This window comes from Bacillus rossius, chromosome 2 (assembly GCF_032445375.1).
Source record: "Bacillus rossius redtenbacheri isolate Brsri chromosome 2, Brsri_v3, whole genome shotgun sequence".
NCBI lineage: Eukaryota > Metazoa > Arthropoda > Insecta > Phasmatodea > Bacillidae > Bacillus > Bacillus rossius.
In genome coordinates this window covers 8,748,240-8,820,328 of record NC_086331.1, presented here as the reverse complement: position 1 = coordinate 8,820,328, position 72,089 = coordinate 8,748,240, and the positions used below count along the sequence as shown (strand labels likewise).

The following is a 72,089-nucleotide window of genomic DNA, read 5'->3' as shown; positions in this document are numbered from 1 at the left end:
TGAATTTTAATAAATTGCTCTTTTAACTTTCATTTTGGTTTAACTAAGGTAAAGTTACTTATGTTATAATTTATACATTTATTTCTCAGTTATTGTACATTTACAAATGTTTACAATCGTCAAAATACCGCATGTAATTTGAAGTGACTAGATGTACTCACATACAAGCTTGCTTTCGTGAGTGCTAAATTTCCTGGTTAATAAAGTAAATATTGTTAACAAAAGTGTAAAAAAATGGGAAATAAATTATTATTATTATTATTATTAGTTCCGCGAGCGAGGGGAAGTGCGACATCGGAAGAGTGTGAGAGACCCCCTCGAGAGTGGCGCGACGTGGAGCGACGGGATCGCGAGAGTGCGACTGAGTGGCGCGAGACTGAGTATGTGGATAAGCCCGAGGTAAGGAGCGAACCACTGTCGAGCTTAGCTCCAGTGAGAAGTGCGAACTGCGGAACTTGACAAACATTGAGTGACTTGAGAATAAACATTTTTTAAGTGCGAGTAATTAGTGATTAGGCATTTTTAAGTAAGATTATTTATTATTGATGTAAATAGTAGTAATCAATAAAATTGTAATGAAACTTAATTGGGCAATCCCTTACGAACTCATTTCTCCTATCATCATTGGTAGAGACCGGAAAAATTCGCGAATTCATTTCGCGATAGGCTAAAATACAAATAGTTATACCTCAGTGCCGCCTCTGCTATAGGCTCACAACTCACCTGGACGACTCTGGGCCAATGAGAAACACCTGACCAAACCTTTATCGAATCACAGGCTGCTACAATGGTACGTCTCACAAGACAGCAGCCAATGAGTGGGTGGCATTTGACCGAGTGTACGTAGAACTATGGAGTTTATCCTAGAGGTCATTGAAACCGCGAATTTTTCCTGTCCCTAATCATTGGTCGTAACAATATAATGTAGAGCGGTAACTTTTGTGTGACATAAAATATTTGTGACTTTTAATGTTATGGGTATTTGATGCCGTTGCATTGATATAATAAGAATCATATATTCGTTTGCAACTGCCAAGGAAGCACTGTTTCTGTATAATCTTATTGTTATTATATTAACAAAACATTAAAAATCCTCTTTGAGTCTACAGCAAAAACCTTTTTTTTTTCCTTCAGCACGCGTTTTAACTTTTTTGCACTGTAACACAGGACTTGAAGTTTGAATTCGAAGCAGTTTCTACGAAGACGCAGTAATCTGAGATGAAGAAGAACTCTGCGATTATTTGAGTTTAATTCTTCGTTTAAGAATCCGTGAATGTACTGTAACATCTAACAGTAAGCAATGCGCACGCAGAGGCAAGCATAGTAATCACTAGAGACCCGTAAAATTCGCGGGTTCATTTCGTGTTATACTAAAATTCAAATAATTATACCTTAGTGCTGCTTCTGTCATTGGTTCACTGTTCATTTGGAGGACTGAGGGCCATTTAGAGATCCTCACTCATAGAAGTGTCGAATCACAGGCCACCCAGTCGAGACAACTCACAAGTCAGCAGCCAATGAACAGTTGGCATTTGCCGAGTGTGTAGAGGATATTGGAGTCCATCCTGGAGGTCATTGAACCCACGAATTTTACGGGTCTCTAGTAATCACAAGAGACCTGCAAAATTCGCGGATTCATTCGGTGATAGGCTAGAATTCAAACACATATAGATACCTTTTAGATAATTTTGCTATTGGCTTACTGTTCATCTGGACGAATCTCAACCAGTTATAAACCCTCAACCAAAGAAGGATCGAATCACAGAAAAACCAGCTGAGACGACTTACAAGTCGGCAGCCAATGAACTTGCGTTATTTGGCCGAGTGTACAGGGTATGTGTAGTCTATCCTGAAGGCCATCGAAACCGCGAATTTTGCAGATCTCTAGTAATCACAGAAGGGAACAGCACAACGACTGACAATCACCAGGGAAAAACAGACATGACAGAATAAACGTTGTTCTTGTAGTTACTGTAGTTTATTTGAAGCACACGATGAGTCGCACAGTTTCGGTATAGTTGTTGGTACACAGGGCAAGTTCAGCCTGCAGCTTGTCTGTTGGTTCCTCCAAGGAAACTCTAGAAGCTCCGCTGTTGCAAACACACGTGAGAACAGCGAACACAAACTGCCGTTTGTGCTCTAGGTGTAGCTGTCGGGAGCAGTCAGGCGAGAACCGGGTGTTTACCAAGTTATCACCTCTGCCTGCTCGAATAATCACCTACTTCCAGGCGTTTTGTCTTTTCCGTTGAAACTTTGCATTCCAAGCTGTTGCGAAACCAGTGGCTTTTTTGACGTGATAACGTCTTATAAATAGAGGCAGCCATTTTTCGCGAAAAGATCTGAACACTTATTAGACTGCAACAAGGTATACCCGCACCAGCAGTTTCTTCCTTGTGATTGGCGGCCGTCTGCGAGAGAAGTCGTCGCCTTGTTTGACCGAGCCACTCAGGACGCGTTTACTTCCGCACTGAACTACTGTGATTGGTGTTGTTACAATCGATATGTACCTGGGATAAATTCAACCAATCACGAAACACAGATGGTGCAACAGTGTCTTAACTTTCAGCTAGTCTCGGAAACTTTTCGCGAAATATGCATGCCCATGCTTATAAATCGATGAACGCCAGCTGCACGCACGAGAAATTGTCACGTTCCGCCTGAGCCGAGCGTGCAAGAACCGGCCAACCACCGTGCGAGAAAATCTTCTATAACATCAAACAGGTTAAGGCGGGCTTTTTAACTAATTGTTCGTGATTATAAATTTAAACAAATTATTTAAATTAAATTTGCAAAAACTGTAAATAGTATTTGAAAATTAAAAAGTATTCATTTTTTCATCAATGTTTTCTTATTACGTTATCACGTAAAATTATCGTTCGTAAACCGACTTTACAGAACAACCCCTTTTTATTTTGCACAATACGAATGGGATGAAATAACTATAAAGTCTAAATACACACACTGTGGGTTCCATAAGAGGCCTAGAGACCTGCAAAATTCGCGGATTTATTCGGTGATAGGCTAGAATTCAAACACATATACCTCTTAGATAATTTTGCTATTGGTAGGGACCGGAAAAATTCGCGGGTTCAATCACCTATAGGATGAACTCCATAGTTCTACGTACACTCGGTCAAATGTCACTCACTCATTGGCTTCTGTCTTGTGAGACGTTCCATTGTAGCAGCCTGTGATTCGATACAGCTTTGGTTGAGTGTTTCTCATTGTCCCAGAGTCATCCAGGTGAGTTGTGAGCCAATAGCAGAGGCGGCACTGAGGTATAACGATTTGTATTTTAGCCTATCGCGAAATGTATTCGCGAATTTTTCCGGTCTCTAGCTATTGGCTTACTGTTCATCTGGACGAATCTCAACCAGTTATAAACCCTCAATCAAAGAAGGATCGAATCACAGACAAACCAGCTGAGACGACTTACAAGTCGACAGCCAATGAACTTGCGTTATTTGCCCGAGTGTACAGGGGTATGTACAGTCTATCCTGAAGGCCATCGAAACCGCGAATTTGGCAGGTCTCTACTAATCACTATGGACATCAAATTTTTACGGGTAGAAAGAGTTTTGCATAACTATAGAGTTTTGAACAAATATATACGTATATTTTTATATGTTGACATTAAGCTTAATATACTTTGTGTGCTGATAAATGTTGGTTCTAAAACCATCGAAATACTTAACTTTTTATTTAATAAAAATTATTTTAAAAAAAGTAAGAAAATACAATTTCACCACTTAGACGCAGTGACTGGTGTGTCAAGTCCAGTTTCTGTTTGTCCAGATAATTTGCGATTTTTCTATTGGTTTCCAAATGCATAAAGTAAAGGCCGAAATATCCCTTAATTTTATATTTCCTGTGCATACTTTCAACTCTTTGGAAACCAGTTGCCACAATGTTTTTTTTTTTCCTTCAAAAATCACAGGCTAACTAGGTTAGTCCACCACTCATTTAAATGACATGCATGTAACCAAACTTAAGTGAAGAATCTAAGTTTTATGGGAAACTAACTCAAAATTGTTTTAATGTAAAAATAATTTTTAAAGATTAATGCATAATATGTAAATGTGTTTCAACGATTTGTTCGTAAAAGTTCAACACCGACCTATGTTGAAATGAACATTTATCATAATTAATTATATATTTTGGGTTTTAACGTGAATACGTCTTTAAAATTGCTTCCATAGTGGGAGACAATTCAAAAAACGAATGATAACAAAATTGGGGGATACGGTTTGGTGTTGCAGCCACATATCTATCATCTCCATCCAAAATTTAATTACACCACTGGATAGCTAAATGATCGAAGAATTCGTTACGCTAAGTGAGGACTGTGACGCATCGCGCGCGGTGGAGGGGGAAGCGCCGCCATTTTGAGGTCATTTTGCTGCGTTTCGAGATTTCTATTTAGTATAACTTTTGACTCGGAGAAGCTACGACGTTCGTTTGCGTTTCAATCATTAGCTCTCGTCAAAATATATCGATTGCATGTATAAAACTTAAGTGCAAATTAGCTACGGTAAAAATATATGGTGTTAAAATAAAAAATAGCGTATTTTATATTTTTTATAGAACATATTACCTGTTACGTACAAGTATTCACGTACAACATACGGCCGTGTCCATGACACAGCCACACCCCTTTTTTTTGACGTGACAAAGTCTAATAAATCGATGAACACCGGCTGCACGCACAAAAAAGTGTCCCGTTACGCACATTGTTCCATTACGATGTGTCCCGTTACGCTAATTGTTCCGTAGTGCTGTGTCCTGTTACGCTCATTGTTCCGTTACGCTGTGTTCCGTTACGCTTTCGGCGAGTGCAGTAATAATAGGTTATGTTACAATTGACTAAAAAATTATGGTAATTCATATAATTGATGAATGATGATAGATATTTGATTACAGTTTATTCATATGAATACTTTTTTATAATTATATTTAAACTTTATAGCTAAACGCCAGTTTTTAAAATTAATTACAAGTCATCTACATGTGAACTGTTTTGTCGACTGTTTATAAAGTGAAGTGAAAAGTTAATGTGGTTTTCATTGCTTATTACAACAACAATTTCGGCAATAAAGGTTTATTATTCTTGCATTTTAAAAATCTTATTACTAGTATAATTTAGAGTATTTATTCTTTTATTATTAAAATAAAAGAGATTCAATTTTATTCATAAAAGTATGCAATCATTTAATCAATGTTTTGTTATGACGTTGTCACGTTAAACTATCGTCCGTAAACCGACTTTACAGGCAACCAATTTTTTTACAAAGCAAGTATCTGCATCATCGCCGATCCACAGTGAAACTTCTCCCAAGTGAATGCACCTGAGACACAAGTGGTACGTGTTGAGGGACGAGCCCGGTGTGTACGCCAGGCATGTTGTAAGCCCCTTGGGCAGTCCGAGACGGGAAGACAGTGTCTGCTCGGACTTCAAGGCTGAGCTCCACGCTCGGGGAACCTCGAGGGAGGCGTAATGCGGCGAGCGTGCACAGTGGCCTTAATGGGACTAAACAGTCCCGGCGGCCAGCCGGACCAAGGCCACACTGGGACCAACTCCGGTTGGACTGGGCTACTGAAGGTGCGCGTGGAACGTGGATGTTCCTCTAAAAACACGCGCAACTGAACCGTGGTTTTTTAACTTGTAAAAAATACACCGGGAATATTCCCGGATTCAAGATGGATTTAGAAGAAAGACTGCCCTATGCTGTCCTTACCATTCGGGATAATTTTATTTGTTTTCAGTTTATGGTCCCTACAACCCAAAACTAAAGTCGACTTAAAGGTTCCTCTATTTATACCGTTTCATAGACAATAAGTGTGGTTATTTTTTCAAAAATTTATTTCAGTTATATAAGTAAAGTATATATATATATATATATATATATATATATATATATATATATATTTGGAAAAAAAATCATACCAAGAGTTTATAATAAGCTGGGTTTGAGGAAAAAAAATTAATATTAAAATGTTTCTGCCATTTAAAACTATTAAATCTCGTTCGAGTAGTACCAAAAAAAATTGTTTGAAAGTATTCCTGCCTTAACAAGGAAATTGAATTTTGGAACATTAATATGTTTGACTACTCACTGGGCTGTGCTTATTAAATTCGACGGAAGCAGGAGTGCCGCTAGTAAAGGTTTGTTTTTGTTTTAACTCACTTCCAACGCTAATAGAGGATAAAGTGTAGTAATATAAAAACTTTATGTTACAAACATCACACACGTGACGCACAAGTTTACCAAAACTATAGAGAATAGGTAACAGCAAGTAACACCACTTGCCATTCTGTTTTAATTCGAATAACAGGCGATTTGCCTAAAGGCGGTTTGCCTAAACATGCATTCGTTACGGCGATTTGCCTAAAGTAATTTCGCCTAAAGGCGTTTTTCCTAACGTCGAATTGCCTAACGGTTATTTGCCTAAAGGCGATTTGCCTAAAGGCGATTTACCTAACGGCATTTCCCTAACGGAGTTCTGCCTGACGGCGATTTGCCTAACGGCGGTTTGTCTAACTCCGATTTGCCAAAGGCGTTTTGCGGAACGGCGATTTGCCTAACGGCGTTTTGCCTAAAATGTTACTATGATGACAAAACCTCGTTTTGCCTAAAATGTTACTATGATGACAAATCCTCGTTTTGCCTAACGGCGTTTTACCTAACGGCGAATTGCCTAACAGCGTTAGGCCTAATTACGATTTGGCCAATGGCGTTTTGCCTAACGTTTTGCCTAACGCCGAATTGCCTAATGGCATTTTGCCTAAAAGAGGAAAAAGCGTTTTGCCTAACGGCGAGTTGCCTAATGGCGATTTTCCTAATGGCGTTTTCCCTAACGGCGTTTTGCCTAAACGGCGTCTTGCCTAAAATTAGGCAAAACGCCTTTAGGCAAAACGACACATGCCCTTTAAATCAACTACCACTTCAATATAACTTTCAGTAAATAAACAGAAAATCTTAATAAGCTTTCTGATACTACATTTACACGGTTAAATATTTTATGTGCAGTGAAAAAATTTTTTGTTTTAGTTTCAGAAAACATATTACATACTTTCTCCTGCAAGAAATTAAATGGGTTCGAATCTAAATATTATCAATAAGGGTGATGGAACTAAATAAAATCTCATGACCACCAAATTTCTCTCACTCTATCTATACAGAAAATACCAAGAAACTGAAAAAGAATTCTAAGCAAATTCTACACAAACTCAATTCTGCTTGCTCTGCTTTGGATAGTATTGTAACAGTATAAAGTAAAGAGACAAAAAAAAATCTTTTTTTTGCATAGGTCAAATCCATAATGTGATACAGTATACATAGAGACCTGTGAATTTCGCGGATTCATTTCGTGTTATGCTAAAATTTAAATAATTATACCTTAGTGCTGCTTCTGTCATTGGTTCTCTGTTAATCTGGAGGACTGAGGGCCAATTAGAGACCCTCACTCAATACAAGTGTCGAATCACAGGCCACCCAGTCGAGACGACTCACAAGTCAACAGCCAATGAACATTTGGCATTTTCCCGAGTGTGTAGAGGATATTGGAGTCTATCCTGGAGGTCATTGAATCCGCGAAATTCACGGGTCTCTAACAGCATGTCAAAAAAAATGCTAAGAAATTTATTTGTCAAAAATCCTTATAAATCTTACAGACTCCTGCTGAAAAGTTCCAAAATAAACATCTAGCATTTGAATAAATGCATAAAAACTCTCAGTTGTATTGTAGGGTTAATATTTTCTTAGACACTACACAGGAAATACACACAGTTTACATATGCTAATTAATTGTTAACTGTAAATTTGAAAATTAGTGGGCCTTTTATTCAGCAACAAGCTGCCTCGACGTATACAAGAACCTACTTTACAATTATACCGCTTATTAAATAACAACAATTTAAGACTTCTTGACATTCGATTCTTTTCTTTGTTTCAATAAACGTATAAGGAAATATGAATGAAATTATTTAATGAATTTATATTCATACATACCCGTAAAACACTGTACCTGGGTTTGAGAGACCCTAGCAAATATTTTTTGTTACGCCGGTTTTTTATTATTTCGAGTTGCAGTCTGGCAACCATTGTTACCGTCATATTATGAAAAAAGAAGGGGGGGATAGTGTGACAATATAGATCTGTCAGTCGGCCAGAAACTGTCGGTCGTTCAGTAAACACGTTGTTTTGGGTCTGTGAGATCCAAGTCCGGTGAATTTGTAAGTCTGGCATTTATTTACGCGATGGCAAGTTAATCTGGAGTACGCAAACAAGTCCGTGTTCCTGATTCAAACTTTGAAGAAAAAAAATTTCAGTGGTTGTAAGAGGTCAGCGATCTTACTGACGATAAATTTCCTCAAAATTTCGCAATTGAAATTGATCATCAGTCAGAAGTAGTATAGAAATGGGGCTCCTGCGTCGATGTCGGCCATCTTGGATTATAATGTCACAGCAACCATCTTGGTGTCAAATTTCCTCAATATTTCTCAACAACGACTAAAAATTCCTCAGAATTCTTAGAAATTTCTTTAGTTCGAGGAAATAGATTCCCTTTTTGAGACAATAAAACACAATATTATTCCACCAAAATTCCTAGAGTCATGAATTGTCCCCATCGAGGCTAAAACTTTCTCATGGTCAAGCCTCCAATAAACATCTAGAGAGGAGCTTTGACCTTGACCTCAGCCGCCATATTCGATGACGTCGCACCCGCCATATTCAAATTCCGTAAAGTTCAAGCCAGAAATTTTGTAAACACTAGAAAATTTATAAAAAGATTTCTATAATGAAAATTCCATCAAAAGAATTTTCACCATTTTGAAAATTGTCCACCATAGTGAAAATCCGTAATTTTTATGCTAGAAATTCGGGAACAATTTTAAAATTTATAAAAAAAAATACTGAATTAAAAATTTAAAATAATATGTATAAAAGTTTCTGGGTTCGAATCAGGCGTGTTCAAACGATTAAAAATGGCGATTGACATTTCTCCCATGAAAGCCATGTTTTCGTCTGTTGGAGGCCACCATCTTGTATCCGACATATTGTTTTCGTTTGCTTTAGGGCGCTGTTGCCATATTGGTTTAATTTTATCCTTTTAGAGAGTGTAGTAATTATTTATTTCCTGGACTTCCGCCATCTTGTTGGCCATCTTGCCGCTATCTTAAAAATTTGTAATTATTTAGCTAGAAATTCGGGACACATTTCAAAAATCATCAACAAATCGCCTATTAAAAAAATTATGGAATCGATCGATTCCTTTCCTTGGTTCATTCCCTGGACGATGCAAAGTAAATAAGTGAATTAAAATTGTCAAAAAGTGACAGGTTCGAGAAATAAAGCAAAAAAATTACAAATAAAACATGTAAGTAGTATAGGAATGGGGCTCCTGAAACAGGATTCAGGTTGTGGAGCCTGTGGAGTTGCACGCTCGAAAAAATGTCACGTTCCGGCCGCCATCTTGGATGAGCGTAACGGGACACAGTGTAACGGGAAAAAACGTAACGGGACAAAACGTAACGGGACACAGCGTAATGGGACAAGTAGATCACGGCGGCCATTTTGGACCCGCCATCTTGGATCCGCCATTTTGGATGAAATAATTGTGTTATAGAATATTCCGGCCTTGTGTTTTCCACCATCTTGGATTATGTCGTCACCGTTGCAATTTTCGTTACATCCGCAATCTTGGAAATCCGTAATTTTTATGTTAGAAAATCGGGAAAAATTCCAAAATTCATCAAAAAATTAACTTAATAGAATTCTGATTGATTATATCGATTCCCGTCCTTGGTTAGAAACCGGTGAGGGCAAAAAATAAAAAAAATCAGATCCTTCCTCCACAGAAGCCACCTTCAGACTGACCTACCACCACCAATAACAAGGTATTTACCATCAGCTGGTATGACGTCATGTCCGCCATCTTGTCTTTGTCCGCTGGAGGCATCCATCTTGTTTTCGTCTGCTAGAGTGTGCTGGCGACATGTTGATATAATTTTCTGTTCACCACACCTTTGACCTTGTCCTTGAACTTTGTCATTGACCTTGAACTTTGACCTTGACCTTGAACTTTGTCCTTGACCTTGATCTTTGACCTTGACCTTGAATTTTGACCTTGATCTTGAAATTTGACCTTGAACTTGAAATTTGACCTTGACCTTCTTATTTGACTTTGACCTTGACGACCATCATGGATCCGTCATTTTATGTTCAGTACATGCTACCAGGAGCTACCACATGCTAGTGGTCATTGCCGCCATCATGTTTTCGTCTGCTGGAGGACACCATCATGTGTGTACTCGTCTTACCATCATGCTAGTTTTATTATAACCTGTTACAGTGCAGTAATCAATTATTACTGAGGTGCCCGCCATCTTGAAATTTGGGAGCCATCTTGAAATCATGTAATTATTTAGCTAGAAATGCGGGAAAAATTCCAAAAGTATCCGATGAAATCAATTATTAATTTACAAATTAAATCGATGGATTCCTGTCCACGGTTCGATTCTTGACCAGTGACAGTTGTAACAAATTATTAAATAAATTTTATATTCCGTTTTCCATTACCTTTCGTGGTGTTTATTAATCATTCACTCTACGAAAAACAACTCAAGTCAATATACCTGACCAACGAATTAATACAGTGCCGATTATCCTATTATGAAATTCTAATTTTTCAATGATCTGAATAACCTATAAGCCGTTCATGTAAAAAACCACACATATAGATCAATTGCCTTCAGTCCATGAGACCGAGTCATGTCATTATCAGACGTATAGGCTTGTCATTTCAGGACCGCATGACCTTCGTCGTTAGCTAATAATATTCAATTAATCCATCGTGACATTTTTATACATTCTAAAGGACCAAGTAACCTTGAAAAATATTTTAGTAACACCAAGAGGTTTTAAACCTGTAAATATTCAATCACTACATTTTGTACTACGCGCAATCAACAAAAAGGAAGCACCGTCAACGAAAAGGCAGCACATTTGGAAGCACCGACAACGAAAAGGCAGCACATTTGGAAGCACCGACAACGAAAAGGCAGCACCGCCAACGAAAAGACAGCACCGCCAACGAAAAGGCAGCACATTTGGAAGCACCGACAAGGAAAAGGCAGCACCGCCAACGAAAAGGAAGCACATTTGGAAGCACCGACAACGAAAAGGCAGCACCGCCAACGAAAAGGCAGCACCGCCAACGAAAAAGCAGCTCATTTGGAGGCACCGAAAAAGAAAAGGCAGCACATTTGGAACCACCGACAACGAAAAGGCAGCACATTTGGAACCACCGACAACGAAAAGGCAGCACATTTGGAAGCACCGACAACGAAAAGGCAGCACCGCCAACGAAAAGGAAGCACATTTGGAAGCACCGACAACGAAAAGGCAGCACCGCCAACTGAGGGAAGCTTGCTACATACAATAATGGCTTGTTTTACTTGCATTTGTATAATGTACAGAAATAAAATAAATAATTTGAATTATAAAAATTTAATGTTTTTATTTCTTGTATTCTAATTTCTAACTAAAACTTAGTTCTCGTAACTTGTGCTTCCAAATTTGCTTCCTTTTCGTCGATGGTGCTGCCTTTTCGTTGACGATACTTCCAAATGTGCTGTCTTTTCGTTGGCGGTGCTGCCTTTTAGTTGTCGGTGCTTCCAAATGTGCTGCTTTTTCGTTGGCGGTGCTGCCTTATTGTTGTCGGTGCTTCCAAATGAGCTGCTTTTTCGTTGGTGGTGCTGCCTTTTCGTTGGCGGTGCTGCCTTTTCGTTGTCGGTGCTTCCAAATGTGCTTCCTTTTCGTTGGCGGTGCTGCCTTTTCGTTGTCGGTGCTTCCAAATGTGCTGCCTTTTCGTTGGCGGTGCTTCCAAATGTGCTGCCTTTTCGTTGACGGTGCTTCCTTTTTGTTGATTGCGCGTAGTACAAAATGTAGTGATTGACTATTTACAGGTTTAAAACCTCTTGGTGTTACTAAAATATTTTTCAAGGTTACTTGGTCCTTTAGAATGTATAAAAATGTCACGATGGATTAATTGAATATAATTAGCTAACGACGAAGGTCATGCGGTCCTGAAATGACTAGCCTATACGTCTGATAATGACATGACTCGGTCTCATGGACTGAAGGCAATTGATCTATATGTGTGGTTTTTTACATGAACGGCTTATAGGTTATTCAGATCATTGAAAAATTAGAATTTCATAATAGGATAATCGGCACTGTATTAATTCGTTGGTCAGGTATATTGACTTGAGTTGTTTTTCGTAGAGTGATTGATTAATAAACACCACGAAAGGTAATGGAAAACGGAATATAAAATTTATTTAATAATTTGTTACAATTGTCTCTGGTCAAGAATCGAACCGTGGACAGGAATCCATCGATTTAATTTGTAAATTAATAATTGATTTCATCGGAGACTTTTGGAATTTTTCCCGCATTTCTAGCTAAATAATTACATGATTTCAAGATGGCTCCCAAATTTCAAGATGGCGGGCACCTCAGTAATAATAAATGATTACTGCACTGTAGCAGGTTATAATAAAACTAGCATGATGGTAAGACGAGTACACACATGATGGTGTCCTCCAGCAGACGAAAACATGATGGCGGCAATGACCACTAGCATGTGGTAGCTCCTGGTAGCATGTACTGAACATAAAATGACGGATCCATGATGGTCGTCAAGGTCAAAGTCAAATAACAAGGTCAAGGTCAAATTTCAAGTTCAAGGTCAAATTTCAAGGTCAAGGTCAAAATTCAAAGTCAAGGTAAAAATTCAAGGTCAAGGTCAAAGTTCAAGGTCAAAGATCAAGGTCAAGGACAAAGTTCAAGGTCAAGGTCAAAGTTCAAGGTCAATGACAAAGTTCAAGGACAAGGTCATAGGTGTGGTGAACAGAAAATTATATCAACATGTCGCCAGCACACTCTAGCAGATGAAAACAAGATGGATGCCTCCAGCGGACAAAGACAAGATGGCGGACATGACGTCATACCAGCTGATGGTAATTACCTTGTTATTGGTGGTGGTAGGTCAGTCTGAAGGTGGCTTCTGTGGAGGAAGTATCTGATTTTTTTTATTTTTTGCCCTCACCGGTTTCGAACCAAGGACGGGAATCGATATAATCAATCAGAATTCTATTAAGTTAATTTTTTGATGAATTTTGGAATTTTTCCCGATTTTCTAACATAAAAATTACGGATTTCCAAGATTGCGGACGTAACGAAAATTGCAACGGTGACGACATAATCCAAGATGGTGGAAAACACAAGGCCGGAATATTCTATAACACAATTATTTCATCCAAAATGGCGGATCCAAGATGGCGGGTCCAAAATTGCCGCCGTGATCTACTTGTCCCGTTACGCTGTGTCCCGTTACGCTCATCCAAGATGGCGGCCGGAACGTGAAATTTTTAGAGCGTGCAGCTCCACAGGCTCCACAACCTGAATCCTGTTTCAGGAGCCCCATTCCTATACTACTCATGTATTAATTAATTTATAGTCTGCTAGAGACACTCTTGCCAAACATAGCAATCTAATAAACATTTAGCTCTGCATTGTCTTAAACTAATTCTCAGCTCCCATCGCGTTACTAAAGACAGAGACCATCTAGTTTCTTTACTGACATAGTCTTACTCTTCGTGACAGAGTTTCCCGATAACGTGTTTAACAGACTGCGCACTTCTTTACGTAGTCCTCTAACGGATATGGCATATCATATACACGGTCCTGCCACAAGATATATTTTTAAGGTCAGTACGTTGCTAATTCGTCAGTAAGCTGATTGACAATGTTATGCTTGATACGTCAAGAAAAATACAAATGTCGTTTGACTCACTGAACATGTTTAAATAATAGTAGTCTTTCAAAATTCCACGAAACGAAGATTTCGCCAAGTGGAATCAATTATCGTTTAATTGTAAAGCACCGAGCACAGTCTTGGGTTAACTTTCATGTCCAGGCGTCATCGCAATCGGTTGCTGCCCATCTGATTGGTTCTTGTACGCATACGAGTCTCCAACCTTAACCGAGGATTTCAAATATCTGCAGGTAGTTCCACAGTAGCCACACGGACTTCACCTTTACAGTTTTAAAGTGTCGTCTCAAATTTTCAATACGAATAAACCACGCATGACACTCCTCACAGCGAAACTTCATATCAGAAGGTTTTTTTCAAGCATTTACTCCTCTCGTATCTTCGTTAATCATGGGAAAATGCGAACGACATATAACAGTAGCAGCAGGGATTTATAATCGATGAAGATGAATATTTATGGCTCGAACCGGATGTTGATTTAACTGCCACAGTACCAATGCCAGGTGTACTCTTAAGAGCGTCGATGCATCGCTTTTGCGGCGAAATCTTTACTTTCTTTCTTACAGCATAGATTTTGCATGTCTTCAAGTGTCATTTCAACTTAACATTTCTTGTAAATTGTTGCGCCATTTTGACGTGACAACGTCTAATAAATCGATAAACGCCGGCTGCACGCACGAAAAAGGGTCCCGTTACGCACATTCTTTCGTTACGCTGTGTCCCAGTACGCACATTGTTCCGTTACGCTGTGTCCCGTTACGCTCATTGTACGCTTGCGCCGCATCTATCTCTCTTCCACTCGACTGTTTATAAAGTGAAGTGAAAAGTTAATGTGGTTTTCATTGCTTATTACATAAAAAATTTCGGCAATAAAGGTTAATTATTCTTGCATTACTAGTATAATTTCAAGTATTTATTATTTTATTATTAAAATAAAAATGATTCCATTTTATTCATAAAGTACGCAATCATTTCATCGATGTTTTGTTATGACGTTGTCACGTTAAACTATCGTTCGTAAACCGACTTTACAGACAACCAATTTTTTTAGCTAATCATTTTGCGAGAAAGATGAATTGCATTCTGCCAAGTTTTCATTCGCTAAGCATCAAAACTGCTGCAAAGAATTTGGTTTGTCCCGCAGTGTATTATGTATCAGTTAACTTTCAGACGCAATTCTCTGGAATAATATTTTCAAAGAGCATACTTGTACAGACACACAGTCTCACACAGTGCCACTGCACAATTTGGTAATGCGCATACTCACTCTGTCTATCTAGTTTATAGTTATGGTTTTTACTTTATTTTGTATAGCAAACTGGGAGCCATAATTTTCTTTATTATTCTTGAATTTGTCGGTTCAGGGTTCTCATGATTTTACTACACGCCTAATAAAACACCATTGAGCCCGTTCCCCATGCTTTCACTGTTGACTTCTGTGCCTCCCTGGTGTTTTAGAAGGATCAGAGGGCGGTAGAACAGACACGCGGTGTGCAAACTGCGGTCCAAGGGTCAGCGACTGGACGGAGTTATCCGGAGTTTGGGGAAGACCGTCTTCCCTCACGTCGAGTCTCGACTGTGACGCCACAACGCAATTAAACCCTAAATGTTGTCCGCGCAGCAACACGAATCTGCCATCATTACAATTGCTCACGTCTGTTTTGGAACCAGCGAGAAACGTTTTTATTGTTTTTCCTGCTCGAAGCACCAGACGTGTGTGTCGGGTCTTTACCGATCTCTCAGCAAGAAAGGCGCGTCCAGCGACCACGAAGACTTTAACGACTTTGAGCCGTCACACGAAGTGAAACCTCGGCTAGGAAGTTAAACTTAATGATGCCCTAGAATCGCACGATAGTATTAAAAAAAAACCAAGCCAGGTGTAAGACAGTTGTTTTTGGTTTTTTTTTTTCATATCACTTGATTCAGACGTATTAGCGGATTATGATGAATCGATTAGTTTTCTATTATGTGTTTTTAAGTATGATATACAGGCTGTCCGTGAAAGACCGTGCTTTTTCTTTATCAGATAGAGAATAAATTTCTGAGACAGGAAGTCTTTGCCGATTTTTGTTCTGACCCATAGGTAATTAGTAATTAATTAAAAATAGTTAACCAATGATGAGAGCGCTCTAAGAGAATGAATAAGAGTGTGGGAACTGTGCTTACCGGGAGAGAGAGAGAGAGAGAGAGAGAGAGAGAGAGAGAGAGAGAGAGAAGCGCGAGGTACTACTGCTTACTGTCTCTCACAGCGCGCCAAGAGTATAAGGGGGCAAGCAGCAGTAAGCGAGCATGTGCGCGCTCATCATTGGTTAACTATTTTTATTAATTACTAATTACTAGAGACCTGAGAAATTCGCGGATTCAATGACCTCTAGTATAGCATCCATTATCCTCTGCATTTCTCATGCAAACACTGTTGTTCATTGGGTGAACTTGTGAGGCAGCTCCACTGGGTAGCTTGTGATTCGACACTTCTTTGGTCAATAGTCTGTCATTGGCCCAGAGAGCTCCAGTTAAACTGCGAGCCAATAGCAGAACCAGCAGAATTGTTCACATGTTTGAATGTCAGCCTATCGCGAAATGAATCCGCGAATTTTTCCGGTCTCCACTAATTACTTATGGGTCAGATCAAAAATCGGCAAAGACTTCCTGTCTCAGAAATTTATTCTCTATCTGATCAAAAAAAAGTGCGGTCTTCCACGGACACCCTACATAATTCTTTGCTAAGGTAATTTTCCTACCATAAACTATTTTTGGCAAGACCATATGGAGATGACGAGGTAAAAAAAATGGAACTTCGTCTATGTCACAACATGCCGTCTCGTAACGATACCTAATTCCATGACTCTTCATCATATCCAGGTGTCCAATTAAGATATTGTTGCCTCTGTTAGTGAACTCTGTGTGTCCAAAACAGAGATCAGGGAAGTTTACAGATGGAACATTATGTCCGATTATTGACGAGGGGGTGCAGCCAAAAGGGGAGAGGGACTTCAGTGTACTACATGTACCAATATGGCGGTCGCTTGTTTACAAATGTTTCAGCTGTACCTGTATCAGAGGTTAAATTGGATAAAAATGTCTTTTTGGACTTTTAATATATATAATCATATTAACCAGTAATACTTTGATCTAGTTTTCTTCCGAACAGCTTAACTACAGTAGTTTAAAAAAAGCAGGCTAGAATAGCTGGTACATACATAAAAAAATCCACCATATTGGCATGGGAAAATCAGAACCAAATGTAGGGGAAAATGGATTGTGGCTGTGTCATGGACACAGTCGTGTGTTGTACGTGAATACGTGTACGTAACAGGTAATATTTTCTAGACAAAATATAAAATATCTTTATTTTATGTACCTATGTTATAATCATGTTTGAACACTAAGAAGTCGCGTATGGGCCGACATTATATATTTTTGATTATATATACTTTTTTATTTTAAAACCATACATAATCACTGTAACTATTTTACATTAATGTTTTATACAAACAATAGAAAGATTTTGACGAGAGCTGACGATTGAAACTCAAACGAACTTCGTAGCTTCTCCGAGTCAAAAGTTATACTAAATGAAAATATCGAAACGCAGCAAAATGACCTCAAACTGGCGGCGCTTCCCCATCCACCGCGCGCAATGCGTCACAGTCCTCACTTAGGGTAACGAATTCATTGATCCTTTAGCTATCCAGTGGTGTAATTATATTTTCGATGGAGATGATAGCTATGCAGCTGCAACACCAAACTGTATCTTCCGATTAGGTTATCAGCTGTTTTTTGAATTGCCTCCCACTATGGAAGCAATTTTATAGACGTATTCAGTAGTATAGGAAAGTATTTTCTGCGCCAGGATTCAGGATGTGGTTGTGGTGTCGGTGACCGCCATCTTGGATTTGTGACGTCACGGCGGCAAAAATTCCTCAAAATTCCTCAAAAATGACTCAAAATGACTCAAAATTTCCCATTTTAAGAAAAAATTTCCCGTTTTCGAGGGAAAAATTCCCGTTTCGAGGGAAAATTTCCCGTTTTATTCCGTAAAAATCCCAGCGGCTAGAAATGTCCTAGAAGAGGCTTAAGCATCCTTAACTCAAGCCTCAGTTAAGCCTCTATCAGGATTTGACCTTGACCTTTGACCTTGACCATGACCCCGGCGGCCATTTTGTATCCGCCATCAAGGATGACGTAATTTTGTTTTCTCGAACATTCCGGCGATGTGTTTTCCGCCATTTTGAAAGATAACGTCACCGTTGCAGTTTCCGTTACGGTCGCCATCTTTAACTTTTTTATTTATTATCCGATTTTAATGAAATTTTTTTTTATAAATTTATAAAAAAATTCACTTAATAAAATTAAATAAAGTTTTAATAAAAAACAAACATTTACGACACGGAGCTCGGAGTCCTCGGTTCGAACCCGACGAGGTCAAAAAAATTAAAAATGGTGACAGGCTCCTTCCCCCCGTGGTGGCTGCTGACAGACTGACCCCGACACTTATGTCAAAGTATATATCGTCACCTAGTATGACGTAATGGTCGCCATCTTGTTTTCGATGTTGAAAGCCATTATCATTGTATCGTCGGCTTGAGTGCGCTGACGCCATGTTAGTTTAATTCTTAACCGCAATAGTGCAGTAATCATTTATTACTAAGGTGCCCGCCATCATGAAATTCGGTCGCCATCTTGAAATCATGTAATAATGTAGCTAGAAAAGCAGGAAAAAAACCAAAATTCATTAAATAAATCACTCATTAACTTACATATTGATTCGATCGATTCCTGTACTCGGTTCGATACCCGATCGATGCAATAATGTTTAATTTTATGTAAAAAATAATAATTTCAATAAACCATATTCAACATTCGTAAAGAGACTTTAAATCATCTACTACCATCATCCTATCAGACATCAAGACCACCATATCGGAAATTCGTAATTGTAATGCTAGAGATTCGGGAAAAAGTTCAAAATTCATTAAATAAATTTGAAATCCATATAATGATTGATTGGATCGACTAAGGTCCTTGGTTCGATCCCTGGCCGATACAAAACAAATTTAATTAAAAAAATACTAAAAAAGTGTTAGGTTTGAGAAAATAAAAACACCACAAGTTCTTTTAAAAAAATTTTATTACATAAATTCAATACACTACTACAAGTACAAAAAAACACTGACAAATTACTAAAGCCTTCTGGATTCCTCGATTCAAACAGTCTTCTTATTGTACGGACTAAGCCTTTTACATGACTTTAAATGTCTATACGATCCGTTCATCACCACAGCCAGAGACGGACTGAAGTACATAGCACTTATATAGTCTCATTAGCCGGTACAACACATGAGTCAAATCAATAACCATGTTCATTATACGTCTCGGAGCATTTTTTATAATGACGATGTAAGCTATCGAGACGTGAAATTAGTTTATTGCACTTATTGCACTGAAATTGTATTCTTTGAACATTATTAGAACAACCGCTTCTTTCATGTCTGCGAGCATTTGAGGTGATAGTAAATGATGCACCACAGTATTTGCACTAATGCGAAGTACGCTCTTCATTAATTGAAGTATTCAATGCTGATGAAACTTCAGCTGATGGTGGAACAGCACATATCGAAGTCTCCTCCAGTGTTGTCAGAGGCGTTGCCAATGGGATCTGCTCCAACATCGTCGGTACCGACGTCATGGTTCCCGTAGTCGATGGTACATCCTCCATCGAGTACGACGTTAAAGTCGGTAAAGATGCCATCGAAGTCTCAAGAACAGACAGTTACACGACTTATGCACCAAAGGAACAAACTAGGTAATCCGTACACCGTCGACGGCAGTAACAAACTGAGCGTCCTGCTGTCTAGGACTCGCTTATATACATGCACCGTATGGAATAATACGCTAGTCAAATCAAGAACAATTTACTAAAATACTAGAGTCAAAACAACATTTAAAAAAATAGAAGCACGATCAACAAAAAAGGAAGCACATTTGGAAGCACCTTCAAAAAAGGAAAAACAATAGGAAGCACCGACTACGAAAAGGCAGCACATTTGGAAGCACCGTCATCGAAAAGGCAGCACATTTCGAAGCACCGTCATCGAAAAGGCAGCACATTTGGAAGCACCGACTACGAAAAGGCAGCACATTTGGCAGCACCGACAACGAAAAGGCAGCACATTTGGAAGCACCGACTACGAAAAGGCAGCACATTTGGAAGCACTTACTACGAAAAGGCAGCACATTTGGCAGCACCGACAACGAAAAGGCAGCACATTTGGAAGCACCGACTACGAAAAGGCAACACATTTGGAAGCACCGACTACGAAAAGGCAGCACATTTGACAGCACCGACTACGAAAAGGCAGCACATTTGGAAGCACCGACAACGAAAAGGCAGCACATTTGGAAGCACCGACAACGAAAAGGCAGCACATTTGGAAGCACGGACAACGAAAAGGTAGCACATTTGGAAGCACCGACTACGAAATGGCAGCACATTTGGAAGCACCGACTACGAAATGGCAGCACATTTGGAAGCACCGACTACGAAATGGCAGCACATTTGGAAGCACCTTCAAAAAAGGAAAAACAATAGGAAGCTCCGACTGCGAAAAGGCAGCACATTTGGAAGCACCATCATCGAAAAGGCAGCACATTTGGAAGCACCGTCATCGAAAAGGCAGCACATTTGGAAGCACCGACTACGAAAAGGCAGCACATTTGGCAGCACCGACAACGAAAAGGCAGCACATTTGGAAGCACCGACTACGAAAAGGCAGCACATTTGGAAGCACTGACTACGAAAAGGCAGCACATTTGGCAGCACCGACAACGAAAAGGCAGCACATTTGGAAGCACCGACTACGAAAAGGCAGCACATTTGGAAGCACCGACTACGAAAAGGCAGCACATTTGACAGCACCGACTACGAAAAGGCAGCACATTTGGAAGCACCGACACCGAAAAGGCAGCACATTTGGAAGCACCGACAACGAAAAGGCAGCACATTTGGAAGCACGGACAACGAAAAGGCAGCACATTTGGAAGCACCGACTACGAAATGGCAGCACATTTGGAAGCACCGACAACGAAAAGGCAGCACATTTGGAAGCACCGACTACGAAAAGGCAGTACATTTGGCAGCTCCGACAACGAAAAGGCAGCACATTTGGAAGCACCGACAACGAAAAGGCAGCACATTTGAAAGCACCGACAACGAAAAAGCAGCACATTTGGAAGCACCGACAACGAAAAGGCAGCACATTTGAAAGCAACGACAACGAAAAGGCAGCACATTTGGAAGCACCATCATCGAAAAGGCAGCACATTTAAAAGCTCCATCATAAAAAAAAAAGACCATTAGGAAGCACAAGTTACGAGATCTAAGTCTTAGTTAGAAATCAGAATACAAGAAATAAAAACATAAATTCTTATAATTTAAATTATTTATTTTATTGCTTTGCATTATACAAATGCAAGTAAAACAAGCCATTATTGTATGTAGCCAGCATTCCTCAGTTCCTTGAGTATGAAGGATATTTCTTTGATGCACGAATAGTTTCCTGCACAAAGCGAACCATGTAGAAGTCTTAGCCGGTCAACCAATATGTTTGGACTTTCCATGATTTGTAATCATTCTCTTCTACCACCATCTTCCTTGCACCTTTATAATAAATATTATGATCTCTGGTGTCTTCCGTTTTACCACCAACCTCAGGGTAACTTTCATGTTTGAGACGGTGATCATCACAAGCTTGATCAGATTTATTTAACATATCACGTCGTTTCCACCGTTTCGGTCTCAAGACACCGTCAAATTCTTCGATCTTGGCAGCTTTAGGTGCTTCATCATAGTCTATGTCTTTGTCAACAGCCTCAGAGTCACTGTAACAATCACCGTAGAAGGAATCGTCTTCACACAATTTACCGTAATAATTCGATGTTGATGATGTTGAAGAGTCTTCATCGTCTTCAGGCTTCCTTTTTAGGAGTCCATCATTTTTACAAAGTACTTGAATTCGGCTGGAATATATTCTCACTTTTCACGTTAAGGATTCTTCCATTGTCTTCATTCTTCCGTAAATCATCAACCTCCTTCAATTTAAGTTCTTTGTCGAGATCGGAAGAGCCAAGAAAATTATTGTCGTAATGCAGATCACTCTTCCTTAGGCTAGTAGATTCATCGTTGTCCTCTAGCTTGTACGCAGTCTTGGCGCTACAAGTTCTGCCATGTCTTTTTATGCTCTCTCTCCGCGTAAACGACTTGCTACATCGAACACAACTTATCATATTGCGCAGTGGATTTTTAACACAGTCATTCTTCTCGTGTTGTCTTTTATTCTTTCTCAAGATAAACTCTTTACTGCAAAACTTACACCTATGTTCTTTCGATACAGCGTAAGATCCAAAATCGGAATTCATATTAGTTAATGAGACTAATGCCAGATACCAATTGAGTGTTTTAAATTAGATCCAATACTTAAATAGAAATTTTTTCATATTTCATCAGCGAGAATTAATATATCTCATGCAAAAGTACTTTATTCACGTAGTTCTGCTTTTCAACAAGAGATGTCGCCACATGTTGCTTGCAGGTAAATAATATTTAGTTCTTTTATGCGGGATGCGGGATGCTCACTAACGATCGCAAAAGAAGGATGGCTTCGCTAGACTCCAAGGAAAAGGAAGTTCGTCTTGCATGTTGGTGCTCCACAGATGTCTCATGGCGTAATATTAATTTGACTGAGTAATGATATTTGTTAATTCCACCTGATAAAAATATTGCAAGTTTTGATTTAGTAGCAGAAATTATCGAATTAAATGTAACACCAATTAAAACGACATGTCTCATTAGACCAAAAAAAAACCATGCAGAGAGCGGTTTCTCAGAATAATCAGAAACACTTGAAGAAACCACAGGAATGATTGCAAGAACACGGAAAAAACCATCAAAATATTGACAAGAATAATCAGGAGCACACGGAGAAAACCATCATAATATTGGCAAGAATAATCAGGAGCACACGGAGAAAACCATCATAATATTGACCAGATTAATCAGAAGTACTCGGAGAAAACCACCACATGTTTTCTTTGATTTAAAATTACAGGAAAAATTTTTTAAAAATAAAAATAAATTAATAAAAAAATAAAAAATAAAAAATAAAAAATAAAAAAAAATGCATAAACTGTTTCTGCTAGCTTGTAAACTTATCATTGTTGAGCAAAGATAGAGTTCTTGTACAAGCCAGAAATTTATGCATTTTTTTTATTTTTTTTATTTTTTATTAATTTATTTTTATTTTTAAAAGATTTTTCCTGTAATTTTATGATATCAAAGAAAACATGTGGTGGTTTTCTCCGAGTACTTCTGATTAATCTGGTCAATATTATGATGGTTTTCTCCGTGTGCTCCTGATTATTCTTGCCAATATTATGATGGTTTTCTCCGTGTGCTCCTGATTATTCTTGTCAATATTTTGATGGTTTTTTCCGTGTCTTGCAATCATTCCTGTTGTTTCTTCAAGTGTTTCTGACTATTCTGAGAAACCGCTCTCTGCATGGATTTTTTTTGGTCTAATGAGACATGTCGTTTTAATTGGTGTTACATTTAATTCGATAATTTCTGCTACTAAATCAAAACTTGCAATATTTTTATCAGGTGGAATTAACAAATATCATTACTCAGTCAAATTAATATTACGCCATGAGACATCTGTGGAGCATCAACATGCAAGACGAACTTCCTTTTCCTTGGAGTCTAGCGAAGCCATCCTTCTTTTGCGATCGTTAGTGAGCATCCCGCATCCCGCATAAAAGAACTAAATATTATTTACCTGCAAGCAACATGTGGCAACATCTCTTGTTGAAAAGCAGAACTACGTGCATAAAGTACTTTTGCATGAGATATATTAATTCTCGCTGATGAAATATGAAAAAATTTCTATTTAAGTATTGGATCTAATTTAAAACACTCAATTGGTATCTGGCATTAGTCTCAGTAACTAATATGAATTCCGATTTGGGATCTGACGCTGTATCGAAAGAACATAGGTGTAAGTTTTGCAGTAAAGAGTTTATCTTGAGAAAGAATAAAAGACAACACGAGAAGAATGACTGTGTTAAAAATCCACTGCGCAATATGATAAGTTGTGTTTGATGTAGCAAGTCGTTTACGCGGAGAGAGAGCATAAAAAGCAACGAGCATTACTCCTACGGAAAGAGTGGTAACTTCCATGTTAAATGCGTGTCACAATAAGCAGACTGCTATGGAGCGACCGCAGCGATACCATGTGTGTCGTGGAAAACCTGAACTAACGAGCGTGCGGCGCATGCTCATTAGGTGCCCTTTTTTTAGCTGCCACGTGCTTGCTTTTCCCGCCATACAGAAAATTAACGATTTGTTTGTAAACAAAGATGCAGAGAAGCAATACATTCTTCACAAAGGATGTTACTTTATATTATTTTCTAAACTAAATTGGTCAATTACTTTGATATTGCCTTATAAAACACTTGTAATGAATTTTCTCGGCAAATCATTATGTACTAAATCGAAACAGGCGTAACTCGGACCTATTGAATCTCTGCATGTTTATTTCTAAAAGTTACACCCGTTAAATACCTAACCTTCTTTAAGCTTTAAATTGCAAAGAAAGGCTAATATTCTTGTTAAGGTGCCTGATATTATCTGGTTTGTACCATATGAAACCCCGACATTGTCATGTTAACCATAATAAATATATTGCCAGAATGGAATCACTTTCGTGAGCATTTTGTTTGGTTTAAGTTACCATGCGCATGTATAAAACGTACCTATATTTTAAAAACATACAGGCCTCTAACCCAGGTGTGAATACATTTAATTACACTTTTTAACACATAGGTCAGGAATGTTCTGTTATGAAATGAATCTAGTTATCATGTTCGTTACTAAAGTTTTTTTTCTCCTGTAGGCCTGACTAAATCCTACTTTGTTACCATTAAAACCAATTTTACCACAACTGGTTTTACAGTTTCAACCCCCCCCCCTCCCCTTCAGTGGTTTTATACACAGTTAAACATTAATAACATATTACCTCAAAATGCTGAATTACATGGTACACAAATAGTACAAAATTGCATTTTGTAATAGATTCTCACTTATAGAATGGGCCTTAAATGTTGGCCAGCGAATACAGCTGGCTTCGCAAGGAGGTGGGAGGGAGAGTTTCACCACAAACTATGTGGCATTCCTACAGACCATGACATCTTTCTGCACACTGCAAGCCCGACCAAACCCCTGCTTGGCAGGTCCTCACAAGGCAGCAGTAGCTAGGTAGGTAAACTATCTTTCAGGCGGAGCAGCAGTATAGCCATACAGACTATACATTAACATATTGAGAAGCGAGAACATGTTTATACTTTACTAACTACTCAGTGAAATTGCGCTGTTGCACTGCATTGCCAGTCGCCACTTCTCAGAATATTTTTTTGCAGAATAAGAAGCATCTTGAAGGTTGGGATATAATGTAGGCTAACATTGACCCATAATCAACACTGTTAATATTTGTTGAACTATTCAGGTTTTTAATCAGAATGTATAAAACTAAAGCAGAATAATTAAATATAGCAGTTTTTGCCTAATTCATGAGCATACATTTATCCAGACGGATCAATAATGCTGTGTACTCTGTTTTGCAAAAATCTGGCTTCTGGGAGCCCTAGTAGATCAAGCTGTCAAAACAACTGTCCAAAAGTTGGCAAAAACAGTTAACCATGATCACTCTGATGTTTGATATGAAACCTATTTCAATGAATGAATTAATGAATGTCTTATTTATGTGCCATACTTTCTGAAAAAAGGAAAGAGGAATATGAATTTGCTGTAAATAAAAAAATGTACCTTCAGACATGTTATACCAATATATTTAAATTTCATTCAAGATAACAAATTAAAAGGTTCACTGTTCTCAAGACACAAAACCTAAACCCATGTTTACTGGTGCCAATAAAATTTGTAAATATAGTTGTCTTGTTTTCCTATATTTACAAAATTAATGTTAAAATTATATTTCAACAATCAAAAACAACACTGTTACAACAAATTAATGCTGTATAATAGTGTAAATATGTACCAAGGTAATTTTTCCAGTTGTTAGGGTTTCACCCACTCACTTTTGTGGTGCTGTAGTGCCATAACTGTCACAGGGTATACTGAAAGCTCCAAAGTCAGGGTATGACCTACTTGGGCCAGATTATTTTCAAATGCAGAATATATTTCATGCAAAGGTAACCTGAATAGGCTATTTATATGTATTACTAGTTTACCTGAGTCAAACAACATAATTTACTCTACTAATTAGTTTATTACATTCGCCAGATCATTTCAGAGTACAATTTTCTACAAATATATTGGACAAGTGAATTTTATACATTAAATATCATGATGAGCAAAAAATCAACCAATATATGAAGAAATGTTTACACTATTCAGCGGCGAGAAGAAGAAAAGTTATTATTTTATTTATTTATTTTTTAAAATGTCCAAGTCGACTACAAAAATATACAATTATATTGTACATGTAGTATAGGACTCGTCAAGAATATTAAACATTATGAATACACATTTAAGTACAATCATATACACATAAACGTAAATAATTAAATAGTAAAAAACAAATAATGTACATTATATAATAATAATAATACATTTTTAGCATAGTTTTGCTTCCATAATATAATTAATAGAATAAAATCTGAATTCCAACAGCAAATCTTTCAGTATTTTTTTTTTTTTAATACACAAAGTTGGTTTTCTGATTAAAAATGTGGTGGAAGTTTATTATAAAAACATATAGCAGAGTATCTCGGACTATTTGCAAAACATTTTGTACGAAGTTGTAATATATGAAAATTATTTTTTGATCTAGTCGAATAATTATGTAAATTGAAATTCTGCAGTTCATTCAATTGTGAATGAGCAAATATATGTAATTCATAAATGTATAACGATGGTAATGTTAAGACACCTAAGCTTTTGAAAAGTTGTCTGCATGAGGTACGATTATTTACATGCATTATTATACGTACAAATATTTTCTGTATTTGAACAATTTTAGATGAGTCCGTGGAATTACCCAAAAATATTATTCCATATCGTGAGGTTCAACATAACCAAAGTAATTAATTTTTAAAGCATTTATATTAGTCCATTTTGAAAATGTTCTCATAGCAAATAATATTGAGCTCATTTTTTTAGTTAAATGAGCAATATGAGATTTCCAATTAGGGTTCTTCTCAATATATTTACCTAGTATTTTGGTTGAATTTGATTGAGATATATTATAACCATTAATCGATACAGTTGGGTCTTGCAAATTGTATAAGTTATTAAGTTTAAAATGCAGCCACGTTGTTTTTGTGTTATTAAGAATTAATTCATTAGCCTTAAACCAATATATGATGTCCCTAGTTAAAATATTTATATTTGCAATTAAACTTAAAGGGTTATCTCCATGTATAGATATATTAGTGTCGTCAGCATATAATACAACATTTTTAGGCAAATCGTTAACGTATATAAGAAAAAGCAAAGGTCCTAGTACAGAACCCTGAGGAACACCAACAGATATGTTTTGCCTATCTGAATGAACATTATATTTTATGTTGGTTAAGGGATCTATATGTTGTACTACGACTACTTGTAAATGCTGAGTCAAGTGAGATGTTAACCAATTAAGCACTGTATCTCTTACACCATGTGCTTAACTTTTTAATTAATATTTTATGGTTAACACTATCACAAGCCTTACTTAGGTCACAAAATAGCCCAACAGGATGATTCCTTCTGTGTAGGTCCATAGTTATAATGCCGATAAATTCATAATGTGCAGTTATCGTCGATTTACAACGCCTGAATCCATGTTGACTGCCCACTAAAATGTTATTTTTCTCAAAAAATGACATTAATCTATTAAACATTAATAATTATAATATTTTTGAGAATGAGGACAGAAGAGATATTGGACTGTAATTCTGACAGGCGTCACAAAGACCTTTTTTATGCAAGGGAATAACTTTTGAACACTTCCATAAGGTAGGAAAATAACCTTGCATAAAAGATTCATTATAAAGATATAACAATGGGTCAACTATATAATCAATACCAGTCTTTAATAATAAAATCAGGTACAGCATCTAAACCTGATGAACGTTTACCTTTTGATTTATGAACTACTGACAATAACTCAATTTTAGTTTAGTTACAGGAAATATGAAAATAGAAGACGATGTATAGGTTGTGCCAGAAATGGAGGCTGTATTGTACACATTATTATTAATAATCTGATGAACACGGAGTTGGTTATGCACTATTTTATAAAAATATTCACTAAACTCATTAGAAACAAATCTTTGCTCTTCTGGTTTTGAACGACAGCATCTTACTGCACATTTTCGCTCATAGGCATATCGTCCAGACATTTTTATCTTTTCACGTTTTCTTGCTAACCAAATATTTTAAAATGATTTCTAATTTACCAGATGCAAGTTGTTGTTTACCACTAAACACAACATGGCGCCAGCAAGTCAACCCTTGCGAGTCAAATAAATATCCTACTTATTTTAGCGGAGTATTTTCAAAGCAAATTATTTTTATTATAATACTGAATAATTTTAAAAATTGATGTAGAAACTTCGTTACAAGTACAAGTAGCTATGCTATACTTGTTGAAGTCTTAAGTGTGATTGTGTGATATTGCATTAAGCGCGGTCACCTGTATCATGGCGAATGACGAACTAACAAAAAAAAGGGTCCATCATAAAAAAAAAGCCTGTGCAACGAATTCCTATTCCAGTTTCCTCCCCATGATAAAAAGACATGGCAGAACTTGTAGCGCCAAGACTGCGTACAAGCTAGAGGACAACGATGAATCTACTAGCCTAAGGAAGAGTGATCTGCATTACGACAATAATTTTCTTGGCTCTTCCGATCTCGACAAAGAACTTAAATTGAAGGAGGTTGATGATTTACGGAAGAATGAAGACAATGGAAGAATCCTTAACGTGAAAAGTGAGAATATATTCCAGCCGAATTCAAGTAGATCTTTCCTACTTTGTAAAAATGATGGACTCCTAAAAAGGAAGCATGAAGACGATAAAGACACTTCAACATCATCAACATCGAATTATTACGGTAAATTGTGTGAAGACGATTCCTTCTACGATGATTGTTACAGTGACTCTGAGGCTGTTGACAAAGACATAGACTATGATGAAGCACCTAAAGCTGCCAAGATCGAAGAATGTGACGGTGTCCTGAGACCGAAACGGTGGAAACGACGTGATATATTAAATAAATCTGATCAAGCTTGTGATGATCACCGTCTCAAACATGAAAGTTACCCTGAGGTTGGTGGTAAAACGGAAGACACTAAAGATCATAATATTTATTATAAAGGTGCAAGGAAGATGGTGGTAGAAGAGAATGATTACACATCATGGAAAGATCCAAACATATTGGTTGACCGGCTAAGACTTCTACATGGTTCGATTTGTGCAGGAAACTATTCGTGCATCAAAGAAATATCCTTTATACTCAAGGAACTGAGGAATGCTGGCTACATACAATAATGGCTTGTTTTACTTGCATTTGTATAATGTAAAGCAATAAAATAAATAATTTAAATTATAAGAATTAATGTTTTTATTTCTTGTAATCTGATTTCTAACTAAGACTTAGATCTCGTAACTTGTGCTTCCTAATGGTCTTTTTTTTTATGATGGAGCTTTTAAATGTGCTGCCTTTTCGATGATGGTGCTTCCAAATGTGCTGCCTTTTCGTTGTCGTTGCTTTCAAATGTGCTGCCTTTTCGTTGTCGGTGCTTCCAAATGTGCTGCTTTTTCGTTGTCGGTGCTTTCAAAAGTGCTGCCTTTTCGTTGTCGGTGCTGCCAAATGTGCTGCCTTTTCGTAGTCGGTGCTGCCAAATGTGCTGCCTTTTCGTAGTCGGTGCTTCCAAATGTGCTGCCTTTTCGTTGTCGGTGCTTCCAAATGTGCTGCCTTTTCGTTGTCGGTGCTGCCAAATGTGCTGCCTTTTCGTAGTCGGTGCTTCCAAATGTGCTGCCTTTTCGTTGTCGGTGCTTCCAAATGTGCTGCCTTTTCGGTGTCGGTGCTTCCAAATGTGCTGCCTTTTCGTAGTCGGTGCTGTCAAATGTGCTGCCTTTTCGTAGTCGGTGCTTCCAAATGTGCTGCCTTTTCGTAGTCGGTGCTTCCAAATGTGCTGCCTTTTCGTAGTCGGTGCTTCCAAATGTGCTGCCTTTTCGTTGTCGGTGCTGCCAAATGTGCTGCCTTTTCGTAGTCGGTGCTTCCAAATGTGCTGCCTTTTCGATGACGGTGCTTCCAAATGTGCTGCCTTTTCGTAGTCGGTGCTTCCTATTGTTTTTCCTTTTTTGAATGTGCTTCCAAAAGTGCTTTTTTTTTTTGATGGTGCTTCTATTTTTTTAATGTTGTTTTGACTCTAGTATTTTAGTAAATTGTTCTTGATTTGACTAGCGTATTATTCCATACGGTGCATGTATATAAGCGAGTCCTAGACAGCAGGACGCTCAGTTTGTTACTGCCGTCGACGGTGTACGGATCACCTAGTTTGTTCCTCTGGTGCATAAGTCGTGTAATTGACTGTTCTTGAGACTTCGATGGCATCTTTACCGTCTTTAACGTCGTACTCGATGGAGGATGTACCATCGACTACGGGAACCATGACGTCGGCGCCGACGATGTTGGAGCAGATCCCGTTGGCAACGCCTCTGACAACACTGGAGGAGACTTCGATATGTGCTGTTCCACCATCAGCTGAAGTTTCATCAGCATTGAATACTTCAATTAATGAAGAGCGTACTTCGCATCAGTGCAAATACTGTGGTGCATCATTTACTATCACCTCAAATGCTCGCAGACATGAAAGAAGCGGTTGTTCTAATAATGTTCAAAGAATACAATTTCAGTGCAATAAGTGCAATAAACTAATTTCACGTCTCGATAGCTTACATTGTCTTTATAAAAAATGCTCCGAGACGTATAATGAACATGGTTATTGATTTGACTCATGTGTTGTACCGGCTAATGAGACTATATAAGTGCTATGTACTTCAGTCCGTCTCTGGCTGTGGTGATGAACGGATCGTATAGACATTTAAAGTCATGTAAAAGGCTTAGTCTGTACAATAAGAAGACTGCTTGAATCGAGGAATCCAGAAGGCTTTAGTAATTTGTCAGTGTTTTTTTTTTGTACTTGTAGTAGTGTATTGAATTTATGTAATAAAATTTTTTTAAAAGAACTTGTGGTGTTTTTATTTTCTCAAACCTAACGCTTTTTTAGTATTTTTTTAATTAAAGTTGTTTTGTATCGGCCAGGGATCGAACCAAGGACCTAAGTCGATCCAATCAATCATTATATGGATTACAAATTTATTTAATGAATTTTGAACTTTTTCCCGAATCTCTAGCATTACAATTACGAATTTCCAATATGGTGGTCTTGATGTCTGATAGGATGATGGTAGTAGATGATTTAAAGTCTCTTTACGAATGTTGAACATGGTTTATTGAAATTATTATTTTTTACATAAAATTAAACATTATTGCATCGATCGGGTATCGAACCGAGTACAGGAATCGATCGAATCAATATGTAAGTTAATGAGTGATTTATTTAATGAATTTTGGATTTTTTCCCGCTTTTCTAGCTACATTATTACATGATTTCAAGATGGCGACCGAATTTCAAGATGGCGGGCACATTAGTAATAAATGATTACTGCACTCTAGCGGGTATGAATTAAACTAACATGGCGTCAGCGCACTCTAGCCGACGATACAATGATGATGGCTTCCAACATCGAAAACAAGATGGCGACCATTACGTCATACTAGGTGACGATATATACTTTGACATAAGTGTCGGGGTCAGTCTGTCAGCAGCCACCACGGGGAGAAGGAGCCTGTCACCATTTTTAATTTTTTTTGACCTCGTCGGGTTCGAACCAAGGACCTTGAGCTCCGTGTCGTAAATGTTTGTTTTTTATTAAAACTTTATTTAACTTTATTAAGTGAATTTTTTTATAAATTTTAAAAAATTTTCATTAAAATCGGATAATAAATAAAAAAGTTAAAGATGGCGACCGTAACGGAAACTGCAACGGTGACGTTATCTTTCAAAATGGCGGAAAACACATCGCCGGAATGTCCGAGAAAATCAAAATTACGTCATCAAATATGGCGGATACAAAATGGCCGCCGGGGTCAAGGTCAAGGTCAAAGGTCAAGGTCAAGTCCTGATAGAGGCTTAACTGAGGCTTGAGTTAAGGATGCTTAAGCCTCTTCTAGGACATTTCTAGCCGCTGGGATTTTTACGGAATAAAACGGGAAATTTTCTCTCGAAACGGAAATTTTTTCCCTCGAAAACGGGAAATTTTTTCTTAAAACGGGAAATTTTGAGTCATTTTGATTCATTTTTGAGGAATTTTGAGGAATTGTTGCCGCCGTGACGTCACAAATCCAAGATGGCGGACACCGACACCACAACCACATCCTGATCCTGGCGCAGGAAATACTTTCCTATACTACTGTATTCACGTCTAAAAAAAAAATATGTGGCACTTTAAAGTAGTGGCTGGGCTTCTCAATCCCGCACGCCGCACGCCACCCCCGATGATCATCATCATCACCATCATCATCAGATTTTGCAAGCCCAGTAATTACGACTCCGAAAACCAAATTAAAAAAAAAAAAGACAACCGTACGCTATCCTACAAGGCTGATCCACACTCTCTGTGTAATAAATCTACAAACCCTGGCAATTAGAGCACAGGACAGGCAGTACGACTGAAACAGCTTACACTGGGATTCAAACCCGTTTTATTTACCGAATCTCACTCATTGATTTCCTCCCACATCTTTATTCATGGCATTGCCCTCAGCAGCACGTGGGTTCGAGTCGATCACCGCGATCCCGCCGAAGAAACAGATTTTGACAAAACCTTAGAGGTAACTCAGTATCATCTTTTTCACAGATATCTACACAAAAACTCCATTTGACAACGAGATCTGTGGGGAGCAATCCGCGGGCTGGGTCTCTTAAGCGGGCCCTTGGTTCGATGCTGGGTTCTGGCACACGGAACATGAGGCCACAATGCAGTTGGTGTTGCCTGATCAGGCGAACAGTCAGAGCGAAGCCAGAAGGACCAGCCCGCGGCGGCTGACGGCTAACGCTCCACCTGATGCCTGGCCAATCAGGGGCTGCCGTGGTGACGTCAGCTCCGGTCACGTGCCGCTGACAAGGCGGAAGTAGAGTGACGCAGGGTGCCACCGACGCTTCCGGCCGGTGCAAGAAGTCCACTGCTCTTGCAGATCTACAGGACGTCCACTGCTCTTGCATCTCTATAGGGCGCCCACTGCTCTTGCAGCTCTACAGGGCGACCACTGCTCTTGCATCTCTACAGGGCGACCACTGCTCTTGCATCTCTACAGGGCGACCACTGCTCTTGCAGCTCTACAGGGCGACCACTGCTCTTGCAGCTCTACAGGGTGACCACAACTCTTGCAGATCTACAGGGCATCCACTGCTCTTGCATCTCTACAGGGCGACCACTGCTCTTGCAGCTCTACAGGGCGACCACTGCTCTTGCAGCTCTACAGGGTGACCACAACTCTTGCAGATCTACAGGGCATCCACTGCTCTTGCAAATCTACAGGGCGTCCACTGCTCTTGCAGTTCTACAGGGCGTCCTTGCTCTTGCAGCTCTACACGGCGACCACTGCTCTTGCAGCTCTACAGGGCGTCCTTGCTCTTGCAGCTCTACACGGCGTCCACTGCTCTTGCAGCTCTACAGGGCATCCACTGCTCTTGCATCTCTACAGGGCGTCCACTGCTCTTGCATCTCTACAGAGCGTCCACTGCTCTTGCAGCTCTACAGGGCGACCACTGCTCTTGCAGCTCTACAGGGTGACCACAACTCTTGCAGATCTACAGGGCATCCACTGCTCTTGCAAATCTACAGGGCGTCCACTGCTCTTGCAGTTCTACAGGGCGACCACTGCTCTTGCAGCTCTACAGGGCGTCCACTGCTCTTGCAGCTCTTCAGGGCGTCCACTGCTCTTGCAGCTCTACAGGGCGTCCACAGCACTTGCAGCTCTACAGGGCGTCCACTGCTCTTGCAGCTCTACAGGACGTCAACTGCTCTTGTAGCTCTACAGGGCGTCCACTGCTCTTGCAGCTCTACAGGGCGTCCAATGCTACAGGGCGTCCACTGCTATAGGGCGTCCACTGCTATTGCAGCTCTACAGGGCGTCCACTGGTCTTGCAGCTCTACAGAGCGTCCACTGCTTTTGCAGCTCTACAGGGCGTCCACTGGTCTTGCAGCTCTACAGGACGTCCACTGCTCTTGCAGCTCTACAGGGCGTCCACTGCTCTTGCAGCTCTACAGGGCGTCCACTGCTCTTGCAGCTCTAGAGTGCGACCACTGCTCTTGCAGCTCTACAGGGCGTTCACTGCTCTTGCAGCTCTACAGGGCGTCCACTGCTCTTGCGGCTCTACAGGGCGTCCACGGCTCTTGCAGCTCTACAGGGCGTCCACTGCTCTTGCAGCTCTACAGGGCGTCCACTGCTCTTGCGGCTCTACAGGGCGTCCACGGCTCTTGCAGCTCTACAGGGCGTCCACTGCTCTTGCAGTTCTACAGGGCGACCACTGCTCTTGCAGCTCTACAGGGCGTCCACTGCTCTTGCAGCTCTACAGGGCGTCCACTGCTCTTGCGGCTCTACAGGGCGTCCACGGCTCTTGCAGCTCTACAGGGCGCCCACTGCTATTGCAGCTCTACAGGGCGTCCACTGCTCTTGCAGCTCTACAGGGCGACCACTGCTCTTGCCGCTCTACAGGGCGTCCACTGCTCTTGCAGTTCTACAGGGCGACCACTGCTCTTGCAGCTCTACAGGGCGTCCACTGCTCTTGCAGCTCTACAGGGCGTCCACTGCTCTTGCAGCTCTACAGGGCGTCCACTGCTCTTGCAGCTCTAGAGTGCGACCACTGCTCTTGCAGCTCTACAGGGCGTCCACTGCTCTTGCAGCTCTACAGGGCGTCCACTGCTCTTGCGGCTCTACAGGGCGTCCACGGCTCTTGCAGCTCTACAGGGCGTCCACTGCTACATGGCGTCCATTGCTTTTGCAGCTCTACAGAGCGTCGACTGCTCTTGCAGCTCTACAGTGCGACCACTGCTCTTGCAGCTCTACAGGGCGTCCACTGCTCTTGCAGCTCTACAGGGCGTCCACTACTCTTGCGGCTCTACAGGGCGTCCACTGCTACATGGCGTCCATTGCTTTTGCAGCTCTACAGAGCGTCCACTGCTCTTGCAACTCTACAGGGCGTCCACGTCTCTTGCAGATCTACAGGGCACTGCAAGCAGACCCCAGCCTGCAGTCAACCCTTGTCAACCGATCTAGCGTCGCACACGCATGAAATGAACTTTTGATACTGTAACAGTTAAATAATAATACATGTTTTATACTATTACACTCTGATATATTACACATCCAAAATAAAAACACCAAATTCCAAATTTTTGTTACAATTAAAATTACAATTAATTAAAAGGCGATTTCAATCGATATGCACTAATATTAAATAAAAACTTTCTGTATTTGTGTACTCAAAGAAGTTCATGTTTAATAATCCCGATGATTTAATTAAGTTGTGAGGGTTTCATTGTATGAAATAAAACATTTATGCTCCTTCTTGACCCTGAGGTAAGATATTACCAAGCATTCTGTACTCAGGAGTACTGCAAGTTCCAATAAAATATAGTTGTATTCAAATAATGTGAATATTTCTAAATAAGTAAAAAAAATCACTAAACTTGTGTCATATAAATTCTTAGTCGATTTAGGGTCAGTACACTCATTATCCAAAATTCCGGAGATGTCAGTATTAAATGTATTTTCTAATTTGACATCTCCAACACTTTCATTGATTTAGTACTTAATTTAGCATTTTGAAATGCCTATTTGCAAACAGTTGTTTGAATAGCTTTCCAGTATTAGCTGCGCATATTAAGAACGGTAAAACCAAAAAAAAAAAAAAAAAAAAAGCCTAAGTGATATAGCAAGGTTAACTTTTCTGTGGTTTTAAACCCAAATAAATAAAATGTTACACAATAACTTCATGCTTGAGAGCACACACATATTTTAACTAAACTTACTGTTTTAATATCTAACATTTATTTCAAAATAACTTTACCATCGACAGTGCAAGCTCTTCACTTATTTTTTTATTAGTCTAAAGGTAGTTCTATATAATAATTATTACTTCAATTATTCCAGTGTGCAATAATGTAATTTCTATGAAGCTAGTTACATTATGATTTTATGAGTAAGGCCGTTTTCCTCATTACGTGGATTGTATAAGAAATGTTGGCAGAATTCCCCTTGGTCCATTATTTTTATGGCAGTCTTCCATTATGGTACTTTTCCGTCGCCTTCGTCAAAACAGGAGGAAAAGTACCATAATGGAAAACTACCATATGTATTTTTTTTTTTAAATCGTCGTAATAAGAATACAGTGCTGCTCCCTATAATACATTTTTGGAAACATTTCTTTCTTCTCGTCCACGATCTGGAAATTATTTGTTATTGCAACTATCACCGTCAGAAGCGCTATCTGTAAGCTTTAAAGTTAACCGGAGAAACAGAGGGTTGACAGCGCTACCTGCCGAGTATTCTATACACTACATCGAGAGAAATGCCGCTGTATTCTTTCCATGGCGTGTATAAGAAAGTATGACAGAATTCCGTCTCGTCATTTGAAATTATGGAAGTTTTCCGTTATGGTAAATTTCCGCCTTTTTCAAGAGGCCAGGCGGAATACTGTCATTATGGTAGTCTTCCGCGCCCCCTACGACGGTACACGACCAGTTCCCCCCCCCCCATTCCCTCGCCACCCCCAACCTTTTTTAGGAAAAAGATTTTGGTGTCACATCCATTTGCGATCTGGTACCTAATTTCCGCGCATGCGCACAGCTCATTATTTCGTTGATCTCGTCCAGTTGGCGGACCCGCGTCTGATGCCACAAACTCGTACATATTCAATTTCGTGAATATCGGAAACTCTATAGGAGCTAAACTATGCTGGAATACACTTTGCACACTTTATTGGCTACGACAAGAAATAATCGCAACTTAAATCGTACTTGAGAAAAACAGAAAGCGGTAGGTACTATTTTTTTTTTTTGTGCGACGGTATTTTTGGTCATAACAATTGTGTTGCTCAACGACCGCTAGAGTGCGTTGAGACCAGTTTCTTGCCTCGCACAGGGCTCGGTTCGTTAAAACTGTTGCCGATTGGTTACCCCACTGGGAAGCGGTTTGAACGCGTTCTGGAATACGGCCCGCGAGTTAGGTCATGGTTAGAGTCCCGGAAAATTCGCGGATTCCTCTGGCCTCAGGATAGAATTCAAAGTTATAGGTGTGCTCGACCCATGTTTACTTTCCCATTGGTTGATTTCTTAGCGAGAACATTTTTATCCTTGTTATTTGGCACTACCTGATTCGCTCACTTCTCTCCTAGCTGGGCATCGTTGGCTCACGGTCGTAGAGGGGCGTGTCCAGATGACTGCGGTCCAATCATGAACACAGTGCGACAGTGTGGAGGTTTGCATTCTAGCTTGCGATTAAATGAATGCGCGAAAATTCCGTGGCTCTAGTCATGGTGGTATCCAGACGAGGCGGTGGTTGTCTGCTGCTTCACCCGAACGTCTGGGAAGGGCAGTGTGGTCGGGCGGCCACCCACCCTGAGTGGCTCGCCACTGCTTGCCATGGCCGGCACGCAGCGAGCTCGCCGCAGTCACGTGTCCTCTCCACCCCCTCCCCCTGCTCCAACACAAGAATACCTGGCGCCCGAGCTGACGTCACGCGCGCAACCCGTAAACGCTTTAACGCTCCGAGCGACGGTTTGTGGCGTTTCCCGGAACAACGCACCGGCGTCCGCGTTGGAGCGTGGCGGAAGAACCCCTACTCCCCTCCCCCTAGGAGGTTCCAGACACACTGAGCAACTCTGTGTGTCATTCCACAAAGAAATTATAAATAACAAAAAAAAAAAAAAACACTCATCACTAGAGACCTGCAAAATTCGCGGATTCATTCGGTGATAGGTTAGAATTCAAACACATATACCTCTTAGATAATTTTGCTATTGGCTTACTGTTCATCTGGACGAATCTCAACCAGTTATAAACCCTCAACCAAAGAATGATCGAATCACAGACGAACCAGCTGAGACGACTTACTAGTCGGCAGCCGATGAACTTGCGTTATTTGCCCGAGTGTACAGGGGTATGTGCAGTCTATCCTGAAGGCCATCGAAACCGCGAATTTTGTAGGTCTCTACTCATCACTAGAGACCTGTGAAATTCGCGGATTCATTTCGCGATAGGATAGAGTCCGAATACTTTTGACATTATTTTGCTTCAGTGATTGGGGGCCACAGTTTATCTGAAGGACTCTGGGCCAATGAAAAATATTTAAACAGAAGAATTAGCGAATCACGATCATTCCAGTCGACAGGTGTTACGAGTCGGTAACCAATCAGCAGATGTAAATTGCACTAGTGCATAAATCGCAAATTTTACAGGTCTCTTCTCATCACTGACTTACTGACTTAAGTAGTATAGTTATATTGGTTCATCCTGATACATTATCAACGGTCCGGATGGTACAATGTCAACAGCCATTGTGACGTCACGGCGGACCATTTTTTTTAAACTTTTTTTTACGCCCGCCATTTTTTATCCTGACATCACGGCGGCCATCTTGGATGAACTTGAACTTGACAGAATCACAACCAACATCGACAACTGAGTTTCGTTAAAAAATTTCGCGCCAAAGTTTTTTTTTTACTGTTATGACAAACCATGGCCGTACATGAGTACTTACATTAAAAACATTCTTATTGCCTAGACATAAAAAAAAGAATATTTCCTCGAGATAAAGGAAAAAAATCCCGGGGTTGATTATTTCTAGGCTAGATTTCACAATAATTAACACACCCAGTGAAAACGTAATTTTTGCATGCTACTAAATTCTAAGACGTCTAAACGGGAATGTTGTGAATTGATTCACACTTGCTTGAGGTTTTCTGACTGGCCTAGGGTCGTCACGATTTCCTGTGAGCCAATAGCAGATTCAGAACAAATGTATGCGTGTTTTAACTTAAGCCTATCGTGAGATTCATCCTCAAGTTGAGTGGTCTGTAACAATAATCTGTGATACAATGTCAATTATGTATATCTGCACAGCATTTCGAGCGCAGGCGGGTGGACCAACGAGTGGTCTGGTTTCGGTGGTCCACACTCTTCTGCGCGCCTGGAGACGCAAACAGGTGTCCTTCACTGGGACCAGTCCGCCCACGCCACGCGCGAGGGGTGTACAGGTAGCAGGCCCGACGACCAGGGGTCAAGTCAAGAGGTCCACCTCCCCTCTGCCCACCTGACCCGTGACCCCAGCCAGGCCTGCAGCGCACTCACGCATGCCAGCACAAGGTTGGCGTGAACAGAGGAAGCTTGTTGACCAGTGTCAAAGGCACAGAGGTACGCTACCACTCTGCCTAACCTGACCCGTGACCCCAGCCAGGCCTGCAGCGCACTCACGCATGCCAGCACAAGGTTGGCGTGAACAGAGGAAGCTTGTTGACCAGTGTCAAAGGCACAGAGGTACGCTACCACTCTGCCTAACCTGACCCGTGACCCCAGCCAGGCCTGCAGCGCACTCACGCATGCCAGCACAAGGTTGGCGTGAACAGAGGAAGCTTGTTGACCAGTGTCAAAGGCACAGAGGTACGCTACCACTCTGCCTAACCTGACCCGTGACCCCAGCCAGGCCTGCAGCGCACTCACGCATGCCAGCACAAGGTTGGCGTGAACAGAGGAAGCTTGTTGACCAGTGTCAAAGGCACAGTGGTACGCTACCACTCTGCCTAACCTGACCTGTGACCCCAGCCAGGCCTGCAGCGCACTCACGCATGCCAGCACAAGGTTGGCGTGAACAGAGGAAGCTTGTTGACCAGTGTCAAAGGCACAGAGGTACGCTACCAATCTGCCTAACCTGACCTGTGACCCCAGCCAGGCCTGCAGCGCACTCACGCATGCCAGCACAAGGTTGGCGTGAACAGAGGAAGCTTGTTGACCAGTGTCAAAGGCACAGTGGTACGCTACCACTCTGCCTAACCTGACCTGTGACCCCAGCCAGGCCTGCAGCGCACTCACGCATGCCAGCACAAGGTTGGCGTGAACAGAGGAAGCTTGTTGACCAGTGTCAAAGGCACAGAGGTACGCTACCACTCTGCCTAACCTGACCTGTGACCCCAGCCAGGCCTGCAGCGCACTCACGCATGCCAGCACAAGGTTGGCGTGAACAGAGGAAGCTTGTTGACCAGTGTCAAAGGCACAGAGGTACGCTACCACTCTGCCTAACCTGACCTGTGACCCCAGCCAGGCCTGCAGCGCACTCACGCATGCCAGCACAAGGTTGGCGTGAACAGAGGAAGCTTGTTGACCAGTGTCAAAGGCACAGAGGTACGCTACCACTCTGCCTAACCTGACCTGTGACCCCAGCCAGGCCTGCAGCGCACTCACGCATGCCAGCACAAGGTTGGCGTGAACAGAGGAAGCTTGTCGACCAGTGTCAAAGGCACAGAGGTACGCTACCACTCTGCCTAACCTGACCTGTGACCCCAGCCGGGCCTGCAGCGCACTCACGCATGCCAGCACAAGGTTGGCGTGAACAGAGGAAGCTTGTTGACCAGTGTCAAAGGCACAGAGGTACGCTACCACTCTGCCTAACCTGACCTGTGACACCAGCCAGGCCTGCAGCGCACTCACGCATGCCAGCACAAGGTTGGCGTGAGCAGAGGAATCTTGTCGACCAGTGTCAAAGGCACGATGTACGCTACCACTCTGCCAACCTGACCTACAGCATCTGCACTTACATGTAAATACGTGTCAGTTTGCTACGTTAAGACTTTGTGAAGTCAGCGTGTCTCCAAACACATTGTGGTCCCATTGGCGCTCGCTCATCACGTGACTGCATGCCTCGCGGTTCTCGGGAGCTTGTGGGCGGACAGTGTCTTGGCTGGTGTGGGCGATCTCTCTGCACGCCAGCTCTCGACCCTAAGTCCTCTTTGCCTCTCTTCTGCTATCCTTCTTCCATCTCCCCATCGCCTAACACAGTCTTTCTGTGCCACAGTTGCGGGTAGCTTATGGCTGGGCGCCGGCCTCGTTAATTAGCTTGCTTTCTTACGGGTGTGCTACCGCACTTTTGACTTCTTCGGTGTTGCCTGACCATCTACATGAGTATAAATGTTAATGTTCGTTCATTTAAAATTTTAAATCTCCAAAAGCTCTTCACCGATTGCTTTGAAATTTTGACACAACATTCCAATACCACACGCACTTGTTTGTATATACATATGTCACGTCTGTGTCAGTTTAAAAGACGGATAAAATATATTAATAGGTAAAAACATACTAATTTAATATTTTCATTGGTATAGAGAGACATCTATACAGATATACAGAACTAAAGAGATATAGGTATAGAGATGCAAGAGAGAGATATAGATGGAATATAGACATATATAGAGAGACATATAGTGAGATAGCTCGATAAAGAGATAGAGAGAGATACATGTAAATTTATATAGATATATATAGGGAGAGATATAGAGATATACATAGCGAGATATAGAATTACAGAGGGATAGATAGAGAGATGCTTTGTATATGTGTACATACTTCAAAGAAAAAAAAAATTGAAGAGGCATTGCAAAGCATACTGGGCACTAGCTAGTATAAAACACTTTAAAATATCCAGTTACAACTTAAAAAATTTCTAGGTGAAAAATAAAATTAAAATTAAAAACATTAATACATTAAAACTGTATGGTCACAAGTAATTTGTAATGAAATGTGGGGTGAAACATTGCATATAAGCGAACTTATTTGCAGAGGGGTTAAATAAACTGTAGAGCATTGCGAAAAATGCTTGGAACTGAAAAGCTACTATGTGAACATGTGACGTAGATATGTAGTCAACCAAAAATTACACTAAAACTTTTTTTGATAAGATTTTTTTTAATGTCTAAATGGTACTTACTTTCCTGACACGCCTCGTAAACATTTGCTTTGCTTTAATGTTTTACCTGCAGTACGTGTGAAAAGACCAGAACCAAAATGTCGCACTCTGTCGTCTGATTGGCCGTTTCAAGTTGTGGGAACCGCCTTCCGTCTTATTGGTCGCTTCTCGCCGTGGAACATGAATTCGGCATGCACATGGAAGTTTCGCATCTGAATGACAGAGGGAGTCATAACAACTATGGTCCAACAACAAGAGTCAACCACATCTACTCGGCCATAACATCTTCACTGCAATCAACTAAAAAACTGGAATGTTCCAAAGTCACAAGTGGAACTGCCCAGTTTCATTCAGCAGCAAACGCCTCCATAATGGCCGAAGATTGAAAGTAATATAGTGCAAAATAATCTTACATTATTTGCCTGGGGGCAGACTGACAAATAATCTCAACCGGCCAACGCAAAAAACACCAGAGCTTGGGAAGTCACATTCTAATAGACACCTGGGTGGCCGACATGGACAGAGACGCAGCTCACTTGGCTGCTGGACGCACCGGCCATGTTGTCGGGTCGTGGACGGTGGAGTGTGGGAACGGGGCGGTTAGGGCGCTATACACGAGGCACAGTCTAATAGACGCCTGGGTGGCCGACATGGACAGAGACGCAGCTCACTTGGCTGCTGGACGCACCGGTCATGTTGTCGGGTCGTGGACCGTGGAGTGTAAGAACGGGGCGGTTAGGGCGCTATACACGAGGCCCTGGCTAATAGTCGCCTGGGTGGCCGACATGGACAGAGACGCAGCTCACTTGGCTGCTGGACGCACCGGCCATGTTGTCGGGTCGTGGACGGTGGGGTGTGGGAACGGGTCCGTTAGCTCGCTATACACGAGGCCATGGCTAATAGTCGCCTGGGTGGCCGACATGGACAGAGACGCAGCTCACTTGGCTGCTGGACGCACCGGCCATGTTGTCGGGTCGTGGACGGTGGAGTGTGGGAACGGGGCGGTTAGGGCGCTATACACGAGGCACAGTCTAATAGACGCCTGGGTGGCCGACATGGACAGAGACGCAGCTCACTTGGCTGCTGGACGCACCGGTCATGTTGTCGGGTCGTGGACGGTGGAGTGTAAGAACGGGGCGGTTAGGGCGCTATACACGAGGCCCAGGCTAATAGTCGCCTGGGTGGCCGACATGGACAGAGACGCAGCTCACTTGGCTGCTGGATGCACCGGCCAAGTTGTCGGGTCGTGGACAGTAAAGTGTGGGAACGGGGCGGTTAGGGCGCTATACACGAGGCCCTGGCTAATAGTCGCCTGGGTGGCCGACATGGACAGAGACGCAGCTCACTTGGCTGCTGGACGCACCGGCCATGTTGTCGGGTCGTGGACGGTGGGGTGTGGGAACGGGTCCGTTAGCTCGCTATACACGAGGCCATGGCTAATAGTCGCCTGGGTGGCCGACATGGACAGAGACGCAGCTCACTTGGCTGCTGGACGCACCGGCCATGTTGTCGGGTCGTGGACGGTGGAGTGTGGGAACGGGGCGGTTAGGGCGCTATACACGAGGCCATGGCTAATAGTCGCCTGGGTGGCCGACATGGACAGAGACGCAGCTCACTTGGCTGCTGGACGCACCGGCCATGTTGTCGGGTCGTGGACGGTGGAGTGTGGGAACGGGGCGGTTAGGGCGCTATACACGAGGCCCTGGCTAATAGTCGCCTGGGTGGCCGACATGGACAGAGACGCAGCTCACTTGGCTGCTGGACGCACCGGCCATGTTGTCGGGTCGTGGACGGTGGAGTGTGGGAACGGGGCTGTTAGCACGCTATACACGAGGCCCTGGCTAATAGTCGCCTGGGTGGCCGAAATGGACAGAGACGCAGCTCACTTGGCTGCTGGACGCACCGGCCATGTTGTCGGGTCGTGGACGGTGGTGTGTGGGAACGGGGCTCTTAGGGCGCTATACACGAGGCCCAGGCTAATAGTCGCCTGGGTGGCCGACATGGATAGAGACGCAGCTCACTTGGCTGCTGGACGCACCGGCCATGTTGTCGGGTCGTGGACGGTGGAGTGTGGGAACGGGGCCGTTAGCACGCTATACACGAGGCCCTGGCTAATAGTCGCCTGGGTGGCCGACATGGATAGAGACGCAGCTCACTTGGCTGCTGGACGCACCGGCCATGTTCGTCGGGTCGTGGACGGTGGAGTGTGAGAACGGAGTGGTTAGGGCGCTATACACGAGGCCCTGGCTAATAGACGCCTGGGTGGCCAACATGAACAGAGAAGCCACTCACTTGGCTGCTGGACGCACCGGCCATGTTGTCGGGTCGTGGACGGTGGAGTGTGGGAACGGAGCTATTAGGGCGCTATACACGAGACCCTGACTAATAGACGCCTGGGTGGCTGACATGGACAGAGACGCAGCTTACTTGGCTGCTGGACGCACCAGCCATGTTGTCGGGTCGTGGACGGTGGAGTGTGGGAACGGGGCCGTTAGCACGCTTTACACAAGGCCCAGGCTAATAGTCGCCTGGGTGGCCGACATGAACAGAGACGCAGCTCACTTGGCTGCCGGACGCACCGGCCATGTTGTCGGGTCGTGGACGGTGGAGTGTGGGAACGGGGCGGTTAGGGCGCTTTACACGAGGCCCAGGCTAATAGACGCCTGGGTGGCCGACATGAACAGAGACGCAGCTCACTTGGCGGCTGGACGCACCGGCCATGTTGTCGGGTCGTGGACGGTGGTGTGTGGGAACGGGGCTGTTAGCACGCTATACACGAGGCCCAGGCTAATAGTCGCCTGGGTGGCCGACATGAACAGAGACGCAGTTCACTTGGCCGCTGGACGCACCGGCCATGTTGTCGGGTCGTGAACGGTGGAGTGTGGGAACGGGTCCGTTAGCTCGCTATACACGAGGCCATGGCTAATAGTCGCCTGGGTGGCCGACATGGATAGAGACGCAGCTCACTTGGCTGCTGGACGCACCGGCCATGTTGTCTGGTCGTGGACGGTGGGGTGTGGGAACGGGTCCGTTAGCTCGCTATACACGAGGCCATGGCTAATAGTCGCCTGGGTGGCCGACATGGATAGAGACGCAGCTCACTTGGCTGCTGGACGCACCAGCCATGTTGTCGGGTCGTGGACGTTGGAGTGTGGGAACGGGGCGGTTAGGGTGCTATACACGAGGCCCTGGCTAATAGTCGCCTGGGTGGCCGACATGGACAGAGACGCAGCTCACTTGGCTGCTGGACGCACCAGCCATGTTGTCGGGTCGTGGACGGTGGGGTGTGGGAACGGGTCCGTTAGCTCGCTATACACGAGGCCATGGCTAATAGTCGCCTGGGTGGCCGACATGGATAGAGACGCAGCTCACTTGGCTGCTGGACGCACCGGCCATGTTGTCGGGTCGTGGACGGTGGGGTGTGGGAACGGGTCCGTTAGCTCGCTATACACGAGGCCATGGCTAATAGTCGCCTGGGTGGCCGACATGGATAGAGACGCAGCTCACTTGGCTGCTGGACGCACCAGCCATGTTGTCGGGTCGTGGACGTTGGAGTGTGGGAACGGGGCGGTTAGGGCGCTTTACACAAGGCCCAGGCTAATAGTCGCCTGGGTGGCCGACATGAACAGAGACGCAGCTCACTTGGCTGCTGGACGCACCGGCCATGTTGTCGGGTCGTGGACGGTGGGGTGTGGGAACGGGTCCGTTAGCTCGCTATACACGAGGCCATGGCTAATAGTCGCCTGGGTGGCCGACATGGATAGAGACGCAGCTCACTTGGCTGCTGGACGCACCAGCCATGTTGTCGGGTCGTGGACGTTGGAGTGTGGGAACGGGGCGGTTAGGGTGCTATACACGAGGCCCTGGCTAATAGTCGCCTGGGTGGCCGACATGGACAGAGACGCAGCTCACTTGGCTGCTGGACGCACCGGCCATGTTGTCGGGTCGTGGACGGTGGTGTGTGGGAACGGGGCTGTTAGCACGCTATACACGAGGCCCAGGCTAATAGTCGCCTGGGTGGCCGACATGGACAGAGACGCAGCTCACTTGGCTGACGGACGCACCGGCCATGTTGTCGGGTCGTGGACGGTGGAGTGTGGGAACGGGGCTGTTAGCACGCTATACACGAGGCCCAGGCTAATAGTCGCCTGGGTGGCCGACATGAACAGAGACGCAGTTCACTTGGCCGCTGGACGCACCGGCCATGTTGTCGGGTCGTGGACGGTGGAGTGTGGGAACGGAGCTATTAGGGCGCTATATACGAGGCCCAGGCTAATAGACGCCTGGGTGGCCGACATGAACAGAGACGCAGTTCACTTGGCCGCTGGACGCACCGGCCATGTTGTCGGGTCGTGGACGGTGGAGTGTGGGAACGGGGCGGTTAGGGCGTTATACACGAGGCCCAGGCTAATAGACGCCTGGGTGGCCGACATGAACAGAGACGCAGTTCACTTGGCCGCTGGACGCACCGGCCATGTTGTCGGGTCGTGGACGGTGGAGTGTGGGAACGGGGCGGTTAGGGCGTTATACACGAGGCCCAGGTTAATAGACGCCTGGGTGGCTGACATGAACAGAGACGCAGTTCACTTGGCCGCTGGACGCACCGGCCATGTTGTCGGGTCGTGGACGGTGGAGTGTGGGAACGGAGCTGTTAGGGCGCTATACACGAGACCATGACTAATAGACGCCTGGGTGGCCGACATGAACAGAGACGCAGTTCACTTGGCCGCTGGACGCACCGGCCATGTTGTCGGGTCGTGGACGGTGGAGTGTGGGAACGGGGCGGTTAGGGCGTTATACACGAGGCCCAGGTTAATAGACGCCTGGGTGGCTGACATGAACAGAGACGCAGTTCACTTGGCCGCTGGACGCACCGGCCATGTTGTCGGGTCGTGGACGGTGGAGTGTGGGAACGGAGCTGTTAGGGCGCTATACACGAGACCATGACTAATAGACGCCTGGGTGGCCGACATGAACAGAGACGCAGTTCACTTGGCCGCTGGACGCACCGGCCATGTTGTCGGGTCGTGGACGGTGGAGTGTGGGAACGGGGCGGTTAGGGCGTTATACACGAGGCCCAGGCTAATAGACGCCTGGGTGGCCGACATGAACAGAGACGCAGTTCACTTGGCCGCTGGACGCACCGGCCATGTTGTCGGGTCGTGGACGGTGGAGTGTGGGAACGGGGCGGTTAGGGCGTTATACACGAGGCCCAGGTTAATAGACGCCTGGGTGGCTGACATGAACAGAGACGCAGTTCACTTGGCCGCTGGACGCACCGGCCATGTTGTCGGGTCGTGGACGGTGGAGTGTGGGAACGGGGCGGTTAGGGCGTTATACACGAGGCCCAGGCTAATAGACGCCTGGGTGGCCGACATGAACAGAGACGCAGTTCACTTGGCCGCTGGACGCACCGGCCATGTTGTCGGGTCGTGGACGTTGGAGTGTGGGAACGGGGCGGTTAGGGTGCTATACACGAGGCCCTGGCTAATAGTCGCCTGGGTGGCCGACATGGACAGAGACGCAGCTCACTTGGCTGCTGGACGCACCGGCCATGTTGTCGGGTCGTGGACGGTGGAGTGTGGGAACGGAGCTGTTAGGGCGCTATACACGAGACCATGACTAATAGACGCCTGGGTGGCCGACATGAACAGAGACGCAGTTCACTTGGCCGCTGGACGCACCGGCCATGTTGTCGGGTCGTGGACGGTGGAGTGTGGGAACGGAGCTGTTAGGGCGCTATACACGCGCTGTTTCGGGATCCTCCCTGAGCACACACCGGGCAGGTCCGGACCCTACTGCGGGCGTGGGACAGCCTTGACGGACGTCTCTGGTAATTGCTACCTCACACAGCGACCCTGCCTCCATCTCTGCCCGCCATCTTGGCCGCGGCTAGGGCTGGCGACCCATCAGCCTCTCTCGCAACCAATCTCTCTCTTTACTTTACTTGTTCACTGTGTTGCGAAGTAGATTTTGAATCACGTTCTCAAGTGTTTTACGTTGATGATAGAACGAGAGTGATTAAGGGGCCCGCCTCGTCAGGGTTGTATATGTGTCAGCGAGGCGGGATGATAAGCGCGACGCTCGCTGGTGCTTCTAGCGCGGTGTCTCCTCTGTACTGGCGCGCAGTCTTCTCGTCGTGCATATGAGCGGTGACCGTAACATTATATTGCGGTGAAATGAAAATAAAGGTGTAGTTCAAGTCCCTTAAGCCTTTTCAAGAATCTGTACGGGTTGTTTTACGCATGAAAATTGACTCTGAAAACATGCGTTTTAGCCATTTTAACTCGTCTAAAAATATACAGATTAAAAACTTAATCAGAAATTGTTTCGGCCCTCAGCAAACTCATAGATGCTTTTCGTAAGCAGACCCCACTCTGGTATCTCGAGTAGTTTTTAAATCAGGTTGTTTTTCCTGAAGCTCTGCGCACCGCGTGTGTGCCCGGGTAGGCGGGGCTAGTCACATACCCGAATAAATTTGGTTACAGAGTTACTTGTGTATTGCCAGCCTTAAAATGCATGATTATTAGAGACCTGCAAAATTCGCGGATTCATTCGGTGATAGGCTAGAATTTAAACACATGTACCTTATAGATAATTTTGCTATTGGCTTACTGTTCATCTGGACGAATCTCAACCAGTTATAAACCCTCAACCAAAGAAGGATCGAATCACAGACAAACCAGCTGAGACGACTTACAAGTCGGCAGCCAATGAACTTGCGTTATTAACCCGAGTGCACAGGGGTATGTGCAGTCTATCCTGAAGGCCATCGAAACCGTGAATTTCGCAGGTCTCTAATGATTATATATGGCAGTTTTGTATCGGTCGCGGAGTGAAATGTATTACGGCAATAACCGTCGTATTAGTTATTTCGTCTTTGAATAACACAATGTTTAGGTACGAACCTTTTCTTACACAATCCTGGTGGACATCTGTATTTACACTGAAATTAAGTTTAAAACTGTAACGTTAGATTAAGTTATCCTAATACTAAATTCTTCCTAATTACCAAAAGAATATCAATAATTACGTCAACAATTTATCATACAGACGTTGAAAATTAGTTTTATTTTATCTTACAACTAGCGACTAGACATATTTTGCTCTTTAGTCACTGATTATTTAACACGCGCTGAAGGGAAAGACGCCCGTTTAAAACATACAAAAATCGGATGTGCAAATCGGACAGAAATTGAAGCGTGTAAACAGTCACGTGACACATGGCTTGAATGTGATCGTGAACGAAAATGTGGAGGCCATCCTTGGGCCTGAAAATAATAGGAGCATGTCTCTATTTGTTAGAAATTCAAAAAGTACTATAAAATAAAAAGGAGTTTCTTGAGAAGTCGGATTACGGACAATAATTTTACATGATAACGTCATAAGAAAAATGAAAAATTGCATACTTTTTTTTAATTTTTAAATATTATTTACAGTTTTGCAAATTTAATTAATATAATTTGTTTAAATATAATCACGAACAATTAGTTATAGAAATAAACTGAAATAAAATCCATGTCAATAAATTGTTAATTTGAAATTACGAAATTGGACAAATAAATCAATTTTTTTTAATTGCTGCTTTTAAAAAGCCCGCCTTAACCTGTTTGATATTATAGAATATTTTCTCGCACGGTGGTTGGCCGGTTCTTGCACGCTCGGCTCAGGCGGAACGTGACAATGAGTCATGCTTTTTCGTGCGTGCAGCCGGCGTTCATCGATTTATAATACTTTATCACGTCAAAAACATAAGAAATTGAGCATGATGCAGGACTACTGAGCGTGCTCAGTATTATGAGTGTTTAGAGTGTATGCTGTGTCCAATCAGATATCATTTGCTAACTATTCCTAGCAGACTATTCGACTAACCCACGGAGTGTTCTGAAGCTAAGCCATGCTCATAATTGAATCACCAAGCGAGGACTACTCAGTCATGCGAAATGTCACTCAGAACAGTTGCCTAGGCATTTTCTCCTTTATACACAAGCATGCATGCCAACGAACTCAGTCTTTGAGATGTGTGCGCAGACATCAAGAGGCATCGAACTGCCTGTGTATATTGATATCGTTAGCTAGTGTGGAAAAAAATTACAAAAATAAAATATGGTCTAAGTGAACACTTACACATGGAAAATCAGTAACCTTTTATAAATTTTATTTTCAAAATTTAACTAAATAATGTTTTCATAATTTTAAAGATTGTGCCTACTAAAACCGGATAATATGTACTGATCGGCGGCCGTAACAGTAAGTGCAACGGTGACTTCATAATTGAGTGGGTTTATGTTTTTATTAAAATTTTATTCCAAAATTTTTTCTATATTTTTAATTTTTTACTGAATCTCTCGCATAAAAATTACGCTTTTTTAAGATGGCGGATGTGACGTCATCCCAGATGGCAGCCGAGGTAAAGGTCATGACCTCGGTGGCTTATGGCGGCTTCTCAATGGGTGATTTAAGCTGCTTTGAGGACATTTAATGTTTCTGGCATTTTTGGTGAATAAAACGGGCAATTTTACCACAAAACGGGAAATTTTTTTTTCTTAAAATAGGGAAATACGTAGGAATTTTTTGGAATTTTAGATAATTTTTAAAAACAAATTGAGGAGTTTTTGACACTAACATAGTCACCTTGACGTTATATCTAATAATGTATTTCAAATAAAAAAACTGGTATCCTGTAGAATGTGTTTTATTGATATAACATAATGCTGTGTCGCCTACAGAGTACAGACAGATTAGGATAAATTTCACACTTTATAAACAAACAACACAATATGAAAAGGGCTGACAATTTTTATATTGTAAAATGTTTTGCAAGAATATAAATTTGAACAATAAAATATAACTAACAATATAAACAGTAGTTTAAAAATATAAAATATTAATACGAAGCAAAAATAATGTATAATTAATTAATATTTTAAATAGTATACAAACAAAAATTGAATTATTCTAAGCATCTTTACAATATATCAATAAATATAGTATCAATAAAGTTGTTAACATAAGACTGGTGTTTCGCTCATACAATCGCCTTATAAATGAAAAAGTTATTTAAAAAAAGACCAGAGTACTTACACATGAATAATTTTTGAAACTGTTAATAAAAAAATAATAACCGATGCAACTGTAAAATAGCATTACTGAAATTTATTCTTGAGGATAGACAAAAGGATTCAATCATAATTGATGCCAGAGAAATTATTTTTTTGCGTACTTAGCTAATATTTGTTCGGTACATGGTACGGGACCATAAAAGATAATACACACAACAAACTTTGTACTTTTACAAAATATTTCTTGGGAATCCAGTTCCAAGAAATAGATTGTATTACCACAAGAAAAATATTCAGAATATGTACAACACATTACTGTGGTTATTTCTGCATGTATGAAATAACTTTTTGGAAACAATACTAATATTTATTGTCACACTTACTAAATGTTTATTTATATTTCATAAAAGCATACATTTTTAACCCTGGAAATGATAATCGAAAATAAAACCAATTAATATTTGTTTTATTATGCTTAAAAACACGCGCAGGGAATACTGATAATATAATAGAGAACGGTTTACAAATAATTTAAACTATTCTAGGTACCTACTGGGACAACGAATAGCATAAATGCCCGGGTAAGAATTCGGACCCAGTAATACTGGGGACACTATTTTGTAGTGATACAGATTTTTTCACGTAAAAGTACAATTTACAATTATCTTTCATTTAAATGAATACACTGTTAACAATTTCCACCTCCAATTTACAAAGAAAGATGCTTACAAATTATCCAGGGATCTTCGTAACATTTCTTGCCATCATCGGTAGAGACCTGTAAAATTCGCAGATTCATTTAGCGATAGGTAGGGACACCTGTATTTCGCGATTTCATTTCATGTCAAGGTATTTCACAAAACACTGTAGCTTTTTCTAAGAGTCATGGCAAATTGTGAGGGTGCAGCAGTACGGTGACCACATTCTCATTGGCCCCGTCAAGAGCGGGACGACACCTCTCACCGACCTCGGCCAATAACCACAGGAGAAAAGCTACATTATTTTGTGAAATACCTTGACACGAAATGTATTCGCGAAAAACAGGTGTCCCTAGCGATAGGTTAGAGTCCAAATACTTTTGACATTATTTGCTTCAGTGATTGGGCCACAATTTATCTGAAGGACTCTGGGCCAATGAAAAATATTTATTAGAAGAATTAGCGAATCACGATCATTCCAGTCAACAGGTGTTACGAGTCGGCAACCAATCAGCAGATGTAATTTGCACGAGTGCATAGAGGATCATGGAGTCTATCCTTTAGGGATTTGAAATCGCGAATTTTACAGGTCTCTAATCATCGTAAATTAACGGACTCTGAGTTATCTTACTCTGAACATGAACCCCAAAGAATATTCTCGGTGCATTGAATATGCATTCAAAAACTGGCGAAGCGTACAGTAAGATCACTCTTGTTTGGTCCACATTTTGTACAGAACGAAGCATACAACTCGGGAGTCCACGAAATTACACAGAACTCTTCGTTTTTTTTCAGGTGTGAATTCTTCGTTGAAAACGTCCGTTAAGTTTACTGTTATTTCCAACAGTGAATTTCTGTTCCATTTACCAAAAGAAAAAAAGTATTTACAGTGTACTTGTATCAACCGGTTGATACAAGTACACCATTGCCACCTCGGTCTGGTGATGCGCCTTCTTTCAAGAGAGTCGGGCTTTCTTGAGAAGGGATCTCTCTATTCTCCCGCTGATAAATGTATATATATGTATATATATGGTTTATTGTTGGGCGGGAGGTGAAAAACAAGGTTCCCGCGCCTTTATCACGTTTTCTTCGTGGCGCGCCGAGTTGTTGTTCTCTTCGCTTGTTAGCGGACTTAGTGGTCGTCTCCCCTGGCCTCGCTCAGACTGTTCGCCTGATCAGGCAACACCAACTGCATTGTGGCCTCGTGGTCAGTGTGCCAGAACCCAGCATCGAACCAAGGGCCCGCTTAAGAGTCCCAGCCTGCAGAATGCCGCCCACTGCCTCTTGTTATGAAATGGAGTTTATATGTGGATGTCTGTGGAAAAGATGATCCTGGGTTACTTCTACGGTGTTGCCAAAATTTGTTTCTCTAGCGGGATCGCGGGAGGGACTCGAACCCATATGCTGCTGAGGGCAATGCCATGAATAAAGACGTGGGAGGAAATCAATGAGTGAGATTCGGTAAATAAAACGGGTTTGAATCCCAGTGTAAGCTGTTTCAGTCGTACTGTCTGTCCTGTGCTCTAATTGCCAGAGTTTGTGGATTTATTACACAGAGAGTGCATCTGCCTTGTAGGATAGCGTACAGTTGTATTTTTTTTTTAAATTTTGTTTTCGGAGTCATAATTACTAGGGGCAGGCATTTTTCGCGAAAAGATCTGAACCCTTATTAGACTGCAACAAGGTATACCCGCACCTGTATTTCTTCCTTGTGATTGGCGGCCGTCTGCGAGAGAAGTCGTCGCCTTATTTGACCGGGCGACTCAGGACGCGTTTACTTCCGCGATGAATCACTGTGATTGGTAGTGTTACACTCAATATGTACCTGAGAGAAACTCGCCCAATCACGAAACACAGACGATGCTATAGTGTTATTTGTAATCCCGTTAAAACCTTATCGATAGAGACCTGCAAAATTCGCCGATTCATTCGGTGATAGGCTAGAATTCAAACACATGTACCTCTTAGATAATTTTGCTATTGGCTTCTTGTTCATCTGGACGAATCTCAACCAGTTATAAACCCTCAACCAAAGAAGGATCGAATCACAGACAACCCAGCTGAGACGACTTACAAGTCGGCATCCAATGAACTTGCGCTATTTGCCCGAGTGTACAGGGGTATGTGCAGTCTATCCTGAAGGCCATCGAAACTGCTAATTTTGCAGGTCTCTACTTATCGGATTCCGGTAATCCGGATCGATCCGGATGAAATAGCTGTAACTGTGGTTCCTTGTTTTTGTAAGTGTGACTGCTAATCCCAGTATCGGGTCTGCTAGGAGAAGCGCGCATACTTGGAGCTGGTAATGCCTACCCTTGCACGGTTGGCTGGGCACGTGGGAAACAGGAAGCGACGCGGGGACTAAAGACGGAGACTCGATTAGGGGGGGGGGGGGATAGTGTCTTGTCGGTGAATGACGTCATGTTCGGGTCGGCAGACGGACCGTGACCAACATTGCTTCAAGCCGCTGTGTGACCTACATAAATGTTTCCGAACCCTTATGACTAGAGACCCGAAATATTCGCGGGTTCATTTCGTGTTATGCTAAAATTCAAATAATTATACCTTTGTGCTGCTTCTGTAATTGGTTCACTGTTAATCTGGAGGACTGAGGGCAAATTAGAGACCCTCACTCATAGAAGTGTCGAATTACAGGCCACCCAGTCGAGACGACTCACAAGTCAGCAGCCAATAAACAGTTGGCATTTGCCCGAGTGTGTAGATGATATTGGAGTCTATCCTGGAGGTAATTGAACCCGCGAATTTCACGGGTCTCTACTTATGACTAGGCACCGGAAAAATTCGCGGTTTCGTGACCCTCCAGAATTGAATCCACAATCCTCTGCACACTCGGGCAAGTATCATTTGTTCATTGGCTGCTAACTTCTGAGACGTCTCAACTGGGTAACTTGTGATTCGTTTACTCGTTTATTAAAGGTCTCCCACTGGCCCGTAGTCCACCAGATTAACAGCGAGCCAATAGTAGAATCAGTACCAAGGTATACATATTTGAAATTTAACGTATAACGAAAATAATATGCGCATTTTTCCGGTCTCTACTTATGACTCGGACACGAAGAAGTTTCACGGTAAAACTAAACACTGCGCGATCAAGACGTTTCAAAGTCTAGATTCTGCAAGTAACTGGAAACATTCATAGCAAATTACTAGGGGCATGCATATTTCGCGAAAATATTCCGAGACTAGCTGAAAGTTAAAACACTGTAGCATCGTCTGTGTTTCGTGATTGGGTGAGTTTCTCCCAGGTACATATCGATTGTTACAACACCAATCACAGTAATTCAGAGTGAAAGCAAACGCGTCCTGAGTGGCTCGGTCAAATATGGCAACCACTCACCTCGCAGACGGCAGCCAATCACAAGGAAGAAACCGCTGGTGCGAGTATACCTTGTTGCAGTCTAATAGACGTTCGGATTTTTTTTCGCGAAAACTGCCTGCCCCTACAAATCACCCATTGGTTGAGATCAGTTTGAAAACTGACACTCTCAACTCCTAGTGACGACATTCAAATTTTAAATCAGTTGATCAGTTTAAGAAAAAACAATTTTTTTAAAATAACGAGAAACATTTTAAATATACTACGATTCAAGTAATATTTTTTTCTGTTTTGCCGCGTTATTCATCCTGCATTTCCAAAATCTTTATAAAACTTTCTCCCAGTAAATAAAATAATAGGGGATGAGAAACCTTTAATAACATATAAAATTTTTGCCTTGCTATTCCATGGATGGTCTCCGACTTTTCATTGATATTTATGAAGTAATAAATAGGGACCGGAAAAATTATCGGGTTCAATGACCTCTAGGATTAACTCCATAGTTGTACGTACACTCGGTCAAATGCCACCCACTCATTGACTGCTGTCTTGTGAGACGTTCCAGCGTAGCAGCCTGTCATTCGATAAAGCTTTGGTTGGGTTTTTCTCATTGGCCCAGAGTCATCCAGGTGAGTTGTGAACCAATAGCAGAGGCGGCACTGAGGTATAACTATTTGTATTTAAGCCTATCGCGAAATGAATTCGCGAATTTTTCCGGTCTCTAAAGCCACTGATTTAGCAACAGCCTAGGAGACGCAAAGACAAAACGCCTGGAAGTAGGTGATTATTCGAGCAGGCAGAGGTGATAACTTGGTAAACACCCGGTTCTCGCCTGACTGCTCCCGACAGCTACACCTAGATGTCACACGGCAGTTGGTGTTCGCTGTTCTCACGTGTGTTTGCAACAGCGGAGCTTCTAGAGTTTCCTTGGAGGAACCAGGCGACAAGCTGCCGACGAGAGTTTTGACGCGAATACGTCTTCAAAATTGCTTCCATAGCGGGAGGCAATTCAAAAAAACGAATGATAACCAAATCGGGGGATACAGTTTGGTGTTGCAGCTACATATCTATCATCTCCGTCCAAAATTTAATCACACCACTGGATAGATAAATGATCAATGAATTCGTTACGCTAAGTGAGGACTGTGACGCATAGCGCGCGGTGGAGGGTGAAGCGGCGCCATTTTGAGGTAATTTTTCTGCGATTCCAGATTTCCATTTAGTATAACTTTTGACTCGGAGAAGCTACGACGTTCGTTTATGTTTCAATCCTCTGCTTTCGTCAAAATCTATCGATTTCTTACATGAAACAGTGTAAAACAGTTACAGTGAATATATATGATGTTAAAATTGAAAAATAAAATTTGCGAATTTTATATTTTGTATAGAAAATATTACCTGTTACGTACACGTATTCACGTACAACACACGGCCGTGTCCATGAAACAGCCACACCCCATTAATTCCTTCCCCACCATTCTTCACTTGGGCTGTAACTTCTGCTGCTTGTGCCAACACACGGCAAGCAAACAGTAACTTGGTGTTCTTGTTGACTGCAGCTTCTACTGGTGGTGTAAGTAGGTACCTCGCTCGGGAGATAAGGGTGTAGATGGGGTGGAAAATGCGGGTGGGCGGGAAATATGCATTTGAAAACGGGGTTTCGTAATGCAGCATGTTGACCAACGTTTAGAGACCGGAAAAATTCGCGGATTCATTTCACAATGTGCTATAATCCAAACAACTGTACCTTTATATTGCTTCTCTGATTGGCTCACAGTTTATCTGAAGGACTTTGAGCCAATGAAAAACCTTCAACCAAAAAAGTATCGAATCGCAAGCGTTCCAGTTGACAGGTGTCACGAGTCAATAGCCAATGAGCAGGTGGCATTTGCCTGAGTGTGTAGGGGATTGTGGAGTTTATCCTAGAGGTCATCCAAAGCGCGAATTTTTACAGACTCTGCCAATGTTATGCTTTAAAAATAATGTATTTTTTAAATTAATTAAGTCGTGTCTGTAATAAGATTTATATAATAATTTAAAATTTTAACAAACTTAAATGAAAAATTAAGCAACATCATACATTTTTTGTTTCGTACAAATCATATTTAAATAAAAATTTAAAACAAGAGTAGTAAATATTGATTAATCCGGCTACTGGGCTCTGGGTGAGAAGCAGAAGAGGCGGTCCGACATGTTTTAATGTGACGTCACGGCATCCATATTGGTGTCAAAAATTCTTCGAAATTCCTCAAATAATCCCCTAGTTTAAAGGAACAATTCCCTTTTCGGAGGACAATTTCCCATTTTTTTCCCCTCAAAAATTCCGATTATTTGAAATGTCTCCAAACTAGCTTAAATTCCTCGTGGGCAAGCCGCCCTAAGACCCTGAGGACATTTGACCTTCAACCTCACCTTGAACTTCACCTCAGATGTGATTTTAGATCTACCCTATTCGATTATGATGTATCACCATTATTACAGACCCGGAAAATTCGCGGGTTCAATGACCTCCAGGATAGACTACAATATCCTCTACACACTCGGGAAAATGCCAACTGTTCATTGGCTGTTGACTTGTGAGTCGTCTCGACTGGGTGGCCTGTGATTCGACATTTCTATGAGTGAGTGTCTCTAATTGGCCCTCAGTCCTCCAGATTAACAGTGAACCAATGACAGAAGCAGCACTAAGGTATAATTATTTGAATTTTAGCATAACACGAAATGAACCTGCGAATATTTCGGGTCTCTAACCATTATGTATTTTAGAAATTTCCGCCATTTTCGTGTCCACCATTTTGAATTTTAGAACTTACCATCCTTCTGTTGTCCACCATTATCATTATGAATTATGATGTCGTGTCCACATCTTGAAAATCCGTAATTAATAATGTAGAAAATCGGTAAAATTTTAAAATTTTAAAAAATATTTAATTACAATTTTAATACAATTTTAATAAAAACCACACTTACGTCGTGGAGTCCTCGTTTCGAACCTGGTGAGGGCGAAAAAAAATCCTTCCTCCACTGAGGCCACCAGCAGACCACCTTGCCGAGACACTTTGCCGAGACAGATATTGTAGCAACAATACCGATAGGATAGTATCTTACTGTATCCTGTGATCGTTTCTTACAGGGTTGAATTTTCGTCGAAATAAGTGTCTTTTCGTTAAATATGCTTCCTTTTTTTATGTGCTTCCAAATAAACTTCCTTTTTTGAGTGTGCTACCAAATGAGCTTCCTTTTTTGAAGGGATGTATGCTCATTGTGTGTTCGTTTTTATCGAATGATGTGTGTTTAGTGCGTGTCCTTTTTTGGCGATTGTGTGTCCAGTGTGTGTGACCTTTTTTATTAAATGTGTGCCCAGCGTGTGTCCTTTTCATTGATTGTGCATCTTCAAGTCTGTAGCCAGGACGTGATTGGCCTCGTGGTTTGAAGACAACTGGTCTATATGCCCGACATTGTACAAGATCTGTTCAAAATGTTCGCCGAGTATCAAAATTAAGGCCACTTGGTTACTGACGTTTTGTGCCTTACCACGAAATGGACATGCTTGGCCAACCTACTAGTTGTGCCTGGCCAACCTGCTTGATGTGCCTCACCAACGTGCCAGATGTGTCTGGGCAACCTATCTAACGTTCCTAGGCAACCATCTGGGTGTCCCTGGCCACCAACTGGTCGTGTTAGCCTGACTAACCGGGACTGAATGTGCCCAGCCACCGATTGCGTGCCTAGTCAGCCGACTGGGCGTGCCTGGCTGCCGACTGAACAAAGCCTGGCCAACATTTGGACATGCTTGGCCACAAACTGAATGTGCTCGGTCGCCGACAACAACTGGCTGTGTCTGTCCAACGACTGTAGATGCATGGCCAAAAAAAGGCTTTGCGTGGCCAATGATTGGTAGGTACCGGAAAAATTCGCGGGTTCAATGACCTCTAGGATGAACTCCATATTTCTACGTACACTCGGTCAAATGTCACCCACTCATTGCCTGCTGTCTTGTGAGACGTCCCATCGTAGCAGCCTGTGATTCAGGTGTTTCTCATTGGCCCAGAGTCATCCAGGTGAGTTGTGAGCCAATAGCAGAGGCGGCACTGAGGTATAACTATTTGTATTTTAGCCTATCACGAAATTAATTCGCGAATTTTTCCGGTCTCTAATGATTGGATGTGCCTGGTTAATCGACTGTCTTGTGGCACCACCTTGAAACCACCTGCCAAGGCATGCAAAGGACTCGCCTTGCCTTCTAATAAGACTGCGCATATCGGGAAACGCTAGTTATTTACGGTAGCTTCTGAACATGTCCCCCCCCCCTTTTTTTCTCGCCGACGCCTCACAGAGCTCGGGTCTGGTGGGAGGGCGAGAAGGGGCGGTTCCTCGCTGGGGTGGTCCAGAGGCGGGAGGCTGGGCCGCCATTTGCTGTGCAAACACTTCCCTCAAGAAGGGGGGAGCGGGAGCCTGCGCGCTGATCTCTCAACCCTACCACAACCACCCCCCCCCCCCCCCACACACACAAACACACAAACCCCTCACTAGCGCGTCTCTGCTGTATACCTGCGCGATTTGCCAGCTCATTTCGCGATTGCCGATATCAGGATTACATTAGCAGGGATACGGAAATATTGCGCATTCATTGAGACCTGTAAATTAAGCGGATTCATTTCGCGATAGGATAGAGTCCAAATACTTTTTACATTATTTTGCTTCAGTGATTGGGCTATAGTTTATCTGAAGGACTCTGGGCCAATGAATAATCTTTAACAGAAGAATTAGCAAATAACGATCATTCCAGTCAACAAGTGTTACGAGTCGGTAACCAATCAGCAGATGTAATTTGCACGAGTGCATAGAGGATCATGGAGTCTATCCTTTAGGGATATGAAATCGCTAATTTTACAGGTCTCTACCGGCATTCATTAAGTCTCAAGTTGGAATGCAGAACTTCACAGACCTTCACACTCTCACGCTATGCTCGTGATTGGACCGCAGTTATTTGGACAAGCCCCTCTACGACCGTGAGCCAACGATGCCCAGCTAGGAGAGAAGTAGGCGAATGGGGTGGTGCTAATTAAGAAGAATAAAAAATGTTATCTCTAAGAAATCAACCAATGGAATATGCAAAAATTGTCGTGAGCACGCCACAACTATGACAGATGAACCCGCGAAATCTCCGGGTCACTAAGGTAATAAATAGGGGCAGGCATTTTTCGCGAAAAAAAAACCTAAACGTCTGTTAGACTGCAACAAGGTACCTATACCCGCACCAGCGGTTTCTTCCTTGTGATTGGCGGCCGTCTGCAAGAGAAGTCGTCGCCTTGTTTTACCGAGCCACTCAGGACGCGTTTTATTCCGCACTGACTTCATGTGATTGGTGTTCTAACAGCCGACGTGTACCTGGGAAAAACTAACCCAATCACGAAACACAGACGATGCTACAGTGTTTTAACTTTCAACTAGTCTGGGAATCTTTTCGCTAGATATGTAGAGACCTGAGAAATTCGCGGATTAAATGACCTCTAGTATAGCCTCCATTGTCCTCTGCATTTCTCAAGTAAACACGCGTGTTCATTGGGTACTAAATTGTGAGGCGTCTCCACTGGGTAGCTTGTGATTCGACGCTTCTTTGGTTGATAGTTAGAGACCAGAATAAATTCGCGAATTCATTTCGCGATAGGCTAAAATACAAATAGTTATACATCAGTGCCGCCTCTGCTATTGGCTCAGAACTCACCTGGATGACTCTGGGCCAATGAGAAACACCTGACCAAAGCTTTATCGAATCACATGCTGCTACGTTGGGACGTATCACAAGTCAGCAGCCAATGAGTGAGTGACATTGGACCGAGTGTACGTAGAACTATGGTGTTCATCCTACAGGTCATTGAACCCGCGAATTTTTCCGGTCTCTAGAGATATGCATGGTCCTAGCGATGGACTGGAAACGTGTCCGCTGCTCAGCTCGGCTGCGTGTTCCACGCCGCGCGCGCTCTATGGCGCCGACTCTATGGTCCATTGTCGCGCGCTGACGCATTGTTTCCCGCGCCGGCCGCGGGGTGCGCCACTCCCTCGCCTTGTCCGCGGGCAGGCAGGAAATCGGCCAAATTGCCCCGCTCACAATTTCTCGTGGGAAAATAAAAAAAGAGAACGGGCCAAAGGAAATAATGACACCGGAGGACGCCGCGATTTCCGCTAAATAACCGCTGGACTTATCAATGGCGGCTTCATTAGCATGTGAATGGGAACACGCGGCGCTTCAGTAGCGTGCTCGGCGGGCTGTTGCGTAGCAGCGCTTTTATGGCCGGAACTGTACACACGGATCCTACAGTGTGCCGTACACCGCCCATGTCAAGTTTTTTTTTTTTGTTTTTCCCTAAACACACATTTTTATACAGAAATATTTTTAAAAAATTGAGATTTTAGAAGCAAATACGTCTGCCTAGAAACCGTTTAAAATTCGCGAATTCATTTCGCGATAGGCTAAAATACAAATATTTATACCTAACAGCTGCCTCTGGTATTGGCTCACAACTCACCTGGATGACTCTGGGCCAATGAGAAACACTCAACCAATGCTGTATCGAATCACAGGCTGCTACGTTGGGACGTCTTACAAGACAGCAGCCAATGAGTGAGTGACATTGGACCGAGTGTACGTAGAACAATGGAGTTCATCCTACAGGTCATTGTACCCGCGAATTTTTCCGGTCCCTACGTATGCCTAACCTAGCTATGAAAACACTGGAAATCAGCTTTAATGAGTGACTACAACGAAATTCAAGTCAAGCAAGAACTTTAATTACAAATAATATTTGCAATATTTGCCTGGAGTTTTAGAAAAACAGATGACAAGTGTAAAAACGCGATGCTCATGTTGTAAAACAACAGAAGAAATTGTGTAAGTTAATGGAATTTTTTAGTTCATGACTAGAGTAGTATATAATTGTCGGTCCAGAAATAGGGCTTGCCAGATGATGTCCGTGGTGTCGGCCGCCATCTTGGATTGTGACGTCACGGTGGCTTAGATGACCTTGAACTTTGACCTTAACCTTCCAAATGTTCTGAAGATTTCACAAAATGGATGAAAGTTGCCAAGATTGTCCGAAAATTTGCCAAATAAACACTCAATTTCTATTTTTTTAATTTTAAAAAAATGTTAAAAAAATTTTAAAATTAGAAAATTTCCGTTTCTGAGGGAAAATTTCATATTAAAAAATTCTAAAGTTTAAAATTCTTCTTTCCTCTAGGTGTTTTTGTTTTTAAAATAACTAAATGTCCACAAAGCATTTCAAATTCCCCACCTACCAGGTAGGAACCCTTGACCTTGAACCTCTCCGCATTCTTGGATTATGCGGTAACAGTCGCCATTTTCAGTTCTATAACTTTCCACCCTCTTGGATTTCTAGAACCTTCTGTCATTTTGTTTTCTGATTTTAAAAATTGTGACATCAGTTCTAACATTTTGAAAATCCATTATTGCTATCCAAAAAAAATTTCAAAACTTTTGAAAGGTTTTTAAAACATATTTATTGCAATTTTTTATTAAAAATTTATAAAAAAAAGCTCTCACGTCATGTATAGAGACCGGAAAAATTCGCGGATTCATTTCGCGATAGGCTGGAATTCAAACATGTGAATAATTCTGCTGGTCTGCTATTGGCTCGCAGTTTAACTGGAGCTCTTTGGGCCAATGACAGACTATTGACCAAAGAAGTGTCGAATCACAAGCTACCCAGTGGAGCTGCCTCACAAGTTAGCACCCAATGAACACGCGTATTTGCTTGAGAAATGCAGAGGATAATGGAGGCTATACTAGAGGTCTCTAAATCCGCGAATTTCTCAGGTCTCTAATGTGCACTATTTATATTTATCAAAGAAATATTGAAAATAAAGCAGTATTTGCGCTAAGAACTTCTCTCACTCGTTATTTAAAACAACCGTCTAGTGTTGCACCTCCCGGGGTACAGAAATGGGCAAGAAAATCATTCATAAAATTGAAGGTAAACTAACCTAGTTTTTCTTACAAACGTCTAACATATGCACCTTTAGTTACATGGCACACATTCAACCCAAAGTCCAATTATTTGTTTAACACGTCCGGAGTAATGGAAGCAATAGCCTCTTCAATTCTGTGTCTCAACTCTGGCAAATCACTAGGTAGTGGCGGAACGTAAACACAATCTTTAATAAAGCCCCAAAGGAAACTATCGCACTGCGTTATGCCAGGTGAACGTGGAGACCAGCGAAAAAGAGCTCTGTCGTCTCGATCAATACAACCAATCCATCGGCCAGGGACTTCGACAGTGAAAATTTAAACGAAACGCACGTTCAACTGAAATTACAGATTCATAGGGGCAGGCATTTTTCGCGAAAAAACCTGAACGTCTACTAGACTGCAACTAAGTAAGTACACCCGCACCAGCGGTTTCTTCCTTGTGATTGGCGGCCGTCTGCAAAAGAAGTTGTCGCCTTGTTTGACGGAGCCACTCAGGACGCGTTTGATTCAGCACTGAATCACTGTGATTAGTGTTGTTACAATCGACATGTACCTGAGAGAAACTCACCCAATCACGGAACACAGACGGTGCTACATTGTTTTGCCTTTCAGCTGGTCTCGGAATCTTTTTCGCGAAATATGCATGCGGCATGCCCCTTAAAATAATACATGTTCCAAGTAGTTCCGCTGCTTAACAACTTAACCTTTTGTCTATGAACACGACCTTAGACATCGTTACCCTTCGTGCTGAATGACTCGTAGAGACCTGCAAAATTCGTGGTTTCTATGGCCTTCAGGATAGACTGCACATACCCCTGTACACTCAGGCAAATAACGCAAGTTCATTGGCTGCCGACTTGTAAGTCGTCTCAGCTGGTTTGTCTGTGATTAGATCCTTCTTTGGTTGAGGGTTTCTAACTGGTTGAGATTCGTCCAGATGAACAGTAAGCCAATAGCAAAATTATCTAAGAGGTATATGTGTTTGAATTCTAGCCTATCACCGAATAAATCCGCGAATTTTGCAGGTTTATAGAATGAGCGAGCAGAACTAGCCACCTCAGCACACAACAGGGGTCTTTGCGATGGTAGTTTCATATCTGCTCCGCATAAACAAGGGCACCTCGAATTTGGGGAGGGGGGGGGGGTTGGGGGTTCTCAAACCTGGAGCTACAAAGAAGAGTGGCGCAGTTGAAGATACGACAGTCGTGTGCCAGACCACACAAGCTACAATCCCGGTTTGGCCAAACCCACTTTGGTTTCCTGCGGTTTACCGAAACCACTTAAGCCAAAATCAAGGATTTTTCTTGGCCATAGAGTTAACGAATACAACTACAACCTGGAAATTTCGTGGATTAATTTCATGCCTACAAATGATTTTCTATTGGTTGGTTTATTACTATATAACTTCCCCTTTTTTGTAATGGGTGCACGTTATTCTGCCACTCTACTGCTGGCTGGTAGTCACTGGCCCACAATCGTAGACTGGAGTCTCCAAGCAACTGTGATCAAATTATCAAAGTAGTGCAAAGGTAAACAACAAAAAAAATTTCTAGTCTACATCAACTGAATTGGGCAGTTTTGTCTTCAGATTTCGTCTTGCGTGTGTTGGCGACTGCGCTTTTATGACGTAATGCTTTTCAAACGGGACATGCCAACTAACCAGACCTAATGTTACAAACGACAACACCACACATGTGGATGTCCGCATTGGGATCTGATTGACGAACGAACACAACTCACCGCCAGTTTTCATTATTAGAAACTACGTTTTGGGAGTTTACAACACACCGGAAAAAATAATCACAGGGAGTCAGGTCTCTGCTGGCTGGTGTATCGTGAGTGACGTGTGGACTACGGGTGCAGTCACGGGGAGTCAGGACTCTGCTGGCTGGTGTATCGTGAGTGACGTGTGGACTACGGGTGCAGTCACGGGGAGTCAGGACTCTGCTGGCTGGTGTACTGTGAGTGACGCACGGACTACGGGCGCAGTCACAGGGAGTCAGGTCTCTGCTGGCTGGTGTATCGTGAGTGACGCGTGGACTACGGGTGCAGTCACAAGGAGTCAGTTCTCTGCTGGCTGGTGTACCGTGAGTGAAACGTGGACCACCGGTGCAGTCACGGGGAGTCAGGACCCTGCTGGCTGGTGTATCGTGAGTGACGCGCGGACTACGGGCGCAGTCACGGGGAATCAGGTCTCTGCTGGCTGGTGTATCGTGAGTGACGCGCGGACTATGGGTGCAGTCACGGGGAGTCAGGACTCTGCTGGCTGGTGTATCGTGAGTGACGCGCGGACTACGGGTGCAGTCTCGGGGAGTCAGGTCTCTGCTGGCTGGTGTACCGTGAGTGACGCGTGGACTACGGGTGCAGTCACGGGGAGTCAGGTCTCTGCTGGCTGGTGTACCGTGAGTGACGCGCGGACTACGGGCGCAGTCACGGGACGTCAGGTCTCTGCTGGCTGGTGTACCGTGAGTGACGCGCGGACTACGGGCGCAGTCACGGGGAGTCAGGACTCTGCTGTCTGGTGTATCGTGAGTGACGCGCGGACTACGGGTGCAGTCACGGGGAGTCAGGACTCTGCTGGCTGGTGTACTGTGAGTGATGCGCGGACTACGGGCGCAGTCACGGGACGTCAGGTCTCTGCTGGCTGGTGTACCGTGAGTGACGCGCGGACTACGGGCGCAGTCACGGGGAGTCAGGACTCTGCTGTCTGGTGTATCGTGAGTGACGCGCGGACTACGGGCGCAGTCACGGGGAGTCAGGACTCTGCTGTCTGGTGTATCGTGAGTGACGCGCGGACTACGGGTGCAGTCACGTGGAGTCAGGTCTCTGCTGGCTGGTGTACCGTGAGTGAAACGTGGACCACGGGTGCAGTTACGGGGAGTCAGGACCCTGCTGGCTGGTGTATCGTGAGTGACGCGCGGACTACGGGTGCAGTCACGGGGATTCAGGTCTCTGCTGGCTGGTGTACCGTGAATAACGCGCGGACTACGGGCGCAGTCACGGGGAGTCAGGTCTCTGCTGGCTGGTGTATCGTGAGTGACGCGCGGACTACGGGTGCAGTCACGGGGAGTCAGGACTCAGCTGGCTGGTGTATTGTGAGTGACGCGTGGACTACGGGTGCAGTCACGGGGAGTCAGGTCTCTGCTGGCTGGTGTATCGTGAGCCAGCGCCGGCCTCGTGCGCAGTGTGTGATGGTGTCTCCCCCCTCCCCCTTGAGGGCTGCTGTGATCTCCCCGGCGCTGCGGGACTTGACCTCGTTAGCTACCGGCGCGGCGTCTGAGCGCTGCCCGGCATGTCACCCTACCGGCCCACGGCATTAGGCCCGCCACATTTATCATCCCGCATCCCCCTCCCCCTTACCCACTCACCCCGCCTGAGCTCCTCACAAAGGGTGGGTTTACCCGTATTTTTTTTTTATTTCATTTAAAGGGCTATACTTTTTTATTCTTTTTTCTTCGTATTTTTGGTTGTAGTCAAGGATAGGGACCAGCCGTGTCTCACACCAAACCCATAAAAATGAATTATTTTTACACTAAAAATATTTCAAATTGTAAGGGTAGTCTTTAAAAATCAATAACTAAAATTAATTAAATGTAAAATCTAAAAAAATACATATACAAATATCATCATAAACTATGGGCCAATCTCTAAATGGACATAATGTGTGCATGGCGAATAAATCTTATCAATATGTTACGTCTGCCTTGCTTCTAATAGCCATTTATTGAATGACGTCTTGAGCTATGGTAGACATCGGAGAAATTGGAGACGATGAATGGGATGACGTGAGGTAGAAGCAATATCTAGGGGGATGCCTATTTCGCGAAAAGATTCCCAGACAAGCTGAAAGTTAAAACACAGTAGCATCGTCTGTGTTTCGGATTGGGTGAGTTTAGTTCAGGTACATCTTGATTGTAACAACACCAATCATTAGAGACCTGTAAAATTTACGATTTCAATTCCCTAAAGGATAGACTCCATGATCCTCTATGCACTCGTGCAAATTACATCTGCTGATTGGTTACCGACTCATAACACCTGTTGACTGGAATGATCGTGATTCGCTAATTCTTCTGTTAAAGATTTTTCATTGGGCCAGAGTCATTCAGATAAAATGTGGCCCAATTAATGAAGTAAAATAATGTCAAAAGTATTTGGACTCTATCCTATCGCGAAATAAATCCGCGAATTTTACAGGTCTCTAGAATCACAGTAATTCAGAGTGAAAGCAAACGCGTCCTGAGTGGCTCGGTAAAATATGGCAACAACACATCTCGCAGACGGCGGCCAATTGTAAGGAAGAAACCACTGGTGCGGGTATACCTAGTTGCAGTCTAATAGGCGTTCAGATTTTTTTTCGCGGAAACTGCCTGCCCCTAGCAATATCGGAATGAACGCGCGGGGAAAACCGGGAGCGCCGCGAGAAAACCCGCCGGCTCATGGCAACGTGTGCTACGTTCCCCACTGGCGAAGAATCTGGGTTCGAGCCCGCCGGGAGTCGAACCAGATTCGCCCTCTTCCCAATACGCCACTGCGGCCCTACCCACGTCATTGAGAGAGCAACTATTCCCATCCTCTGCTTTTTGGCCTTCACAACTATACAAATGCGTCAGTTATTCCGTAAGTATTCCGTAGAAACGTTTCGTGCTAGGTGCCTAAGTACTAGAGACCTAGGAATTTCGCGGATTCAATGACCTGTAGTTAGGGACCGGAAAAATTCGCGGGTTCAGTAACCTCTAGGATGAACTCCATAGTTCTACGTACACTCGGTCAAATGTCACCCACTCATTGGCTGCTGTCTTGTCAGACGTCCCGTCGTAGTAGCCTGTGATTCGGTAAAGCTTTGGTCAGGTGTTTCTCATTGGCTCAAAGTCATCCAGGTGAGTTGTTAGCCAATAGCAGAGGCGGCACTGAGGAATAACTATTTGTATTTTTGCCTAACGCGAAATGAATTCGCGAAGTTTTCCGGTCTCTACCTCTAGTATAGCCTCCATTATCCTCTGCATTTCTCAAGCAAACACGCGTGTTCATTGGGTGCTTACTTGTGAGACAGCTCCACTGGGTAGCTTGTGATTCGACACTTCTTTGGTCAATAGTCTGTCATTGGCCCAGAGAGCTCCAGTTAAACTGCGAGCCAAAAGCAGAACCAGCAGAATTGTTCACATGTTTGAATTTCAGCCTATCGGGAAATGAATCCGCGAATTTTTTCGGTCTTTACTAATTACTAGAGACAATGTTTTATGTTATTTTTAGTCCAATTTCGTTTTTAAAACACATTGTTTCTGTGTCGTTTTTTTTTTTATGAAAGATATTTTATAATACTTTCTCCGCCAAAATATTGGTAAATTTAACTTGCTTCATTTTTACGATAAAATAATTTGTAATAAATAAAAAACAACAAAACAACGGAAATAATTTAGAGAGAAATTGTGGTTTAAAAGTGATTCAATTAGAGATGCATAGGGGCAGGCATTTTTCGCGAAAAAACCTGAACGTCTACCAGACTGCAGCAAGGTATACCAGCACCAGCGGTTTCTTCCTTGTGATTGGCGGCCGTCTGCGAGAGAAGTCGTCGCCTTGTTTTACTGTGCCACTCAGGACGCGTTTACTTCCGCGCTGGATTACTGTGATTGGTGTTGTAACAATCGACATTTACCTGGAAGAAACTCACCCAATCACAGAAAACAGACGGTGCTACATTGTTTTGACTTTCAGCTGGTCTCGTAATCGTCTCGCGAAATATGCATGCCCCTAGAGATGCACAATAAAACAAATTAAATTTATTTATTTTCTGATCCCTGTAGTTAAGTACAGTTTTGGTCCGAAAATGACCTTCCTTGAAGTTCAAACATTAAAAAATTACTTTTTTTATTATTTAGAGTAAGTTTTAGTTTAATCTTACTTAATTCCATGATATAACTTGCATCTCAGTGATATACTGTGTTACTTGCACTCAGGTGTTATGTGTTGTGTTGAATTTCTTTTCGGTGTTATTTAGTTTCCTTCGCAATTCACCGTTTAATCTTTTCCCTACTAATTACGTGTCAAACACTGTAACACTTTCAAATGTGTTTTTCGACGTGACAAAGTCTAATAAATCGATGAACGCCGGCTACACGCACGAAAAAGTGTCCCGTTGCGCACGTTGTCGCGTTGCACTGTGTCCCGTTACGATCATTGTACGCTTGCACCGCATCTATCTCTCTTCCACTCGATTGAAACAACCATCGATTTGACTTTTTCGAGGCACATTAAACTTGAAACACTCCCATTCGTTTCCTACTTTTCCTATCATCGTCCTATCCTTAACAGAATAACACAGATTGGAAGAAGTTAAATAGCAAACCTGTATAAAAGTTATAGTCAAAATAATCTCTTCGTTAAAGTAATAAACATATTTGAATTAATGAGTACAAATAAAAGTACATTTATCAATTGAATTGTAAATTTCATTTCAATTCAATAAAAATGATTAAATTTTATTCATAAAAGTATGCAATCTTTCATCAATGTTTTGTTATGAGTTATGACGTCACGTTAAACTATCGTCCGTAAACCGACTTTACAGACAACCAATTTTTTTTATAAGTATAATAATTTAAACAAGGCTTAGTTTGTTTGAGGTTAATCACAAACTACCGAAAATACACCAACAACATCATCAAGCGCAGTGTGAGCTGCTTCATCTCACAGCCAGCACAGATTGTAACGCTACAATAATGAACGATGTGTTCTGAATGTAGCTCTCCGCGGGCAGACAAGTGAACCAGAAGGCAGGGAAGAACCCAGGCATCCGCGTAGTCGCGAAAAAGGACCAAGTGGAAAGGGGTCCAGGACAATGTCCTCCGGAGCCTGTGCACACAGACGCCAGGCAGGTAGAGTCCTCGACTCCAGGAAGAAAGGCGCGATGGGAGAACCGGGACCAGTAAAGGACCTGGAGTTATTTCAAGGGAAGATCACTTCTCCCTGGAGGCACCAAAGAGGAAGGAAAGGTTGTTTGTTTGGATAGTTCTGCGCGCCGAGGGGCCAAGGTCCTGCCAGGACTCCTCGTCCTCCACAGAATACATATTCGAGAGGACAAAGGAGTCCACTGATACGGTCTGCCAGGTCATCGGCGGCCGAAGCAGGTTCTGAGGGTGAGAAGGCTCGAGGGGGGTCGTGTGGGTGTCTGTTCGCCGCCGGCGCGCAACACACAACTGCGATCCGTGCGGGTTTTGTTTCCCAATCAGTGGAATGCCAGTAGCCGACAGTCCTGTCGACAGATCATCCTGACTGGTTAGCAGGGAATACAGTGTGAGTCCGTGCTTGAGGCAGTTCAACTCACACAAGAGTCATTCTAGAGACCTGCAAAATTCGCAGATTCATTCGGTGATAGGCTAGAATTCAAACACACATACCTCTTAGATAATTTTGCTATTGGCTTACTGTTCATATGGACGAATCTCAACCAGTTAAAAACCCTCAACCAAAGAAGGATCGAATCGCAGACAAACCAGCTGAGACGACTTACAAGTCGGCAGCCAATGAACTTGCGTTATTTGCCCGAGTGTACATGGGTATGTGCAGTCCATCCTGAAGTACATCGAAACCGTGAATTTTTTTACAGGTCTCTATGCATGGCAAAATCACTGACTGGAAAACCCGTGTACGGGAGGAATTTACGACGAGCACATGCAAGTGAGCTTCGTGGTTGGAATCGCGCCGCAGTCCTCTGGCAGCTGAGCTGAGGAGCTGAGGAGCTGAGGAGCTGAGGAGCTGAGGGGCTGGACCAACAAACCGACAAAAATGCCGACGCAGCACCGTGCGCAACGCCATTAGGCATGGAGGAGTCCGGCTAATGCTGCATTCAGTGGGGCTGTCCACAAAGGCTCGTATAACAGCGCGGAGCGACAGGTTTATCCGCGGTGCAGGTTGGCCGGCCTGGCGCGACAGATACAGTCCTCTCACTCAACGCGTGACCCACGCTCTTCTGTTTGGCCAGCGATCATTCCAAACCCACTCCGACATCCATGACTAGGGACCTGAATAAACTCGCGGTTCCGATGACCTCCAGGATAGTCTACGCAGTCCTCTGTACACTCGGGCAAATAACGCCAGTTCGTCGGCTTCCGACTTGTGAGTCGTCTCAACTGGTTTGCCCGTTATTCGTTACTTCTTTGGTTGAGGGTTTCTCATTGGCCCAGAGTCGCCCAGACGAACAGTGAGCCAATAGCAAAAGAAGGTTAAAGGTATATGTGTATGAATTTCAGACTATCGCGAAATGAATCTGAATATTTCCTGGTCTCTACACATTGGTAGAGACCGAAAAAATTTTCGGATTCATTTCGTGATCTGCTAAATTTAAACATGTGTATAATTCTGCTGGTTCTGCTATTGGCTCGCGTTTTACTGGAGCTCTCTGGGCCAATGAGAGACTATCGACCAAAGAAGCGTCGAATCACAAGCTACCCAGTGGAGACGACTTACAATTTAGTAACCAATGAACACGCGTGTTTACTTGAGAAGTGCAGAGGATAATGGAGGCTATTCTAGAGGTCATTACATCCGCAAATTTTTCCGGTCTCTACACATTGGAAATGTCGACGAGCAGAAACCACGCTTTAGCGCAGCATGGTAGTGTACTCGAGGACAGGCCCGGGAGAGCGAGCAGCCAATGAGAGCCGAGCGGAGCGTGCCCGCACCACGCTCGCACCACGCTCGCACCACGCTCGCCGGTGGTCCGGAGGCCCGCTACGCGCCGATGCCGCAGATACCGCCTCGTCGACGCCGCGGTTATTGATTGTTTCACGCAACAAAGAGAAGCCGAAACTGCCTCCGACTCGGCGGAGCAGGTCCCAGCAGGTCTCAGCAGGTCCAGACTTGTTCTCGTGAGACGTGCGGGTTTGCGGAGGCGCTGCCTAGCAGGGGGCAGACAGAGAGAGAGAGAGCATGCACTCGCGGCTCACGTGTTCACGTGAGCGCATGTTACTAACGTGTGTCGTGCTGTGTGGTACGTCATTTCACCTCCTTTAATTATTAG

General features: G+C 43.0%; 1 protein-coding gene across 1 annotated transcript; it reads left to right on the top strand.

Moving 5' to 3' along the window:
- Positions 1-42,498: 42,498 nt before the first annotated feature.
- LOC134528788 (uncharacterized) lies at positions 42,499-44,193 on the top strand. Its single transcript, XM_063362455.1, has one exon. The coding sequence runs from the start codon at positions 42,499-42,501 to the stop codon at positions 44,191-44,193; it is 1,695 nt and encodes a 564-aa protein (XP_063218525.1).
- Positions 44,194-72,089: the final 27,896 nt, after the last annotated feature.

Coding starts and splice junctions, on each gene's coding strand:
- LOC134528788 (XM_063362455.1), top strand. CDS start 42,499: ATGGACAGAGACGCAGCTCACTTGGCTGCTGGACGCACCGGCCATGTT.